At 40.4% G+C, this 63,828-nt stretch overlaps 1 protein-coding gene and 1 non-coding gene across 4 annotated transcripts; one reads left to right on the top strand and one right to left on the bottom strand.

Moving 5' to 3' along the window:
- Nucleotides 1-7,580: 7,580 nt before the first annotated feature.
- Nucleotides 7,581-35,192, top strand: LOC112136947. 2 transcript variants are annotated; one of them, XR_002917455.2, is made up of 7 exons: nucleotides 7,582-7,810; nucleotides 9,063-9,119; nucleotides 9,206-9,272; nucleotides 9,303-9,532; nucleotides 12,812-12,944; nucleotides 34,689-34,768; nucleotides 34,863-35,192. It is a non-coding gene; the product is annotated as an uncharacterized LOC112136947 (transcript). The 2 variants fall into 2 exon arrangements; XR_002917454.2 differs by having other exon boundaries at nucleotides 7,581-7,810; nucleotides 9,206-9,532.
- LOC112136946 lies at nucleotides 25,458-58,063 on the bottom strand. Of its 2 annotated transcripts, none has more exons than XM_024259000.2 (10): nucleotides 57,993-58,063; nucleotides 57,702-57,915; nucleotides 54,010-54,506; nucleotides 45,616-50,822; nucleotides 39,932-40,148; nucleotides 38,609-38,841; nucleotides 30,306-30,488; nucleotides 27,013-27,333; nucleotides 26,043-26,149; nucleotides 25,458-25,940 (listed from the first exon to the last, which is right to left on the bottom strand). In XM_024259000.2, the coding sequence occupies exons 1-10, from the start codon at nucleotides 58,050-58,052 to the stop codon at nucleotides 25,696-25,698; spliced, it is 7,284 nt and encodes a 2,427-aa protein (XP_024114768.1). In that variant the 5' UTR covers nucleotides 58,053-58,063; the 3' UTR covers nucleotides 25,458-25,695. The 2 variants fall into 2 exon arrangements, 1 of the variants encoding a protein (XP_024114768.1); XR_004947810.1 differs by having other exon boundaries at nucleotides 25,805-25,940; nucleotides 26,043-26,145.
- Nucleotides 58,064-63,828: the final 5,765 nt, after the last annotated feature.

The following is a 63,828-nucleotide window of genomic DNA, read 5'->3' as shown; positions in this document are numbered from 1 at the left end:
GCTGAAGACAGGCTTAGATGGAGGAAACTGATTCGCTGTGGCGACCCCTGAAGGGAAAAGCCCAAAGGAAAAGAAGAAGAAGAAGAGGATCTGTTGCTTACAATATTTTGTGCGAAACTTAAATCGTCCACTGGGTGGCAGTGTAGCGTGCAGTGGGGTGTAGTAGTGACTCAGCAGAAGAAGAAATCCTCCTGTTGTGATCATAGATATCACAGAATTCCAGTTACTTAAAGAAAGATGTTATATCTTGGAAAAACATGTCAGAATTATTCACATTTATGATCCAAGGATTTTGTGACTGTTGTCACTCAGAACACGAACAGAAAACTAATTGAGTATTTTTTGGCCATGGCGAGCCTGAATCTGCTCCTCCCAAAGCTAAATTAAAGTGTGCAACTCTAAAGTTGCACAATCTGCTTCACATCAGTCGATTCTCAGCTTCACCGTGTGTTCCAAAAGCTGATGATGGGAAATGGGGGGAGGGATTAGTCCAGGCCAACACTCCCTCCAATAATTCAGAAGTGAATTTCTAATAAACTAACACACATATGCAGAAACTATGTCCTCGAAAACAACACAATTTTTTTATTTAGAATAAAAACGGCATAATCATAACAAAAAGACCACTGGGAACGCTTTTACAAAAGATGGTCGGAGTGGGACGGTTTTCTATGACAAAACAGTGTCTGTGCTTTTGTGCTGGTCCATGAAACTGACTAACTGAAGGTAGCAGAAATAGACCAGGTCAACCACCGTGATTCTATGTGGACAGAATTAAGTTGTGAAACTTTAAAAACAAATAACAAAACCTAAATATGTTCAGGGATTGGTGAGTCTCTGGTCAGATCTTCCTTGAAAAGACTCTAACCTAGTAGGGCTGTGGATCATTGCTTAGGTTTCGATCCGATTCGATTCACGAATCAAGCTCCACGATTCTTACTTTTTAATATAATGTTTATGTCTATGTGTATGTCTATTTACTGGATGGATGAAAATTGAAATTATTTGTATTTAAGCATCATTTATACCTTCATTTAGAACAGGTGATCAGAATCAACTAAACTGAAAAAAGCAAAGATTCAGATAAAAATAATTTTGTTTTGTCATTTTAAACTTTCTTGTCAATCTTTTGGTTCAGCAGTAAAACAACATAAAAATGATAAAAATCACTTTATTTTTGGGCCATTTAACAGCAAAACCTGAAAATTTTCTCCACAGTTTTCTATCCTCAAAGTTCTTAAATATTTTACGTTCTAAGCATCACATATTGGTGGAGAACACGTATGAAAAAAAGTTATTTTTTTTCACAGCAGAATCAGCTGATTCACGTTAATTACATCCACCTACAGGAGCGCGAGGCTTCGATTCTTCAAAATAAAACAGAGTTTTGTTAATTGCGTCAAAGGTTGAAGAGTTACCATAACCAAAAGAATGTAAACACTGGACCTAAAGCTCCGATGTTAAAGCGAATTCATTTTTTCAGAAGTTATGCCTGTGAGCGGAACTTCAGTCTCAGTTTTTGAACGGAAAAAAGCTCTCGCTAGTTTTACTTTGAAAACCGGAAGCTTCGCCGTCACGAAGATGTGTTTACTTCCGGTGGCAGTATCGCCTCTCTTTCGGCTTTGTTTTAGTTTGTAAACTTAAAATCCTATATTTATCTGCATTTCAGAGCAAAAATACATCGTCCCCATATGATATTTTGATCGTATTTTACTACAATTATTTACATTTATAAAGATCGTGAATCAGCGATCTTGGACGTCGCGAATATCCGTACTCGAATTTTCGGGAGCAAAAATGCGAGTACCCGAGCACCCGGATACTCGTTACAGGCCTTATTCTGGTACCGAGGTGAAGTTAGTTTTACGTTGGATATTCGACAGACATTCGGTCAGGGTAAACCTCGCACGCTCACGGGGTCCGGGTCCAGTGCAACTCCGAGAGCAGTGCTCTAACATTTTGAGAGCACCAGCATTGGTGTGTCTACGGTGAACACGGTAACACAGAAAACGGATGAGGCTTTTACTGACTCCCTATTTTCAAAATAAAAGGTGATATACTTAAAACACGGAGAGAGTGTTTGGTGGCAGTAAGCTAATACTCACATATTAAAATTCCTAAAAAATATAAATAAAAGATTAAATTCGAAATCAAGTGGTGTATCTTACATAGCTACAGTGGTACTATGATCCAACACTAATTTTGAGTCAATTGATCACATGACCTAGAAGTTATTGAGCTAAAATGCTAATTTTTACACATAAAAATTAATAAAAAATCCAATGAGTTTTGAAAATTAAAATCAAGAGGTGTATCTCAGTTAGGGAGGTGAGTTCTATGATCCAACACTAATTTTAAGTCAATCGATCACATGTCCTAGAAGCTATTGAGCTAAAATGCCCATTTTTAAACATAAAAATTCATAGAAAATTTTGAATTTTTTAAAATTTAAAATCAACAGCCGTATCTCATGTAGAGAGGTGAGTACTATAATCCAACGCTGATTTGGAGTAAATTGATCACATGACCTAGAAGCATTTATTGAGCTAAAATGCTAATACTTACACATAAAAATTCATATAAAATTTGAAAATTTTTAAAACTTAAAATCAAGAGGCGTATCTCGGTTAGAGAGGTGAGTACTATGATCCAATTCGAATTTCGAGTCAATGGATCACAGGACCTAGAAGCTATTGAGCTAAAATGCTAATTTTTACACATAAAAATTCATTAAAAATCCAATGAGTTTTAAAATTTAAAATCAAGAGCCGTATCTCATGTAGAGAGGGGAGTACTATGATCCAATTCCAATTTTGAGTCAATGGATCACATGACCTAGAAGCTATTGAGCTAAAATGCTAATTTTTAAACATAAAAATTCATAAAAAAATTTAAAATGTTTAAAATTTAAAATCAAGAGGCGTATCTCGGTTAGGGAGGTGAGTACTATGATCCAACACTGATTTGGAGTAAATTGATCACATGACCTAGAAGCTATTGAGCTAAAATGCTAATACTTACACATAAAAATTCATAAAAAATTTGAATTTTTTTAAAATTTAAAATCAAGAGGCGTATCTCGGTTAGGGAGGTGAGTACTATGATGCAACACTGATTTTGAGTAAATTGATCACATGACCTAGAAGCTATTGAGCTAAAATGCTAATTTTTAAACATAAAAATTCATAAAAAATTTGAAAATTTTTAAAATTTAAAATCAAGAGGCGTATCTCGGTTAGGGAGGTGAGTACTATGATACAACACTGATTTTGAGTCAATGGATCACATGACCTAGAAGCTATTGAGCTAAAATGCTAATACTTACACAAAAAAATTCATAGAAAATTAGAATTTTTTTTTAATTTGAAATCAAGAGGCGTATCTCGGTTAGGGAGGTGAGTACTATGATACAACACTGATTTTGAGTAAATTGATCACATGACCTAGAAGCTATTGAGCTAAAAAGCTATTTTTTACACATAAAAATTCATATAAAATTAGAAAATGTTTAAAATTTAAAATCAAGAGGCGTATCTCGGTTAGGGAGGTGAGTACTATGATCCAATACCAATTTTGAGTAAATTGATCATATGACCTAGAAGCTATTGAGCTAAAATGCTAATATTTACACATAAAAATGTATAAATAATTTTGAAAATTTTTAAAACTTAAAATCAATAGGCGTATCTCGGTTAGGGAGGTGAGTACTATGATACAACACTGATTTTGAGTCAATCGATCACATGACCTAGAAGCTATTGAGCTAAAATGCTAATACTTACACATAAAAATTCATAGAAAATTTTAATTTTTTTAAAATTTAAAATTAAGAGGCGTATCTCGATTAGGGAGGTGAGTGCTATGATCCAATTCCAATTTTGAGTCAATGGATCACAGGACCTAGAAGCTATTGAGCTAAAATGCTAATACTTACACATAAAAATTCAATAGATACGGCTGTTGATTTTAAATTTCAAAAATTGTCAACTTTTTATTGAATTTGTATTTGTAAAAATTGGCATTTTAGCTCAATAGCTTCTAGGTCATGTGATCAATTGACTCAAAATCAGCATTGGATGATAGTACTCCCCTCCCTAACCGAGATACGCCTCTTGATTTTAAGTTTTAAAAATTTTCAAATTTTTTATGAATTTTTATGTGTAAAAATTAGCATTTTAGCTCAATAGCTTCTAGGTCATGTGATCAATTGACTCAAAATTGGTATTAGATCATAGTACTCCCCTCCCTAACCGAGATACGCCTCTTGATTTTAAGTTTTAAAAATTTACAATTTTTTAATGAATTTTTATGTGTAAATTTTAGCATTTTAGCTCAATAGCTTCTAGGTAATGTGATCAATTGACTCAAAATCAACATTGGATCATAGTACTCACCTCTCTACATGAGATACGGCTGTTGATTTTAAATTTCAAAAATTTTCAACTTTTTATTGAATTTTTATTTGTAAAAATTGGCATTTTAGCTCAATAGCTTCTAGGTCATGTGATCAAGTGACTCAAAATCAGCATTGGATCATAGTACTCACCTCTGTACATGAGATACGGCTATTGATTTTAAGTTTTAAAAATTTTCAAATTTGTTATGAATTTTTATGTATAAAATTAGCATTTTAGCTCAATAGCTTCTAGGTCATGTGATCAATTTACTCAAAATCAGTGTTGTATCATAGAACTCACCTCCCTAACCGAGATACGCCTCTTGATTTCAAATTTAAAAAAAATTCTAATTTTCTATGAATTTTTTTGTGTAAGTATTAGCATTTTAGCTCAATAGCTTCTAGGTCATGTGATCCATTGACTGAAAATCAGTGTTGTATCATAGTACTCCCCTCCCTAACTGAGATACGCCTCTTGATTTCAAATTTTGAACATTTTCACATTTTCTATGAATTTCTATGTGTCAAAATTAGCATTTTAGCTCAATAGCTTCTAGGTCATGTGATCAATTTACTCCAAATCAGTGTTGTATCATAGTACTCACCTCCCTAACTGAGATACGCCTCTTTATTTTAAATTTTAAAAATCTTCAAATTTTCTATGAATTTTTATGTGTAAGTATTAGCATTTTAGCTCAATAGCTTCTAGGTCATGTGATCAATTTACTCAAAATCAGTGTTGGATCATAGTACTCACCTCCCTAACCGAGATACGGCTATTGATTTTAAGTTTTAAAAAATTTCAAATTTGTTATGAATTTTTATGTATAAAATTAGCATTTTAGCTCAATAGCTTCTAGGTCATGTGATCCATTGACTCAAAATTGGTATTGGATCATAGTACTCACCTCTCTACATGAGATACGACTGTTGATTTTAAATAAAAAAAAAATCAAAATTTTCTATGAATTTTTATGTTTAAAAATGGGCATTTTAGCTCAATAGCTTCTAGGTCATGTGATCGATTGACTCAAAATCAGTGTTGGATCATAGTACTCACCTCCCTAACTGAGATACACCTCTTGATTTTAATTTTCAAAACTCATTGGATTTTTTATGAATTTTTATGTGTAAAAATTAGCATTTTAGCTCAATAGCTTCTAGGTCATCTGATCAATTGACTTAAAATTAGTGTTGGATCATAGAACTCACCTCCCTAACTGAGATACACCTCTTAATTTTAATTTTTAAAACTCATTGGATTTTTTATGAATTTTTATGTGTAAAAATTAGCATTTTAGCTCAATAACTTCTAGGTCATGTGATCAATCGACTCAAAATTAGTGTTGGATCATAGTACCACTGTAGCTATGTAAGATACACCACTTGATTTCAAATTTAATCTTTTATTTATATTTTTTAGGAATTTTAATATGTGAGTATTAGCTTACTGCCACCAAACACTCTCTCCGTGTTTTAAGTATATCACCTTTTATTTTGAAAATAGGGAGTCAGTAAAAGCCTCATCAGTTTTCTGTGTTACCGTGTTCACCGTAGACACACCAATGCTGGTGCTCTCAAAATGTTAGAGCACTGCTCTCGGAGTTGCACTGGACCCGGACCCCGTGAGCGTGCGAGGTTTACCCTGACCGAATGTCTGTCGAATATCCAACGTAAAACTAACTTCACCTCGGTTATTCTGGTGACCTTCCTGGCAAAACCCTCTGCATTCACCCGGACTTGGGACCGGCACATGGAGACACCGATTGTGCCTCATTGTGGTTGCATTATTTGGCCAAAAAGTGTCATTTGTTGAAACCAAATGACACTTTTTGTTGCTGTTTTGTTCTCAGCCTGCTGTCCAGTCTTTTTTATGTTTTATTTTTGTCATCACCAGCTTCCTGTAACCAGTCCTCATTTGTCCCATTGGGTTACCCCTGTGCAGCCTAAACTGCTGTCTCTTTTCACTCTAGTCAGTTTGTCAGCTTTGTCTTAGTGGTTGTTATGAGTCTCAGAGTCACTGTATTGGACTGCTGTGATTTTTATTTAGTTTTTTGTTCTTTTCTTGTTTTCTCTGTGATCTAGCATGCTGGAGTTCTTCTTTCTTGTTGGAATTGTTTTGGAAGAGTTTTGGATTTGTGGATTTATTGGGTTGCTCACACTAAGATGGAGTGATGAGGATTCGGCCGTGTGGAACTATTTCTTTGGAAGATAATTTTCCACTTTGGATTGTTTTTTTCTTTTCTTCTCGAGGACGAACCTCAAAACTTCGATCTGGTGCTGTAAGTATTGACCCTGTCATTTTATCTTATCTTTTTCCCCTCATAAACTCTATCTTGTGTTTCTGACTGTCTTAACATGGGCGACAGCTGTTTTTCTTTGATGGAAGGTGGATATCCTTGTTTTTTGTTTTTTTTTTAAAATTCAAGATTCTGTAACACTTCCTGCTGTGTTATCACTATTTTGGACTATTCATTGCTAATATCTTAGTATTATTGGCTTAGACTTTAACTTTAATAATACCATAATTTCATCTCTTCTTTTCATTCCCTCCTCTCAGAAACTGCTGTGACTCTCCTATCGGTTGTCTTTGGTGATGCTCCTGATGCTGCTGTCTTCCGCCCTGAGAGCATCTTTATCATCGTGGAGAATGAAATACTTGTCAGTGGTCCCACAAATCTGGCTGACTCTGCTACTCTCTGGGTATGTCAAACAAGCACTTTATTTGGACTGAGCTCTTAAAATGTGTGCACTTTTTAGAAAAACATACTGTGTTGAGTTAAAAATGTGTCAGTCACTATGGAGTGGCTTTCATGTTTTTTGTTTTGTTTTTTTAATCTATATTAGCTGATGATAATTGTGTAGTGAGGCAATATCGGTATCCCGGTTTAGAATGCATTTCAAAGTCCCAACACTTTGAGCTGAATGGTAAATATTGTGAGCGCTACCCACATGTATTGAGCGAGATCATTTTTAAAACATTTGAGTGCATTTGACATATTTTATGATAACTTAGATGTAGCAAAACAATCACTTTATACCAGTGATGTGAAGTCATCTTCAAAGTATAGCTCAAAAATCAAATAAAACAAATATCCTTTTTGAAATAAAAATCAAATGACATTTTTAGATGTGTCTAAATGAAATAAATAGGAGTAACTGCATTACAAACATTTCCCTGATTGGTTCTTTCTTTTTTTTGTTTTTCCATAAAGTTTCTGAAGGATCTGACAGGATGGAAACAGTAAAAGTGGTGACTTGTCTGTTTCTAACAATATTTTGTGCGTTACTTCAATCGTCCACTGGGTGGCAGTGTAGCGTGCAGTTGGGTTGTAGTAGTGACGCAGCAGAAGAAGAAATGCTCCTGTTGCGATGCTAACAGAACGTGTGCTCTGATACTATTCTGTACCTCAGGTTAGTAAACTCTTTATGTTAAAAACTAATGTGCAGACTTTGAGCCTGAAGATCTCACAGACGACACGGGTTAATGTGGTGAGAGTGTAAACGTGTGTTTGCAAGGAAACGTGTAAAGTATGTGGGAAGCTAACTCGCTAATGCTAGCGGTCTGGTCAGGTCAAGAGGATTAGATAAGAAGATGATATAAATAGTTTAAGCCAAACAGTGAAATTTGAAACATTTTATGTTGAGGTGGAATGATTTATGAGACGTTTTTCATTCACATTAAACTTTTATATTTGTCAGTGAATCCACACATTTTGATTCAAAAGGTAAACAGTAAATAAACACAAACAGAGCTAGATAGCATGTGGCTGGTAGTTATAATTCTTGTAATATATAGTATAATTCATATTAAATTCATTTTTGTTTTATGTCCTTCATAGAGAAATCATACAAATATTTACCAGTTTAACAAAGCATAACAGATATGACCACATTAACATGTTGGTTAAAATACAGAGCTAGAAAGACTATAAAAACATTCTATTTGTTTATTTCGGTCTGCACTGAGAATAAAGAACAAAAATATGACAGTATATTGTTGACAGAATCAGAGAAATAATGCTGAAAGAATTGATCATCCGTTATGAATAAAATATGTAATTTGTTTATGAATGTTTGGGGTCATTTTATGTGAATATTGGAGATTTGTTGACATTGCTAATTGTAGAAGAATAAATTCAATTGTTGTGATTTTACCAACAGCTCAGCACGTGTATCGTGTCTCTATTCTGTCCAACAGACCACATGTCCTCTGAGGAGAAACGCTTTTATGTCTGCATTAGCTTCCCAGCACAGAACATTCTGTGTTCTCCTGAGCACATGAATTTGTTGCATGAATAGTGTTCTTTGTGAATGTAATCCTTTACAGTCCAATGTGGAGAAACACTTTGAATTCAGCCAAGTCATGTCACCATACAGAGTGGTAGAATGTTCTAACAATGTTCACTTTGGATTATTCTGATGTGGAAAAACACTCAAATGTGAATAGAGTTGACATTTATTGTTGTCTACGTGTTTGTTTGTACACATATTTAATTGATTATCTTGAAGAAATACAATGAATCTGGAAAACTTCACCTGCACTGTTACAATATGAAGGGAATCGTTGTTACATGGAGCCGTTATATCCCTAATAACAAATTCATTTTTTATGTGGATGATATTTTTCTGTTAAAACCACTAATTTTTTGACTCTTTTCTACAGATATACGAAGTTGTGGAGAAGACTACATCTGGCAGCTAATGAAAAAGTCAAACTACGGTATGGAATGAGTCATTTTGTTGTGAAATAATGTATTTATTCACTTAACTCTTGTTACAGTTTCTGTCCTTTTTGTTTCAAATTAGTTACCAAGGATGGGAACGCTCCTCTGCACCTCTTTCCTTGAGAAGTCTGGCCATGTGTGATCCAAAAGTAACACCTGAGGAGATCAGCCCTCTCCAGCTGGAGTTACCGACCCTCACGGCCTCCTCCAAGGATTTGGGTTACTCAGAGAGAGGTCTACTTAAGCTGGGTTCTCAGGTCTGCAGTGCTACTGCCTCCACATGCTCAACCTCATCCTGAAGGCCAACTCTCAAGTACTGTCACAAAATGCCCAGCTGAAGGAGCAGAGAAGAACATCTGCAGCTGAGTTCCAGGAACAACACAGAGAACAAGGACTGAGCAGGTCTGAGGTAACCCAGAGCAAATCCAGCAGTTCTGGATGCATGTACATCCATGTCTTTAAAAACTGCAGTTCTTTTTTAATATTTTGGCTGAAAACATCATAATCATAATTCAAAGAGTATTGGGAATGTTTTTAAAATCCATCAAAAGATAATCAGAGTGGGACTTAAAGGACTAGTAATGGGGTTGTGGATCTTTTTCGGTGTTAACTGTATTTCGCCTTATATTTACAATTTCCAAATGTTTTGGCGTGTTTTGAGCAAGAAATATTGAAATAAAACTGCATTTTTGCGGCCAATCCATATGCAAATTTCCTCTTCCGGGGAAAAGCTCCGTTTTGGTCACGTGGTGCGTGTGACGTCACCAGAGTCAACATAGCAAGATGGCTTCTCCTTTGCGTGTCGGAGCTAGCGATAGCGGCGATATTTCAAGGTCCACAATTCTGTCTTCAGACTCAGATTGTGGAAACATTTGTTCTGAAAGTGACGCTGATCCAGAGGCGCCGGGTGTTTGTGGTTTGAGGACTGTAAAGCCCTATCAATTTGAGCCGGCAGCACGTAAAGTAAGAGCTCACAATCTGGCAATGACACTGACAGTGACGCTGAGAATGCCGATGAAAACGACGATGTTCCTCAGTTAGCAGGACGGGCTGGCTTATTTACAGATCGGTTTTAAAAACAAAGAAATTCTGAACCTTTTGGCGACTCTAAATCAAATCATCAATGACGCTGACTATCCGGGTCGGTAATGCAGAGTTTCATATGCAAAATAAAGAGCTTAGAGACATGTTTGCAGGACCGTCTGCCACTTTATTATTTATTTATTTATTTATTTATTTAATCACTTTATTCACATACCCAGAAGGAGGATGCAAACAGTGCTCCGTACGCCCCGTTCTCCACGTGAATCGTCCCGTTTCAACACACAACAACAACAGGGGATGACAACCGTCTGTCACGTTAGCTAAGTACACTGAAAATTCAGAAAACAATTCCTCTTCAGATGAAAGCATCACACAGAAATGAATGAGATCTGATCTTTCACGGAGGAAGAAATGACTGGTGGACCGCTGCGAGTGTCGATGGTTTCATCAACGGATCTGCAGAGATCCTGCAAGCCACCATCAATGATTAATAAACTGCAAATCAAACAATGAAACTTCCAAACATGTGCAATGTTTTAAACGTTCAGTTTACCTGTTGAAATCAGAAGCTTTTCACAGTTTAGTCGGTCTGGTTCTGCTCCAGTGTTAATTTCGTTGCCGAAAAATTTTCGTCATCGTCTTCGTCAACGACACTATTTACCCAACGAAAACGAAACGAAAACGAAACAAACATAGTTGTTTTAAGGGGTTGCTCTCTCCAAGCTAATTAGCGCCGGTACTGCGCGGTGGAGAAGCGCTTTTCTTCACGCGGGTGAAACTCTGAAACTCAGAGGTTTACATTTAAATGTAAGTCTGGCTTTATTGTTTTAGCATGACGTTTGTAAAGTTATAAATCGATGTTGTTGTGTATTTCCGAGTGCTAGCAGCCCCGCTGCTTCTTCAGATCCACAATCAGTCACGGGTTTAATCTCCAACTCCATCACGTTACGTGACAACAGCGCCCTCTATTGGCCGGCGGTGGTATTACAGTTCACCACAGACATGCTGTTCAAGCACATATAACATGCTCACACGTGTCCTGGACAGCTTATTCCCCAATGAATGTTTTTTATGCATTTTTACACTTGACTACCTCTTCAATACATTTTTTTTAATGTTCGGACATTTATAATAAGACATGTTATTTACACATGTTTACATGTGACCAGCACAAAATATGATGGAAATTCATGTTTTGTCCACATGTAATACGTGCAGCCAGGATCCCGTTGCTGCATTTCCGGCACGCATTTTAAGTTTGTGCAAGGCTGGATTTCTTTTGTTGGCCGCACATATTTAAAATTAAACTTAAAGTTAAAGTCCTATTAACTGTCACACTCCTAAATGTGTGAAATGTGTTCTCCACATTTAACCCATCCCCTGGTGGAGCCGTGAGCTGCAGAGACAGCAGCATTCAGGAAACATTTGCTTGTTTAACCTTAACCATAACCATAATCCTAACCTTAACCCTTTACTCTGGGTCAGTGCGACTGAGAAAAAAGTTTAGCACTGGCTGCATGTTTTTGAAAATTACATGTGAATAGACACTTTCTTATTGGAAATGGGATGGAATTATAATGATATAATTATATTTATTTTTTCTTTTAATGTGTTTTAAGTTGTTGAAGCTGAATTCGCAGAAATGACAAGTTTGGAAAGCAAAGTGAGGTAAATTTTTTTTTTTTTTTTTACAAATTACTCAAATCTTTGCGTGTTATTCATATGATCATACGGTGTAAATGTGATTAAAATGCTTTACCTTTATTTATATTTTTGTCGACTAAATATCTACTGTAATTTCGTCGACTAAAATTTGACTAAATTTAATAGTATCAATATGACTAATTTGCAACTAAAACTAAACTCTATTTTAGTCAAAAGACTATGACTAAAACTAAATTAAAATTCTCTGTCAAAATTAACACTGTTCTGCTCACAGTGTTCATTCACAATAGGCTCATTTCAATTGTAAATCTCGTAAATTTACAACTTTAAAAATCATAATTTTATTTTTTATTTTTTTTGGTGGCCCTAATACTCCGTCGGACCATAACAACGATGTTTATAGAATTCAACTTTGCCGCAGCGCACACACATACATGTATCTGCAGACACCCTGGGTCCGCCTGCATTCTGCTGCTGGCGCTGTCTCACTCACATGACGTCAACGCGTCACGTGACCCAAATCGAGCCGTTTCTGAAGCAGGGCAAAATGCGAGTGTGATTTGTCGTTGATTTAGTCAAATTTTACAAAAACCTGCGTTTGTCAATGGTAATTATTTGTTATTTTTGATACATTAGAACATATGGAATATATCTGGATACTTATTTTAGCTTTGTCCCTGCCCATTACTAACCCTTTAAAAGGAGGAAAAACTGGAAATTTGTTACACAGACTTACAAATCTTCTATGCTAAAGGATCTGAGATCTTTAAACTTAAAATTGATAAGCTACATTTCAACAAGACTCACTTGTATGTGTTTGTTCTGATACTTCAGATTGACTTTCCAAATTATTTTGTCACAAACAAAAGAAGCAGCATGTGCTCTGTTCTTCTGCTCATCCACTGTAATGGTAATGACTGAGATTACTGCTTCAGGTCCTGATTCTCCTTCCTCTTCAAATCTTTCTCATCCTCTTCAGTCTGCTGGAGGCCAAAGACAAGAGGTTGTTGGGAGCAACAAGAAGAAATTCAAAGAGGAGTTTGGCCGCGATGCAGACCAAAAGCTGTTGAACCTACGCAGACCTGATGATCACCACGTCACCATCTTTGCTGGTAATGTAAACGACCACTTCAAGATATGAGTGCACTTCTGATTCCCTCCTTAAATTGTACAGAGGATCCAGAAAGTATTCACTGCACTGTATTTTGCATTTTAAAGGAATGTGGTTTGTATCCAAAGAAAAATACTGTAATTGACTTTGGATCATCACAGTGGCTTTGGATACGATAACATTGTCAGGAATAAAAATGTAAGACTCTCTTCAAGATGAATAAAAACACGAACCAGTCCAGTTCAACTTCAAAACACTCTTTTGCAAAAGGGAGGCGGTGGAGAAGAGAGAACAGGTTAACAGCCTGTCTTCGTCCAACTGCCCACCGCCCCACAATGTACAATAGGCTTTTATTAACTTTGCATAGAAAACAGGAACAACACCATATTTGGAGATGGAAAGTTACTGAGCAGATGAAAAAGACCTTGATTTTGAGCACAAGTTCTGACCGTCAGTGTTTATCTCAGGAGTTGTCCTTCAGCGGAGACATGCAGGATGAGGGAATAAGCAGCTGAAGCTTAAAAGCGGTTAGAACTAGTTTGAGCAGACTTTTGCACATTATTGTGGCTAGACTCACTGCACCCCCACAAAAATATTTTCTAACAAACATCACTGATGTTCTGATTACTGTTCATATGTTGGTCCAGTTTAAAGAAACCAGTACTTCCAGTTTCAGGGAAGATAAAAATACATATTTTTGAAGTTGGTAAATATTAAATTTTTTCTTTTTTTATCACAAAAAACAGAACAAAACACTTAAGTTTTCATTTTAACTAAGACTGATATAACACAAGATATTAAAAAAAAGATATCTGTAAATATTGGTGTTTAAATATAATTTATAAAAGATCAAACTTTACTTTTACTTGTCTCTGTAGTCACAAGGAAACTTCAAAGTACCTGGGACGCAAAGCGAGCTTTGAATTCTTTTTGGGGCTAATTTTAAACATTAAAGTATATTAATGTATTAAATTATTTTTTTAGCAGGAATGAAAGACAAAGACGGACCTGAATTGTGTGTATTTTTAATACTTGTTGTATTTTTTTGTAAATATTTATTTATTGTATCATTTTTTTTATTTTTCTTTGCTGGTTCTCCTGTCCATTTGCCTTGATGTGCCAATTGAGATCAGTGGACTTCTGGAAGACCAGGATGTTCCTGTTTTCAGATGGAAGAAGGAGAATGCTTCTAAAATGGAGGTCAATTTTTTCCTTGAAAACATCAAAGAATTTCTAGTTTCTTGAAATAATTCTGATCTCACTGGCTTTTACTTCGAGTGATATCTAGTGGGCCATCTTGTTGGCTTTTGTTGTATTTATGTCACGTTTTTCTTTCACTTTTCAGCGCTGTTTTTTTTTCTTGTTTTTTAATCATTATTTAAAAGTACTGCAATGAAATCAGAGATTGGAACAGCTCTGATCCAGAAAGAAGCTCTGTTTGTGTGGATTCCTTATTTTGAAGCTGAATATTGGGCTGTGAGAATCTTTTAACCTAATTAGGTAGATAATAATGGCAATGTTGGCTACTTTTTAGAATGTAAACTTTGGGATTATTAGTTGTTTGTGAACAAAGTGGCTGCATGGAGATTAACTCTGATGGAAGTGGGAAAATAGTTGTGTTTGCATTTTCTCTCTGTGCATGTGTGGGTTTTCTCCTGCTTCCCACTGTTCAAAATCATGTTTCATGTGTTAACTGGTATCTGGAAATTGTCCCTGGGTGTGAGTTTTTGAGGCTTTTGACAGACTGGCAACCTGCTGAGGGCATACTGCTGCAATGTGAGGGTTTTTATGTGTTGTGTTGGTTTATGTTTATCTATTTTAAAAGCTTTTGCACATGTCAAAATGATGGTTTTTATAATTACAAATCAACCCTGGGTCACAACGATGTGTTTTTACATCAGAATCTTATTGCTTCTATTGTAACGGTGAAATTTAGCGCTAATTTTGTCAAATGAGTACTCTGGCAAATGCTTTTTTCTTTTTTTGTCTTTCTGTCATTGACTTTATTTAATGCTGACTCCTACATGCACTATTTTATTATATTAATTTAAAATTAGGAACTTTTAATATGCTTTTTCCTGGGAGCTGGGGCATTATTTCAATTGAAGGGGAATTTAGACAAACGGTCACTAAAAACATAATAAAGGCACAGTCAGAAGATTGTCTCGCTTAAAGCTGCAGCTTTGTTTGTTTTTTTTCTACATGCATGTCAAAATGATTCATTCCTATCAAGCATGTGGCGTATGTTAACGTTTGTAATGAGGCTACATACACATACATTCTATAAGCGATCAAGATCATTTTACACATGTAACTGCAGCTAATGGTTAAATTGGGGGGTGGGGGTTGCTGTGCTGTCTGTTGCAGTCTGCAAATGTAAAATTGTCACTCATAGTAACAATACAGCACTCTCACTGGGGTAGAAGGGGGTTCTGCCTGCATCAGCTCTGTAATGTGTATTTATGTTGTATTTCTGTAGAATGTTGAGACTATAGCACGAGGAATGGAATATCCTTTGCATATAGAGAAAATGAACTCTTATTTGTGGGTGCATAATTGTTGATTTGTCCATAAATAAGGATTTGTGAATGTGTATTCTTGATTTGTATGTGCGGAATTTAGGTTTTGTGCAGAACTTTGGATTTGTGTGTGTATATTCTTGATTTGTAACTCATGTTTTGTGCATTTGTAGAAAAAAAAAAACAAATTTACAAAAATATAAAATAAAATGTAAGTTATGTAAATGTAAGTTTCAAGCTGTAATTTTAATTTGTGCATGTTTGAATCATATTTTGTATTTCTTTCCTTCTGGCGCTGCTGAGAGGCAGCTGCCTGTTGCAGCTGTTCCTGAATACAGACTGTTTTTCTCCTTAGTATTTATTATAGTCCTTTTTTTCTTTTTTTTCCCTCTCTCCCCTTTTAGCTCTTGCTCGACAAGCAAAACATCACTTACATTAGCATGGATTTTGTTTGCTCCAAGCTAGCTTTTTCCCTTTTTTGCTACTCTCGTTACTCCTTGAAACTGAGAGTAACTCGTGCCATGGTAAGTCCTTTGTTTACTCCTGCGATCAGGTGTTAGCCCCGAGTAGGCCTGTTTTTCCGCCGGAGTTCAGACACGACATCCCGAGGAAAATTTTAAAAAGGCGGCGCGGATGTCGGGCCGGAGCCCGAGTCAAGGCAAAGAAGTGTAAGCATAAGCCTGCTGTCCCTGCCATCATCATGGGGAATGTTCGCTCACTGGCAGCAGCAATCAACACCCAGAGAGAATACCGTCAGAGCAGCTTACTGTGTTTTACGGAAACATGGCTTAATCAACCCGGACCAGAGCGTAGCCTTACCCGGCTTTGTGACTGTGCGGGCGGACAGAGACTTCACGACCACCGGTAAGAAGAAAGGAGGAGGCGTTATGCTGTACGTGAATGAGTGATGGTCTAATCCCGGACATGTTTGTGTCAAGGAGCGTCTCTGTAACAAGGACATCGAACTCTTGGCTGTCGGACTGCGGCCTTACTATCTACCCAGAGAGTTTACATCTGCCGTCGTGGTCACTGTTTACATTCCTCCATCAGCTGATGCGGACGCTGCTGCTGACGTCATCAGCAACACCATCTCCTGGCTGCAGAACCAACAACCAAATGCATTTATAGTAATCACTGGAGACTTTAACCATGTTAACTTGGACAGGACTCTTTCTGAATTTACTCAGTATGTTGACTGTCCCACCCGTGAAAACAAAACACTGGATCTGCTGTATGCTAATGCTCTTGGAGCATACAGCGCTACTATTGCATACTACTACTACTGTATCTGTCATTGGTGAAGTTGACAGAGGCTGGGTGTTGAGGTCCCAGGGGAAAGATTTATGGGAAGGGAAAGCATGTGAATGGTAAAGCTGGTATGTTTGTATACATGTACGTGTTTTTGTATAGATCTTGTGTGTATTCGATTATATGGACAGATATCTGATGGTACTTAATTTCTGTTTCTGAAATAGTTTATATTAAAGATTAAAATGAAGATATATTGTTAGGGGGTAGGATTAAAAAAAGTTTTTTAAACTTCTTCCTACTCCATTTCGAACTACACAATTGAGGTGTAATAGTCTTTGTCATCAGTGGATTTTTCCAATGCTCCTCTGTCACCAAGGTCTTGAAGATCAATCAGGGATTTCTTAACAGTCTGGATCAAGTTAATTATTTTCCTGTGCTCCTTGCCCTTGATAGGTGACAATTTTTGTATATCTTCCACAATTTCCATGGTAATGGTCGAATGGTTCCCAAAACGGTTCTTTAGAACACGGAAGATGTCATCTGGTGTATTGTAAGAAGTTAGACCCATGTCTTTTACAATCCTTTCATCTATACCATCAAGTAGCTGAAACTTGCGAGCCGGTTCTCCTTTTTTCTGTAGAGCCACCCAATCCTTCCACCAATGGTGGAAGTCACGCTTGTGTCCTGAAAACTTTGGCAGGGATGTAGGTTTCAACGTAATTGGTGTGGTTGCGAATGACAAAGCTTGAGTTGAAAGAACAAAGGCTCTTCTTTCATCTTCTGCAACTTTGGCTTGAATTAAGTCCACTGTTTTTGAGACAAGATCAGGAAAATTTCACTCCAAAATTCTGAGTCTTTCAATGATGTTGCCATTTCCCAAAAGTGACCTTTGCTCTCTTTATTAGTTTTTCAAGGTGGTTTAACATGAATTCATACGAGTCTTTGCTGATGGTAGGTTGAGGTTGAGGTTGAGCAGTTGACACTTTCTGCATTTCCCAGCGCTATGTTTATCTCTGGTTCTCCGAAATCCACCTACAGTCTTCCTTGAAGTAGACTTTCAGCTTCTTTTAGTTTTCCCTCACACTCTTCAGCCATCTTCACCAAATCAGCTCTTTGATCAGTACTTAACCTTGGGTCTTTAGTGCCTTCAGCTTCTACAAGCCTCTCTGCTTCAACATCATCATTGGTGTCAATCAGTTTATTAGAATCAGAAATCAGTTTGAAATAAAGATCTTGCAAGTATTCTGTCTGTTCAATGTGTGTTGTTTTCACACAATTTGCAGTCTGTGAATTGTCATTTTGCTGTGGTTCTGATAACTTTCAGTTGCTCGATAGAAAATGACTCAGCCATTTTGCTTTGAGTTGAAGACTAGAGTCGAGTTTGAATACTGGAGGTTGAAGTTGTGGTTCTTCACTGTCAAGTACTCCAGGTTTGGTTTGCTTTTCCCCGCACTTGAAACTTATTCTGGTTTGCTTTTGTAAGGATGAGGCAGTATTCCACTCAGATTGTTTTTATTTTTAGTATTCATGTGAACAACCTGGGGCCCGTTCCAAGAAGCAGGTTCAACAAATTTAGAGTTCAAACCTGAACTTAGAGTCACTGGACTCTAAATTCCCAAACTCAGGGTTTTCGGTTCCAGAACAGCTGAGAATGTTTGATTCAATCAACTTGAAGTTGTCAGAACCAGAACCAGGTGTGAGCGTCGCGACCATAAAAAGCCCTGATCAATGGAGCAAAGACAGCACGATTCACCATGGCAACGGGGACAAACATCTGAGTTTAGTACTTCCGGCGGCGGAAATTGATAAGTTCCTTCAAGCATATGCGACTATAGGAGAACATTTTCTGCAAGAAAAGCAACACAGCTGCAGCGGTAGAACAGAGAGAAAATATCTGCAGTTATTTGAATCATTTCTAATAATGAATAAATAATGTCAGGAAGGTTATTTTGTCTCTTGTTGAGTAAGGAATGGTTTTTGATCTGTTACTAATTTAACCAGTAATCTCCGTAATCGCATGAATGACCAGTTTTGGTAACCCCCCCCAACACACACGGATATCACTGCACGCTAAAAAAGAAACTGTAGCTGCATATGTTAAAAAAGCATTTATTTAATTTTAATTCTCAAGACTTAAAAAACATTTTCCGAATTCTTTTTTTTTTTTAAGCGTAAAACGAATTCCGTAGCCGGGACTCGAACTCGCAAATTCCGCAGTTGGAAGCAGCGTTGCTGACAACCGAGCTAATGCAAGTATCGGACGGTGGATGATTTCAGATGGTTTCTCGGTGTTTGACATCCCATAATTTCAATTGTTTTGGGTCTAAAATAAGGAAAAGAAAATGTATTTTTTAATAGCGAGTCCCTGGAAAAACTCACTATTTATAATATCGCTGAAATAAAAATGAATTGGGAAACTGCAGTCAGTCGACTCGTGTCCTCCAAATCCTCTACCGACGTAAATAACATTTCCTCTGGATTAATCAGCCTCCTCTCTACGTGATCCTCTATGAATGAACATGTAATTTTGGTTTCTGAGTGGTAAAAACGTGACGTCTCTAATGTGAATGTTCTCTAAATGTTAATGAGGAACTCATATTTGAACATCTTTCACTTTAAAAAGGGGCGGAGACCACAGAGAACTCTAAGTTTCCTGAAGAAAACTTGCTACCGACCAGGTTTCGTTCACAGACTCAGTTACCATAGTGATTGATTCTGAGTTCAGCTTAACCCGCTTCTTGGAACGGGCTTGGTTTCGCCCACTTTCCCGGGTTTGAGTTATCTCTCTTTCTGGAACCGAAAACTCAGAGTTTTACTGAATTTGGAGTTCACGAACTCAGAGTTCCTACAAAACCTGCTTCTTGGAACGGGCCCCAGGGGAAAAACCTTAAAAAAGAGAAACAAGTGAAAATCCTGGTTTATAAAATAAAAAATAAATAAATAAAAAAAATTCAATCACAATGACTGTTACCCTCATGTAAACCTTTGCCATCAATCAATTAAAAGGCAGTGTCATTTTAGTAACTCAAGCAACATTTTAAATCTGTTACAAGCAAAAGTCAACAACAATTTAACTCTGTTACAAATAAAGATAAATATCTGACTCTAACCAGCTGTCTCTTCATAGGCAAACCTTTTCAGAACAATTCACAATACGAAGCTTCAGCTTCTCTCCCAGTTTTATACATTCTTACTGACAATCCTCAGCTGCTTTGCCTAATTATTTCAATTGCTTCCACCTGCTGTGGTGAATGCCAGTGGAACAGACCAGCAAAACCAAACAAGTCCCTCAGTTTGCTGCAACAGTCATGTTTAAGAATGATCACTATGATGAGTAAAAAGAAACACTAAAGGTATGAGATGCAAAAAAAACTACAAAGTCTTGTGCAAAACATCACATTTCTCAGAACAGAGGAGAAAATGTCTTTTTGGGGTAGAAGTTTATTTAATTACGTATACTTGAGTATAAGTACGGCAAGTGTACTGTAGACCACGGGTGTCAAAGTCAATCACACAAGAGGCTAAAATCCAAAACACACCTCAGGTCACGAGCTGAACAGGATGAACATTTATAGAACACTCTAAAACTACATTTTTAGTACTTTAAAACTGTAACTTTTTCACATAGTTATGAACTAGATATATAGCATTACCTGTGTGAAGATGTCAGTGCTGATAGTTGAAAATGCTGAAATTTGTAGCTGAAAATCAGTGTTGGGGTAACAGATTACAAAGTAACCCATTACTGTAATTTAATTACTTTTGTCAGTAACGGAGGAACGTAACGAATTACAGTTCAAATGTCAGTAAATAATTACAATTACGGGACTGCAGAAACCCTCGTTACTCCGTTACTTTGGTTTTGAAGGTTCTGACATTTTCTCTCGGTTAAATGAAACAAAACGGAGAAAAAAAAAAAAAATTAACCGGTGCATGCACGGTGCATATGCGGTGCGCGCACATTCTACTCCAGAGTGGGGGTTGTCACCGCCTGACCGGTACCCGGAAGCAAGACTGGTACCCCGCATGCGCGAATCGGACGTCACTTCCTCTTTTAACTAACTTCACGACAAAGTTTTTTGACAGCCTTGTCTTGTTTTTGACATTGCGAGCTATTTAGACATCACGGACATTCAGTTAGACACCATGAGCATCTCAAGTTATTTAGATATCACATATATTTAGTTAGATATTTTGCATTTTGACATGGATCCTTCGGTTTTTAACCAACTCTATGCTTTTTAGCAAATGGCGAACTTCCCAAAAGCGATTCACAGCGTCGGAAAAATTAGAAGAATGGTGCCAAAATATACAACAAAAGGTAACTACATGATGTTAGTATGTTAGTAGTTTCATGAAAAAAACTACCAAATTTGTGCAGCTCTATTCTTTTGACTTAAGTCATCCCACAGTCTTAACCCTTTTTCATTATTTTGTCTTAAAAATATGTTGTTTTTTGTTTTTTTTTTGGAACAGTCGGCAGACTGTTTTATACTGGGCTGAGCTATCCGTACATGAGAGTGGTTATAATGTCAGCAGAGGATAAGAGAATCGCTCTCATGGAATGCCATGACAACCCAGGTGGGAACCACAACGGCGCAAGAGGCACCAGAGACAGGGTTGTTGCTGGCTACTACTGGCCAACAAAAACTCAGGACGTGGAGGAATGGCTATGGGCCTATTTGAGTTAAGAGGATACATTACAACAGCTACATAAATTTTGATCTAAGACATTTATATCCATTTATGCATAAAAATGTTTTTATGTACATGCACATTTTAATATGGCTGATATTATTCACACGTATTTAAGTGCGAGCAGTACAGAAAGTGATGGAAAACCATATTGCCCAAACTTAATGCATGCAGCCAAGATCCCATTCCTGCATTGGCCGCATGCATTTTAAGTGTGTCCAAGGCTGGATTTTTTTTTTTTGTTGGCTTAACTTAAAGTTAAAGTCCCATTAACTGTCACGCTCCTATATGTGTAAATGTGTTCTCCACATTTGACCCATCCCCTGGTGGAGCCGTGAGCTGCAGAGACAGCCGCACTCAGGAAACATTTGCTTGTTTAACCGTAACCATAATCCTTTCCTCTGGGTCTGTGTGACTAAGAAAAAAGTTTAGCACTAGGCGCACGTTTTTCGAAAACTACGTGCAAATAGACACTTTCTTTTAATATTGGTTTTTACTCCACTTAACATATTGTATGTATTTTTCTTTTTCTGGTCAAAAGTTGTCATCGCTGCCAACTGAATGATAAATAATAATAAATTCTGTACTAATAAGACATCCTGGTACAGAAATAAAAATATCTATCGTGAACCGCTTTAGCGGAAGTGACGTCTTCCGCCCATGCGGGGTACCGGTCTGGCGGTGACAGGGGTTATCGGTCAAACTGTATTTCGCCTTATATTTACCATTTCCAAATGTTTTGGCGTGTTTTGAGCAAGAAATATTGAAATAAAACTGCATTTTTGCGGCCAAATTTGGCAAACCTGTCTCTTCCGGGTAAAAAGCTCAGTTTTGGTCACATGGTGCGTGTGACGTCACGGCGTAGCGGCGGTATTTCAAGGTCCACAATTCTGTCTTCAGACTCAGATTGTGGAAACATTTGTTCTGAAAGTGACGCTGATTCAGAGGCGCCGGGTGTTTGTGGTTTGAGGACTGTAAAGCCCGATCAATTTGAGCCGGCAGCGCGTAAAGTAAGAGCTCACAATCTGGCAATGACACTGACAGTGACGCTGAGAATGCCGATGAAACCGAAAGCTGTCAGTTTATCAGAGCCATGCTCGAAGCTGGAAGACGTGGAGCATCTCGTGAAGCTTTGTTTACAGATCGGAACCTTTTGCCGACTCTAAATCAACTCATCGATGACGCTGACTATCCGTGTCGGTAATGCAGAGTTTCATATGCAAAATAAAGAGCTTAGAGACATGTCTGCAGGACCGTCCGCCACTTTATCATTATTTATTTATTTATTCACTTATTTAATCACTTTATTCTCATACCCAGAAGCTCTTTCACCACCTTACTGCATGTCTCTGATATGCGCAGAAAAAAATGAGAATGTAAACAGTCCTCCGCCCCGTTCTCCACATGAATCGTCCCGTTTCAACACACAACAACAACATGGGATGCCAACAGTCTGTCACGTTAGCTAAGTACACTGAAAATTCCGAAAACGATTCCTCTTCAGATGAAAGCATCACACAGAAATGAATGAGATCTGATCTTTCACGGAGGAAGAAATGACTGGTGGACCGCTGCGAGTGTCGATGGTTTCATCAACGGATCTGCAGAGATCCTGCAAGCCACCATCAATGATTAATAAACTGCAAATCAAACAAAGAAACTTCCAAACATGTGCAATGTTTTAAACATTCAGTTTACCTGTTGAAATCAGAAGCTTTTCACAGTTTAGTCGGTCTGGTTCTGCTCACAGTGTTCATTCACAATAGGCTCATTTCGATTGTAAATCTGGTAAATTTACGACTTTAAAAATCATAATTTTTTTTTTTTTTTTTTTGGTGGCCCTAATACTCCGTCGTACCATAACACCGATGTTTATAGAATTCAACTTTGCCGCAGCGCAAACACATACATGTATCTGCAGACACCCTGGGTCCGCCTGCATTCTGCTGCTGGCGCTGTCTCACTCACATGACGTCAACGCGTCACGTGACCCGAATCGAGCCGTTTCTGAAGCAGGGCGAAATGCGAGTGTGATTTGTCGTTGATTTGGTCAAATTTTACAAAAACCTGCGTTTGTCAACGGTAATTATTTGTTATTTTTGATACATTAGAACATATGGAATATATCTGGATACGCATTTTAGCTTTGTCCCAGGGCATTACTAACCCTTTAACACGATCTGGAAATAAATCTTCATAAGATACTCCACGTCTTTCATCTTCGAGCACGGCTCTGATAAACAGACAAATTTGGTTCTCTTCTCATTAATTTATTACTTAAATCTCGTAAATTTACGAGTTTTTTTCTCTTAAATTCACGACTTTTAATATCGTAGATTTGCGACCTTTTTTCTCGTAAATTTACGACTTTTAATCTTGTAGATTTACAAGATTAGAAGTCGTAAATTTAGCCTATGACTTTTAAAGTCATAAATATACGACTTTATTCTCGTAATTTAGCAGTTACGACTTCTTTGTCGCAAATTTAGTAGATTTAAAGTCGGAATTTAAAAAATATTTTTTTCTTTATGAAGTGGCCCTAATACTCGGTCGTAAACATTCATAAAAAACATTTATCATAAGTAGTAGTAGTAATTCATTTTGTGCATAATATTATATACTATAAAACAACTTGAAGAGGCACTTGGAAGCTAAAGGAGATGATTCTTTTTAGTGAAATGAAGCCAGTTCTCTAGCCCCGCCCTCTATGTCAGAATGACTTTTTGCATTTTATTTATGTTTTTTATTTGCAGAAGAGAAAGAAACTGCTGGAGCCATTAAACGGTTATTTATAGACTTAGTTTCAGATTTAACATAGGTATTTAGGTGTAACAGCTTTTCCCTCATCTCTCTTTGAGCAGTGGCATTGACCACATATGCTGTAACTTTAGTGTCATTTTTCACTCTGCTGTCTGATTTCTAATGAAATCAGGTTCTGTCTTAAACCATGTTCATAGTTTGTACGAGGCCATTGATTTAAAACCAATTTGAATGAAAGACAAGAGGATCTAGTTGATGCTGTTTTTCCCTTGAGAAATTGTCTATGACCGGAAAAAAAGTAAAGTAACGAGTAGTGAATTACATTCTAAAATAAGTAATAAGTAAAGTAATTTTATTACAATTTCATCCACGAACTAAAGTAAAGTAATCAATTACTTTTTTATAGTGAAAACCCAAAACTGTCTGCTTTTCACTTAAAGTGTGCAACAATCAGACAGTTCTGATCAAAATCAAAGAGGAGTGATGTTAGAACTACGGCTGAGCTAACAGCAGCTCACTGACCGCAGTAGAAAACATTACAACAGGAATAAGTTTGACATTAATGTCAGACACGCTGGAAATGTCTGACTTTTGGTCTGATTACAGGATTATGTGAGAACGGAAATTTAGGAAACTTTTAACTGGTGAGAAAAGATCTTCTGCAGCTCGACGTCTCATAGCCAAAGCTAATGCTAGTGTTAGCATTAGCACAGATTGAATGAATAAAATCTTAATTACCTTCATAATCAAACAAGCAGCATTCAATGAACTACCTGTAACCTTTGTCTAACTTTAACAGTGTTGTCAGAGAGAAATAAACCACGACTTGTTTAATATCCTTCATCTTCTTAACCGCTTTGTCCCTTTCGGGGTCGCGGGGGTGCCAGAGCCTAACCGGCTACTGATGGTCGAAGGCAGGGTACAGCCTGGACAGGTCACCTATATCCTAAATCCATAGAAATTTTGGGGAATCAGCTGATCTGCTGCATTCTGACTGCAGACAGGATTGCTGACATTTGTACTTTGATTTGTGAATAATCTAAGAGGAGAAAAACAAATACAAGGTAGGACATTTATAAAATAAATATTGTGTATAACGCATGCTCAGGAGAATCTGTCGAGCAAACATTTTGATCGTTGTTTACATACTCCTATCGAGACCCCGGATTGGTCCGTTTATAATTTGAATTGCTGGTGATAAAGAAAAAATGTAATGAAGAAAAAAAAAACAGGATTAACAAGAACTTGTTAAGAAAAAGAATGATTATTCTGACAATAAAGGTGACGGAGAAATAGTTGTTTATTTATTTATTGAAGTCTATGGGATTTTGGCTTCTTGGAACCAGTGGGTACCTCCTGTTTGGGGGGGTCACTCAGTCCAGTTCTCATGTACAGTCAATGTCAATGACATACGGCATTAAAGTGTGAAAGTGCACACACACACACACACACACAAAGCTTTGGGTTAGTCCAGTTTGTATAGTGATATGCTGCTTACTAAGTAGCTGTTAGTTAGTTGTTAAATCACTAAGTAGCTCGGTGGTTTTGATCAAACGTTATCGGTTTTAGTGCTTCCAGAAGTTCTTTATATTCCGGTGACGTCCTGGAGTAGAGGTGATCTTTCTGCCACTGCTGGAGTATTTCCCCCTCCTTCTCCCCAAACAGCCCCATCTTCTGGTATCCCTGCACTAACAGCTGTCCTCCAATGTCGTGGTATGTTCTGGTGGCTTCCCTGGACAAATCGTTCTTTCTGCATACAGCGGTCTGGATTTCTGAAAAGTTTAGATACAAAATGTAGAAGATGTTGAATCACTGATCTCAGAAACTTACTGACTCATTCAGGGGGGGGCCACAGACAGAATGGGCTAGTTTACCTGCATCCCTCCTCAGGTTCTCTGACATCTCAGGATTGGATACGATCAGTGACATCTTCAACAGTTTGACTTCATCCCCTTCAAGAAGAACGTCAGCAAGCTTCTTCCTGAGTGAAGAGAAGACATCAGGGTTTTTCCTGGACAGAGAATTTAGCGGCTCCAGCTCGAACACATGATCAAGTGTTCCCAGGCCTTGATCTTTCAGTCATTCATAACTGCAGTTACACACATCCACCAGTAAGAGCGAGTGGCGCTGTGTCCAAATTTGCGCATTAAACTGAGGCACTCCAAGCCAATGGTTGGGCCCGAATTTCCCCGTCAAACCCCTAACTACTAAAAAACTCGATCTGGAATTAGGGGCGACCGTGGTGCAGCGGTAGGGCGGTCGACTCCTGATTGGAAGCGAGCAGGTTCGACTCCTGCCTTGATCTTTTCTCACCAGTTAAAAGTTTCCTAAATTTCCGTTCTCACATAATCCTTGTAAACAGACCAAAAGTTGGACAATTCCAGCGTTTCTGACATTAAAGTCAAACTTCTTCCTGTTGTAATGTTTTCTACTGCGGTCATTGAGCTGCTGTTAGCTCAGCTGTGGTTCTAACATCACTCCTCTTTGATTTTGATCAGAACTGTCTGATTGTTGCACACTTGAAGTGAAAAGCAGACAGTTTTGGGTTTTTCACCATAAAAAAGTAATTGATTACTTTACTTTAGTTCATGGATGAAATTGTAATGAACTTACTTTACTTATTACCGCCCATGTGTCGAAGTGTCCTTGGGCAAGACACTGAACCCTGAATTGCCTCTGGTGAAAGGTTGGCGCCAGTGTTGTGATTGCGAAGCGCTTTGGGCCCTCGAAGGAGGGTAGAAAGCGCTATACAAGTATACGCCATTTACCATTTACCATTAGTAGATTCTAACAGCCCTGAAGGATGAGTAGATGGAGCTCGGCTCCCTCAGAGGAGGCTCTTACCTGACTCTCTGAGCCTCTTTGCTGTTTCCGGTGGTCAGGATCTGCAGGTGGTCCTGGGTGAGAACTTCTCTGCACAGCCCCCGGTTCCCCTTTACATCTATCATCTCATAAAGTCTTGGGTGGTACTTTTGCAGCTTCTCCTTCAGCTCTCGGTTTTCGGGTTTCATCAATTCTTTGTGAGCTGTTTTGAAGGTGTTGATGGGGGGGATGTGATCTGCGTTCACAAGAGAACTGCTGTTCTTCAGCTTTTGGTTTTTGGGTTTCGTCAATTCTTTGTCAGCGGAGGAGGTGGAGCCTTTGGTCTTCCCGACACCTTTGATCCTTCAGGAAACAACAGATTTGATTGACTCCAAACATCAGTGTAACCTTCAGCATCTGTTTCGCATCTGTACCAAAAACGACTGTAAAATCTGCATTTTTATGGGCATTAAGCTTTTAATGTGAGATTTCATCAAATCTTTGTCAGGGATAAAGAGGAACAGTTTGATATGAGAATTTAAAGAATGCAGGAATGGTCTATCTCAGGGGTGTCGAACTCAATCACAGAAGGGGACAAAATCCAAAACACACCTTAGTTCACGGGCCGAACAGGATAAACATTTATTGAACACACTAAAACTACATTTTTAAAACTTTAAAACCGTAACTTATTAACATAATTATGAACTAGATACCTGCAATAATGTTAGTGTGAATGCTGTGAGCTGAATTTGGCCACTGAAGATGCTAGTGCTGATTGTTGAAAATGCTGAAACTGATAATACTGAAAATGCTGAAGTTGATAATTGAAATTACTGATGCTGATAAACAGCTAAAATATTAGCAAAATTTCAAATTAGCTTTAAAAACTACCCTTTTTTCCCCCACTGGGACAACGGACATTGGCGGTGCGCCAGGACACAGCGGCCTCTCTGGGATCAAATGAGAGTGTAGCTAGCAAACCCAGTAGCTTTCCTAACAAAATGAACTTTTCTAACAAAATAATCCATGATTTTGGGGACTCTGCTAAGTATTAGAGCTGAATGTGCTGGTCGAATCACGATGCTTCAGCAAACTTTGGACATTAGGGCGACAGTAGCTCAGGTGGTAGAGTGGGTCGGCCAATGATCGAAGGATAGGCGGTTCGATTTCGGCTCCCGCCAGCCAAGTGTCGTTGTGTCCTTGGGCAAGGCACTTAACCCTACTTGCCTCCAGTGTGGCTCCACTGGTGAGTGAATTCATATGACTGTTCCGGTGATGATCAGAGGGCAGCGGGTCCAGACAATATCCCAGGACGTGTGCTGAAAGACTGCGACCAATGAGCTAGCTAAGGTACTAACTGCTGACACATGATTGTGTAGCCAGACACAAGGAGAACCTAGTTACAAGTTTTCTGACAATACCACGGTGGTGGGTTTGATCAGGGAAAACAACGAATCAATGTACAGGGAAGAAGTGGATCACATGAGGGACTGGTGCAGGCTGAATAACCTGGTGCTGAATGTAAACAAGACCAAGGAAATGATCATTGACTTCCGGCGGACCCCACCTGATCATGCTCTGCTCACCATCAGAGGTCAAGTTGTAGAGAGAGTGGAGAACATCAGGTTCCTGGTAGAACAAATCTCTAAGGATCTGCGATAGACATCCAATACTTCAGCAATTACCAAGCAGGCCCAGCAGAGACTGCACTTTCCGAGGAGGCTAAAAAAACTTCTGTCACAACCTGCATCCTCAAAACCTTCTACAGAGGTCTGGGGGAAAGCGTTTTGACATACTGCCTGCCAACTTGGTTCTCCAGTTGCAGTAAGGCAGACAGAAAACCCTTGAGAGAATCGTCAGGAGTGCGGAGAAGATTGTTGGAGTCTCTCTCCCCTACGTTCAAGATCTCTTTAAGAGCTGCTGCAGGAGCAAAGCACTAGCGATAGCCTGTGAGTCTTCACAACCTCTCCAGAAGTTTTTTGAGCTGTTGCCTTCAGCCAAAAGGTACAGAAGTTTAAAGGGCAGGACCTCCAGGTTTATCAGCAGCTTGTTATCACAAGCTGTCAGACTACTGAACACCTAAATCTGGTCTGTGTCTACCTTCGGTCCCTCCTGTAGCTGGGTATCATGTTGGACCTGTTGACTGGTTGGGCGGGAAATACTGTGATGTTTCAGGGGAGCATGAAACAATGAAGTAATGAAGGGAAGTAGGGGTGTAGAGTTAGGGTGAGGGGGGTCGCTCATTTTAACTCCCTTTTGCTCTTGTATTTGTATCTAACAGCCTTTTACTGCTATTGTAGGTTTTCATTTAACACTTTTAGATTATTTTTCTAACATTGTATGTTGTTGTCTTGATTTTACACTCTCATGGTCCCAGGAAACACTATTTCACTTTGTCTGTAATACGCTGTACGAAGGAAAGAGACAAAAAAGCTTCTATCTTCTATCTATCTAAAAAGAAAAAACTAAGGTTAGCCAAAACAGCTAGCATGTAGCTGAAATATTAGCTGAACTCCAAAACAGCCTACAAAATCTTAGTAAATGCCAAAATAGTAACGAAAAATCTATCAGAATGTCAATTTTTAAAACTTTAAACCTGTAAATTTTACCATAATTATGAATAATAAAAAGGCAGGAATATTATTTCAGAATAAATCAACTTAAAACTTAAATAGCTTTTAATAATTTACGCTCCATAAAAATATATTTTGTCAAAATGATAAAAGTTAGAAATAAGCGCAAAATAACATCAGATCATTGATAACAATAAAATAATCTGGAGGGCCGGATCCGGCCCCAGGCCTTGACTTTGACACATGTGGTCTAACTGATGCTGCTCTACATTTGTCATGCCTGAGCTCTACTCAGCCCTTCTTTTCCCTGCCTTGCTGAGCTGTCCTGATTGCTCATCTGCCTCACCTGTTCTGCCAACTACTTATACCTTGCCTCTCCAGTCTTCCCCTGTCAGATTCTTCATGGCCTCAGAGCCCAATGTGCGAGATCCCTGGTCTACTTTCAAGTCAGCCTGCTCTGCCTGTCAGCTCATTGAGCCCTCATCCAGTCTGCCTGCCTGCCAAGCTCTCATCCCTGGTCTCGTCTTTCCTCATCCCTGGACGAAAGACTCCTCTGCATTAAAACTTTTAAACTTGCCCTCTGTCTTTGACGCTTTACTCGGGGTCCTCTAACAAACTTCCCAACAGAAGAATCTGACCAAACATGGACCCCGATCGTCATACAGAGTGGAAGGGAGAGGGTGCTGTCAAAAAAACTGGATGCACAGGTGTCTGACCTCAGTTTCCGAGTTGAAGAGGTGACTCGACTTGTGCTCTTACCTGTCTCTCTGAGCCTTTTTGCTGTTTCCGGTGGTCAGGACCTGCAGATGGTCCTGGGTGAGAACTTCTCTGCACAGCCCCTGGTCCTTTTGCGGCTTCTCCTTCAGCTCTTGGTTTTTGGGTTTCGTCAATTCTTTGTCAGCGGAGGAGGTGGAGCCTTTGGTCTTCCGGACACCTTTGATGCTTCAGGAAACAACAGATTTGATTGACTCCAAACATCAGTGTAACCTTCAGCATCTGTTTCGCATCTGTACCAAAAACGACTGTAAAATCTGCATTTTTACGGGCATTAAGCTTTTCATGTGAGATTTCATCAAATCTTTGTCAGGGATAAAGAGGAACAGTTTGATATGAGAATTTAAAGAATGCAGGAATGGTCTATCTCAGGGGTGTCGAACTCAATCACAGAAGGGGACAAAATCCAAAACACACCTTAGTTCACGGGCCGAACAGGATAAACATTTATTGAACACACTAAAACTACATTTTTAAAACTTTAAAACCGTAACTTATTAACATAATTATGAACTAGATACCTGCAATAATGTTAGTGTGAATGCTGTGAGCTGAATTTGGCCACTGAAGATGCTAGTGCTGATTGTTGAAAATGCTGAAACTGATAATACTGAAAATGCTGAAGTTGATAATTGAAATTACTGATGCTGATAAACAGCTAAAATATTAGCAAAATTTCAAATTAGCTTTAAAAACTACCCTTTTTTTCCCCACTGGGACAACGGACATTGGCGGTGCGCCAGGACACAGCGGCCTCTCTGGGATCAAATGAGAGTGTAGCTAGCAAACCCAGTAGCTTTCCTAACAAAATGAACTTTTCTAACAAAATAATCCATGATTTTGGGGACTCTGCTAAGTATTAGAGCTGAATGTGCTGGTCGAATCACGATGCTTCAGCAAACTTTGGACATTAGGGGACAGTAGCTCAGGTGGTAGAGTGGGTCGGCCAATGATCGAAGGATAGGCGGTTCGATTTCGGCTCCCGCCAGCCAAGTGTCGTTGTGTCCTTGGGCAAGGCACTTAACCCTACTTGCCTCCAGTGTGGCTCCACTGGTGAGTGAATGCATATGACTGTTCCGGTGAGAGTTTTGCACTTTGGCTGCGGATTGTGCATAGAACGAAGACATGAAATCTTTTTTAACTGATTGCCCAAAAGGATCCATGACGAGTTGGCTGCTAGAGAACGACCAAAGACCTTGCATGACTTGATAGAACTAGCAGCGATAGACGCATTTCTACAGACCAGTAGAAATCCCAAAGGACAGACCATTTACATGCGGCCCATGAGAAGGCAGATTCCTGAACACACTCTCAGTAAAATGCGTACATATTCCACGACTTTGCACTCTGAAATACCGTGTATAATATACGCCAAACACGGTTTTTGCGTGCATATGTTACACAATGGTAGAGAATAGGTTGCGCCGGCGTACAATATACACGACTTTTTAGGTTTCGTTTTGATCACGTGGTCAGAAATCCTCCGGCTCTTTTCTAAATGACGTCGTTCCTGGTTAAGGTTAGGATTACGGTTATGGTTAGGGTTAGAAAAGCAAATTGTTCGTTTGTGGGGCTGTCTGTGATGCTCACGCCTCCACCAGGGGATGTGTCAATCGTGGAAAACACATTTTAACACGTTTAGGACCGCGCGTATTATATGCACGCAAAAACTGGTTTTGGCGTACATTATACACGGTATTTCCCAAATCGTGGAATATGTACGCATTTTACTGAGACTGGGCTGCTTCAGGACATTCAGATCAGGCCAATCAGGAACCAATGGAGCTTGGGAGGATGCAATTAGCTCCAGAGGAGAGATTGAGACAAATTCAGCAACATCTGTGTTTGTATTGTGCTGGAGCTGGCCTCATTGTGCGTAACTGTCCGTTAAAAGGAAAGGCTCAGCAGCATTGATGGGATCGCTGCTGAGCCCTACTGAACCTTCTAATGTTTATGGTGTCTGCCAAATCTCGCCCATCAACCTTTGCCTGCTATCACCTTAATAACAGGTCAGTGTCTTTGCAGATGTTTTTCGACTCTGGAGCTCATAATGAATTCATTGACGAGGAAGTTGTTCATAAATATAAAATCCCGTGTCAACTAGGGCTGTGGATCATTCTTAGGTGGCGATTCGATTCACGAATCAAGCTCAGCAATTCAGGAATCGAACCACAATTCTTTTTATTATAATGTTTATTGCTATGTGTATGTTTATTTACTGGATCAATAAAAAAGTAAATTATTTGTATTTAATCATCATTTATACCTTTATTTAAAACAGGAGATCAGAATGAACAAAACTGATTTAAAAAAAAAAACTCAAAGATTCAGATAAAAATAAATGTGGTCATTTTAAACTTTTTTTTGTCGATCTTCGAGTTCAGCAGTAAAACAACATAAATAGGATAAAAATCACTGCTGTTTTGGATCATTTAACAACAAAACTTGAAAAGTTTCTCCACAGTTTTCTATCCTCAATGTTCTTCAATATTTTACGTTCTAAGCATTACATATTGCTGCAGAGCCCGTATGAAAAAAAGATATTTTAGGTTTTTTCGCAACAGAATCATCGGATTCACGTTGAATACATTGTTAATTGCGTCAAATTTTGAAGAGTTACCATAACCAAAAGAGTGTAAACACTGGAGCTAAAGCTCTTATGTTAAAGCTAATTCATTTTTTCAGAACTTATGTCTGTGAGCAGAACTTCAGTCTCAGTTTTTGAACGGAAAAAAGCTCTCGCTAGTTTTACTTTGAAAACCGGAAGCTTCACCGTCACGAAGATGTGTTTACTTCTGTTTGCAGTACCGCGGCTCTTTCAGCTTTGTTTTAGTTTGTAAACTTAAAATCTTATATTTATCTGTATTTCAGAGCAAAAATACATCGTCCCCAGATGATATTTTGATAATATTTTACTACAATTTACAACATTTATAAAGATCGCGAATCAGCAATCTTGGACGTAGCGAATATCCGTACTCGAGATTTTGGGAGCTAATCTCAAATACCCGAGCACCCGGATATTCGTTACAGCCCTAGTGTCAACCCACATCTAGGTCTGTCAAAATCAAAGCCATTGATGGTCATCTCTTTTCAGAATGTGTTCGGTGTACCCTCCCCATCAGGATGCAAATCCGCAACCACTCTGAAGAAATAACCTTGAGGGTCATCCGTGCATCCTCTTATCTGTCATTTTGGGCCTCCCCTGGATGCAGAGACACGACCCACAGATCGATTGGGGAACAGGCAGTATTCTTACATGGGGGTCTGATTGTTCTGCTTGCTGTCTTACCACTGCAGGTCTCAAGGTCAGACAAACTAGTAAAACCACTGATGTATATCCAGAATTCCTGAAGTGTATATCTGAAACAGGTCTTTAACAAGCACAAAGCTTCCTCCCTTCCACCTCACAGATTTGGTACCAGGTACGTCCCCTCCTCTGGGTCGTCTGTATTCTTTATCTGCACCAGAGACAAGCTATGCACAAATACATCGAGGAGTCCCTGTCTGCCAGGCTCATTCGGCCCTCCTCCTCTCCTGACAGGGCAGGGTTTTTCTTTGTAAAGAAGAAAGACGGTGGGCAGCACCCGTGCATATACTATAGAGGGCTAAACCAGATCACATTGAAAAACCGTTACCCTCGTCCCCTGACCGCCTCTGTATTTGAATCGCCTGTATCTTCACCAAATTTGACCTTCGTAATGCTTACCATCTCGTTCAGATCAGAGAAGACGACGAATGGAAGATTGCATTCAACACCCCTGCAGGGCATTATGAGTATCTTGTAATGCCGTTTGGCCTCACTAATGCTCCTGCAGTGTTCCAGGATATGGTCAATGATGTTTTGAGATATGATTAACAACATATGTACTTAAGAGATTTGAACATTCAACAAACCTGCTGTGTATTTTTAGTTTGTTTTAGATATTTTTTTACACATTTGTCATGGTGAGAATATAGACTCTTGCGTTCTAAGTCTTTAGCATCTGCTCTGCAGCTGAAATTAGTTCAGTTTTACTCCAAAGCTTCCAGATGATTCTGCAGGCAGTCATGTTTCCTACATGAAGACAATGTTTTCCCTTCCCCTTAATTTGAAGTGGCAGAGGAAGTCAAAGTTGTGTCAGGATTCTTAGTCTTTAAATTTCACCCTCCAAAGAGAGGGGTCCAAAGTCCACCATCGCGAGGGTATCCACGTCGCTCTGAGAAGAGCTTTTCTTTACCTGGTGCGCGAAATATTAGACACTATTTTTTTCATCTCACCCCATGACGGAGTATTGGGGCCACCAAAAAAAAGCAATATTACTATTTTTATTCTCTAATCTTGTAAATTTACAAGTTTTTTTTCTCATAATTTTTTTAAAATGAAAGGGAGACTATAGTCCAGTGAATGAACGGCGTGAGCGGAAGCAGACCGGCCAAACTGTGAAAAGTGTCTTGGATTTCAACAGGTAACTGAATGTTTAAAACATTTCAGAAGTTTGGAAGTTTCTTTGTTTGATTTACAGTTTATTCATATTTTATTCATTGATGGTTTGCTTGCAGGATCTCTGCAGATCCCGTTGATGAAGCAGCTGTTTACTTCCAGTCATTTTTTTCCTCCGCAACAAACAAGATCTCCTCTAACTCTGTGATCCTTCCGTCTGAAAAGGCCTGTTTTAATAAATTTTAATGGTCTTGTGCTAACGTAATAGATTATTGTCATTTCTCATTGTTGTTTTGTGTTGAGACGGGACGTTTCATTTGGAGAAGGAGGCATCCGGAGCTCTGTTTACATTCTCCTTTGGTTTCTGTGCACGACAGAGACATTACTTAAGGCGACGAAAGGGCTTCTGGGTATGTGGAAAGGGCAAAATAAAGTCACAGTCCTGTGAACGTGTGTCTCTGAGCTCTTTTTTTTTACATATGAAACTCTGCATTAGCGACACTGAAGTCAGCTTTACTGATAATTTGATTTTGAATCACCAAAAGGTTCAGAATTTCTTTGTTTTTAACACCGATCTGGTAAGAAATCTTCACAAGATAATTCACATCTATCATTGAGCCCAGATCTGATAGACAGACAACTTGATTAATTAGTCGTAATTAAAAAAAAAATTCTTCATAAAGTGGTCATAATACTCGGTCATATCACCCTCCGTTAGGAGGGGTAAATGAAGGGGAAGGGCTAAGGGGAGGGTCAATGATGTTTTGGGAGATATGATTAGTATTTGTCTATTTAGATGACATCTTGATTTTTCTCCCGTTCTGAGACCGAACACGTTCTTCATGTCCGAAGGGTTTTGAAGAGACTGTTGCAAAACAACCTGTATGTCAAAGCCGAAAAATGTGAGTTTCACACTCGTTCCACCTCGCTTTTAGGGCACATAATCACCCAGAATCAAATCAAAATGGATCCCTCTAAAACCCAATCTATTTTGGAATGGTCAGTCCCTGAGTCAACTTTTACAGACGATTCGTTAAGGGCTATAGCCAGGTCCCTGCTCCTCTAAATGCTCTAACATCTACCAAAACCATGTTTCACTGGTCCCCTCCTGCCAACGAGGCCTTTCAAGAACTGAAAAGACAGTTCACCATGGCTTCCATTCTAATAGTCCCGGACCCAGAGAAACAATTCATCGTTGAGGTTGACCCTCAAAAACTGGGATTGGCGCAGTCTTATCTCAGAGGTGGGAGAAAGATAACAGTGTTCACCCTTGAGCCTACTATTCCTGCAGACTCACTCCAGCCGAGAAGAACCATGACATCGGGGACCGTGAATTACTGGCTATGAAGAAAGCCTGTGAGGAGTGGCGGCATTGGCTGGAGGGCACCAAGATACCATTTCTGGTATTTACTGACCATAAGAACCTTGAATACCTTTGAACCACTAGGAGACTTAATACCTGGCAAGCTCGCTGGATCATGTTTTTCCCCAGATTCCATTTCAACCTCAGCTACAGACTGGGTTCTGAGAACACAAAAGCAGACGCTCTGTCTCTGATTTCTGAAGCCCCAGAAGAGGAACCTAGTCACGAGTTCATCCTGCCTGACTCCATTACTATGCCCGTCTCTCTGTCCTCCGAACTGACGTAGAGAACAAAGTTGCCTCCATCCTATAGCACCATCCTGCTCCATCTGCCTGTTTGGATCTGACTGTATATTGAGACTGTATATTGTTGACCATCTACGTTTTGAAGTCCTGCAATGGTGTCATAATTCTAACCTTTTTTTCTGCCATGCAGGCATCAAGAGAACTGCAGGTATAGTCCAAAAACAGTTCTGGCAGCCTACATTCCTTGCTGACTTTAATGAGTATGTCTCTGCTTTTCCTGTGTGTGCTCAGGCCAAAAAGGGAAGACAACGTCCGGCAGGATTACTACACCCCCTGTTAGTGCCACACAGACCCTGGTCCCACATATCCATGGACTTTGTCACAGAACTGCCTGCCTCTCGCAGTAATACCACCATTCTTACTGTTGTCGATAGGTTTTTGAAGATGGCACACTTCATTCGTTTACCCAAGCTCCCCTCTGCCAAAGAAATGTCTGATATTCTGTCCCAGCACATCTTCAGAATCCGTAACCTGCCTAAAGATATTGTGTCAGACAGGGGTCCACAGTTTGTTGCCAGGTTCTGGGCTGCATTCCGCAGACAGTTGGGCATCACAATCCGCTTGTCGTCTGGCTTTCACCTCTAAACTAACGGATAATCCGAAAGACTCGACAAGAAAGGGCTGCTCATTCTTTGCTCCCAGGAACCCGCCTTATGGTCACAGGAGGTGGTCTGGGTTGAATATGCCCACAACAGCCTCCCTTCATCTGCCACAGGGCTGTCACCTTTTCAAGTGGTCTATGGTTTTCAACCCCCCATTTTTGAAAATCAAGAAAAAGAGGCCTGGGTTCCCTCAGCTGTGGCTTCGGTCAGACGTTGTTGCCGGACCTGGATGAAGGCTCAGAGAATCCTGCTCCGATCCGTCGCTGGTTACAAGAAAGCAGCAGACGGGTCCAGGGTTGCTCCTCCCACTTATCAAGTTGGCCAACGCGTGTGGCTGTCCACAAAGGACCTTCCCCTTTGTGTCAAATGTAAGAAGCTGGCATCACGGTTCATTGGCCCTTTTCCAATATCCAAAGTTATCAACCCTGTGGCGATTCGGTTGCAGCTGTCCAGAACCCTTAAGATACACCCCACAGTCCATGTTTCCAAGTTGGAACCTGTTAACGTCCACTCTTGTTCCCCCTCCCAGGACCCCTCCTCCTGCTCGTTTTATTGATGGTGGCCCTGCCTACACTGGTCGTCGCCTCCTATAGTCTAGCCGTCAAGGTTGTGGGCCCCGGTATCTTGTCGATGAGGACGGGTATGGTCCTGAAGAGCGGTCCTGGGTTCCTGCTAGTTTTATTTTGGATGATGCCCTTATCGCTGACTTCCACAGGGCTAACCCTGGGCATCCCATCCGGGCGTCTGGAGCCACCCGTTGAAGGGGGGGGGGGGGTGTACTGTCATGCCTGAGCTCCACTCAGCCCTTCTTTTCCCTGCCTTGCTGAGCTGTCCTGATTGCTCATCTGCCTCACCTGTTCTGCCAACTACTTATACCTTGCCTCTCCTGCCTTCCCCTGTCAGATTCTTCATGGCCTCAGAGCCCAATGTGCAAGATCCCTGCTCTACTTTCAAGTCAGCCTGCTCTGCCTGTCAGCTCACTGAGCCCTCATCTAGTCTGTCTGCCTGCCAGCCAAGTTCTCAGCCCCGGTCTCGCCTTTCCCTGGACAAAAGACTCCTCTGCATTAAAACTTTTAAACTTGCCCTCTGTCTTTGACGCTTTACTCGGGGTCCTCTTACAAACTTCCCAACAGCATTGGTATAAAAGAGACAAATAAATGTTAATGACTAGAAAAAGCAAGGGTAATTGATCCAAATGTTTCCATTGGCTGGATTAAGACTCTCCAGTAACTCGTCCATCATGTTGATGATTTCAAATGGGGTGGCACAGACAGGTTATTAAATACAGTACTACCCAAGGTCATAACTACGCCTCTAATGTGATGTGAGGGGTGAAAAATTTTTTTGATATGACACTCCACGTTGCTGCTCCTGCTGCCACTTAGGGTTCCTACACTCTTCTTTCAGTTAAATTTAAGACTTTTTAAGACCTTGCATATAAAAAATTCAGACATATTTCTCAACCTAATTCCCAGTCCTATAGACGAAGAAAAGACAAGTACACACACGCTCTTACACTCACAAGCACAGACAAACAAACATCCAGATTTACGTCCACTAAAATGTCATGCAAGTATTTAGTCAGAAAAACGTACTCGTGGAACCTCCCGACCAGACCGAGGTTGTTCGTTTTGATGAGGTTGATGTCCTCCTCAGTTAAATTCTTCACGTCTCTTGTGTTGAGCATGTCCTTTAGCTGTCGTTTGGCCTCCTCCTGCTCCTTACGTCCTCCTCCCACAATGGCATATTTTGAGGACAGTGCAGATGTCTCTTCATAGCCTTTCTGCAGCTTCACAGCAGCCGTGTATCTGGATGGGTTCTGCTGAAGCTGAGGAAGAATAAAGACAGCAGGTTAGTTTCATGACAATCCTCTTCCTTATCATCTTCATCTGCTGAAGCTCCAGCTTCAGCTATTAGATATAGAACACTACCAGCTTTAGAACCAGAACATTTGTTTCGTAACACTGATCCTAACAACATATGTACTTAAGAGATTTGAACATTCAATAAACCTGCTGTGTATTTTTAGTTTGTTTTAGATATTTTTTTTACACATTTGTCATGGTGAGAATATAGACTCTTGCGTTCTAAGTCTTTAGCATCTGCTCTGCAGCTGAAAGTAGTTCAGTTTTTTACTCCAAAGCTTCCAGATGATTCTGCAGGCAGTCATGTTTCCTACATGAAGACAATGTTTTCCCTTCCCCTTAATTGGAAGTGGCAGATGAAGTCAAAGTTGTGTCAGGATTCTTAGTCTTTAAATTTCACCCTCCAAAGAGAGGGGTCCAAAGTCCACCATCGCGAGGGTATCCACGTCGCTCTGAGAAGAGCTTTTCTTTACCTGGTGTGCTCTTAACCACTGAAGTTTACATTTAAATGTGAGTAATGACTTTTTGTTGTAGTGTGACCTTTTTAAGGTTATAAAACCACTGTTGTTATTTGTATTCAAGCGCTGGAAGCTCCGTGCTAAAGCTAGTGGACCAGTGATTATGGTAAGGTCATCGAATGAAAGTCACGTCCGAAATATTAGACACTATTTTTTTCATCTCACCCTACGATGGAGTATTAGGGCCACCAAAAAAAAAAAAAAAGTAATATAATTAGTTTTTTTCTAGTAAAATTATGACTTTAAATCTCACAAATTTACAAGTTTTTTCTCATAAATTTATTAAAGTTACAGGCGTCTAGCAACTGGGCCACTGACTGATGCAAAAAAAAAAAAAAAAAAAAAAAAGTCGTCCGACTGCAGTAAAAATTTAACTTTTCCTTAAAACTTTTGTGGCCACAGAGCGATAGGAAAAGTGTTACTGCCCCCTGCCCATTACAAATACCGCCGTACAACCACCTAGCATTTAGGTCGTCATGTGAAGTCATTTTGGGATATGTGACCCTAGTCTGAGGAATCTCTGCAGCGTACTTACAGTGGCCTGGACTTTGCCTCGAAGGTTCAGCCCCTCCTGTCGGAGGTCTTTGCAGTCTGGTCGGATGGCCTGGGCAACAGCATGATACAGGCACTCCTGGTTCTCTGAATGGTTCGGTATCACAGAATCATGTGGACCCAGAACTTCAAAATGTCCACTGTAGAGGCTCTGCTCGCCACAGATCCTTTTCTTCACCTTTGAGGCAAATCCCTCATTCCTAGACACAAACAGGAACACGTAATGGCAAAAAATTACTGATTCAAAGGGAAACAAATTAGTAAAAATAGTTAATTTCAACATAGCCAATTAATATAATGTTAGTTAGAATAGAATAGAATAGAATAGAAAATACTTTATTAATCCCTTTGGAGGTCCTCAGGGAAATTCAAGTACCAGCGTCCGTACAGCAGTAAAATACAAAATAAGTAAAATAGAATAACAAAATGAAGTAATAAAATAGAATAGCAAAATAAGTAAAATAGACTGAATATAGCTAAATATGCAATAGAAAAAATTATAAATAATGCAGAAAATCAACATTGCACAATACCCTGAGTGTATGTACATATGTTAGTTGTAGCTTTTAAGAACCACTTTCACAACAACTTTTATTATTGTAAAACAAAAACGTGTTCTCACACCAGAAAGCTCTTAGACATGTGCATGAATGGATAGAGGTTCAACTGAAATTCTGTTGAGCTGATTCTGGCAATCTACCTACAGATCCTTTATTTTTCAGGTTTGCAAAGTTAAGCTGTGTTTCAGTCTAACTCCTGGATTTTCTTATGTCTTTGTGTGTTTGGGTCTAATGGGGTCTTTGATTTTAGTTTTCGTGTTGGTTCTACTTGCTGGGGTCTTTCCTGAATTTCTGTATTTACATTTAATTTGGAATATCTGCCCTTGGTGTGTTTTTTGGTCTAACATCTGGAGCTTTTGATTGGACACTAGAATCATTTATTAGGTGTTAGATGTAAGCTTCCATGGTTGTCTGTTCTGGCCCTGAGAAGACTGATAAATTGATTTAAGAGTTTCTTAAGTTGATTATATGAGTGGATCTATTTGCTGGAGTCTGATGTTTGAGCCCGCTTAGTTCTTTCTGCTAAAGTCTTTGATGTGAGTTCATGTTTGTAACTATTTGCTGGAGTCTGATAATATAACTTTATTGTTTTATACAACTTTATTGAGAAGGGACAATGCATAATAATGAACATTAAAACAAATCTAAATATGCCAGATTATAGCCTCAGGCTAATTTCCATCTGGAGTCCCTTGGCAGCTTTGTTAAATGAAATAAAACAGTTTAAGAGATAAACACTACACATACCATTATAAAACACAGGTAAAATACAGCATACAAAATAAAACAAATAAAATGCAGAAAAGATTTAAACAGATATATAATTTTTTTTAAATTATAGCTTGCTTTAAAATAGTTTTCCTATTTCTGGTCATTTGTGATTGCAGATTTGAGACTCCAAAAGCCACAGTTTCAGCTGTTTTTTAAAAATGACAACATTTTCACTTTCTCTTATTGTTATTGGTATTCTGTTCCAGAAGGTTGACCCTGGAATGATAATGGTAATGGATCACGTATGGATATTAGGGATGTCCCGATCTGATCTCGTGATCAGAAATCGAGCCCCATCACGTAGTGACTCGATCGAAATCGGACATAGTCTCCCAATCAGAATCGGATATTTCATTTACTCTTATTATGATCAACGCTTTATATTTCAGGCATATTATTTCAGATAAATACTCCACTAGAAGTCTGCATGTCATTAACAGATCACCAAATGTAAATGCCATAAAATGCAGCAGAAAACAGCAGCAGCTAAAGCAGAAGGCTAATGTAAACAGAAGGTCAAGCTAGCTAGTAGATCACAGATTCAGACTTCCGGGACCAATAACTCTTTTAAAAACACTTTAAACTGACAGCAAGTGTCTCTATTGGTTTGTCTTAACTCAAACAACAACCTATAAAGGCATTTCAACAGAAAAAGACAGTATTTTTTTTAATGTGAAGCTCTTCATGCTGCAGACAGATGGCTAAACAGCAGCTGCTAACTGCTACATGCTAGCGCCGTGATTTAACTCCTTGGGACCCGAGCTGTCCTTTGATATGCCTGTTTTATTTATCTGACAGAGAAATAAAAGTTAAGAAAATTAACTACTGTGGTATTAAAACCGAATATGTCTTCAGAACTTAAAAAAGTCGAATAGCCTTTAAAAAAAAGGAAGAAACTTTTTCTAATAAATGGTTCTAATGATATCAGCTAGTCACGAACACATTAAATTCATGCTAAAACGAATTAATCATTCATTTTTGAAAAATTTAAATGAGGACAGGAATCACATTTGGTCAAAAATGTTCAATAGCTCTAAATTTGTTGAAGCTAAACTCACTAAACTTTCTCACATGACTAATTATCACTTATATAACAAGAAAATAGTTATTTTTTTCCTAGTTTATATTTGTTGTATTTTTACTTGTTTATTAAAGCTACTTCACAGAAGTGTTTTATTTACGTTTTTAAAGGGATGTTAATGAAATATAAATAATGGACCAATCTGTTTATTCAATTTGTTCATGTGTTAAATGTGTTTTAAAAGTATTGGATCAGGACTCGGTATCGACTAGGGTAGGGCACCGAAGTTCGGTTCCAAGTAGGAACCGTTATGATTTGCGCGGTTCTACCGAAACCGAAAGATGCGGCTGCAAACGGTGCCGGATTTCGGTTCCAAATTGAAGTTTCATTTGTCTGTGGACATGTCAATCACTTGTACTCCCTTCTGATTTTTTACGATTCAGCCTATCTATTTACTTTCTTGTGTTCGTGGGCGGGCTCATATAAAACCGCCGAGATGGTCGGCTTCCGCAACGTCGGTGGGCGGGACTTTCGCTGTGAATAGTGGAGTTTCCGCAATTTTTAAACAACGCTGGAGCCCCATCCCAAAATGAAACAATGAATCGTTTCCTCCTTGTTGGGCTGCTAATAGCAGAAAGCTCGGCTCGGCTCCGCCCACCACCACAGCGGGTCGTCATCATCTGCTGCGCTTTGCAGCCGTGTGATTGACATTTATCTTCCGCCTTATTTTATTGAAATAAAATATTGCTTTTGCCCAAAAACAACTGCAAATAAATGCCACATTCCTGATTTAATTTAATAAAACGTCAGGCTAAAATTTCAAGGACGTTTAAGTTTATTTAAGACGGAGTTTTATATTATGCTTTATATTACGTGCGCACAGCTGCACGGCAGGAGGGAGTCTGCGCTTGTTTGAAGCCGTTCTGCTTTGGATTTAGGAAGATAAAGGCATTATTTTTTATTACTGAAGTACCGCAATAAGCACCGAAAGGGAACCGAAACCGAAACAAAAGAACCGCGGTAGCACCGGAACCGCATCAGAACCCATCGGTGCCCAACCCTTGTATCGACAGATACACAAAATCAAATGACTCGGAATCGGACCTGGCCCAAAAAAACCTGATCGGGACATCCATAATGGATATACTTTCTACAGTCTTTGATGTTTAAACATTTTTGCACATAGATAAAGCTGTCTTCCATGTTGGCTCATATTTAAATCTGTTGTATGAACTGGAATCTCTGATGTTTATGTTTAGATCTAAAGTTTCTACTTGAGTCTTTGACGTTTTAGACTGTTCTTCGTGTTTTCAACTGGTGTATCTACGGAACATAAAACATAAAGATGTTGGTTCATGTTTGGATCTATTGTATCTACAAAACATAAAACACAAAGATGCTGGTCAATGTTTGGATCTATTTTATCTGCTAAAGTTTTTTAAGCTGGTTCATGCTTGAATTTATTATCTGCTGAAAATTTGATGTTGGTTCATGTTTTGATCTACTGTTTCTGTTGGAGTTTTTGATGTTGGATAATCCATCCATCCATCTTCTTGACCGCGTCTTCCCTTTCGGGGTCGCGGGGGTGCCGGAGCCTATCCCGGCTGCTGATGGGTGAAGGCGGGGTACACCCTGGACAGGTCTCCAGTCTGTCGCAGGGCCTCAATCACACACATTCACTCTCACATTCACACCTAGGGGCAATTTAGAGTCACCAATGAACCTATGAAGCATGTTTTTGGACGGTGGGAGGAAGCCGGAGTCCCCGGTGAAAACCCACGCATACGCGGGGAGAACATGCAAACTCCACACAGAAAGGTCCCAGCCGGGATTCGAACCGGGGCCTTCTCGCTGTGAGGCAAGAGCGCTAACCACTGCGTCACCGTGCAGCCCATGTTGGATAATGTTTAAATCAATTTTCTGGAGCTCTTGATGTGGCTTCATATTTTGATTTACTATATCTAGTGGATTCTGTAAAGCTAGTTAATTTTTTGATCTACTGTAGTTGCTGGAGTCTTTGATGTTGGTTACTGATTGGATCTCCTGTATCTGCTGGATTTTTTTAAGGCTAGATCATATTTGAATCTACTGTATCCGTTAGGTTATTTAAAGCAAGTATATGTTTAGATATGCAGTTCATTGCTGTTGGTTCATGTGTGGATGTACTTGCTGCAGTCACTGTTGGGGTAACGAATTACAAAGTAACCAATTACTGTAATTTAATTACTTTTGTCAGTAACGGAAGAACATAACGAATTACAGTTCAAATGTCAGTAAATATGCACCAAAACAACCTGAAGAGGCACCTTGAAGCTGAAAGAGATGATTCTTTTTAGTGAAATGAAGCCAGTTCTCTAAGAAGAACTGGAATCACCATCTCTAGCCCCACCGTCTACATCAGAATGACTTTTTGCATGTTATTTATTTATTTGCAGAGGAGAAAGAAACTGCTGTAGGCATTAAACAGTTATTTATGTTTTCAATAGACTTAGTTTCAGATTTAACATATGTATTTAGGTGTAACAGCTTTTCCCTCATCTCTCTTTGAACAGTGGCATTGACCACATATGCTGTAACTTTAGTGTCATTTTTCACTCTGCTGTCTGATTTCTAATGAAACCAGGTTCTGTCTTAAACCATGTTCATAGTTTGTACGAGGCCATTGATTTAAAACCAATTTGGATGAAAGACAAGGTTTTTCCCTTGAGAATTTGAAAAAAGTAAAGTAACGAGTAGTGAATTACATTCTAAAATAAGTAATAAGTAAAGTAATATCACTACAATTTCATCCAGTCACTAAAGTAAAGTAATCAATTACTTTTTAAAAACAACTTACCCAACACTGGCTACAGTCTTTGATATTTGTAAATTCTTGCAAATAGCTATTAAAGTGATGAGTTTTGATGCTGTTTTATATTTGGAATTACTGTATCCGTGGGAGTCTTTAATGTTGGTTTTTGCTTGGATCTACTTGATATTTACTATCTGTGGTAGCCTTTGGAGTTAGTTCATGTTTGCATCTGCCTGTTGGAGTATTTTATGTATGTGTATGTTTAGGTCAACCTGATGGAGAACTTGATGTTTGTTTGTGTCTTTTTGGTTCTGCCTGCTGGAACCTTTGATGTTGGTGCGTCTTTGCATTTAGATGGCGAAGTTTTTGGTATTTGAGCATGCCTGGGGGTAACTGCTGTTTTTTGTGGAATTTTTTTTTTTTTTTTGTTATCATCCCAGCTCAAACAACATTCTTACAAATGACAAAAGAAGAATGACTGCAATCATTTTAGCAAATCTCAGTCTTGCAGAAGTTGTACTTACTGATGTTGATTTTCAGGCATCTTTTTCAGTCGAAGCTTGATGTCTCCAGCAGAGCTGTTCTTTCCTGGATAATAATCTTCTGAAAGCTTTTTGCCATGCTTGTCCACCACAATCACTCTGATGCCTTTGCCTTGCAGATCGTCACTCTCAGTGAGCACATGGATGTCCAGAGCTGTAGCGGGGCGGTTAACATTACCGACTTCCTCTGCATAATGATCACAGGTCTTTTTGTCAGTCTGAAGTGTTGAAGGGTGCTGGATGGTTTTGTTCAGCTGATATTTGTGCTGTTGTGAGTCAAAGAAACTCTGGGTGTCGGTCCTGCCAAATAAATTGCTAACAGCAGAACCAGCTCCACGGTTTACTGCAGTCATACAGCTTTTGGTCACCAGGGAGGTCATGTGTCTGCTACAGGCCTCAACCAAGGCATCAGAAACACTTAGTGCGATGAGGCTGATGAGTTCATCTTTGAGGCGCCTCACATCTGATAAATGGTCCCATTCATCCTGATCATAGTCATTATGTGGTAGATCCTTCATACTGTGTAGGAACTGAGGCACAAATTTGGTGTTGATGACATCCTCAGTGGGAAAGGAGCTGAGCATTTCTACAAACATTGTTATATATTGAGCTGTGTTCAAAATCACCATCACGTTTTTAACTTTCTTTTGGTTCTCCATGTGATGTCTTACAGAACCACAGACCTCTGAAAGGGTATTGAGAACCTTAGTAATCCTGGTACAGTCCATCATGAGGTCAGGAATTATGCTTCTCGTCAATACATCCACTGACTGGCGTATTTGTTCCTCACATTCTCTTTCTATTGTGAAGTCACTGAGCTCGTGGTCCATGGCAGTCTTTGGGACTGCAGAGCAGACGAAGCTAGTGAGAGCATTATTCAGGTGAACATTGGCTCTCACTAGAGAAATGGTCTTATTCATAAAAGCCTTTTTAAGGATCTTTTTGAATAAAGCTGTAAGTGCTGCGTCAGCAACATAGCTCAGAACATTGATGCTGCCTTGCTTGACCAGCTCCTGGGCAGTGTATTTTGTTGCTTGTTTAAAACACTGTTTCACTGTGAATCTAGAGGCATGTTTGGCTCCAGAAACAAGACCTTTAGCCCCGCTGCGCATGGCACAAGCAGCATTCTTAAGTCGCCCAATACCCCCAAACACCAGGGACACTCCAATACTGATGGCCTTGGAAACTGCCCACTCTGCCCAGTCAAAGCTTCCTTGGATCATGCCTTTGATCCCTTGAATCATGTCTGACACCCCCTCACTGATCAGCCCAAATCCAAACTGACTAGCCGCCCCTTGTGACAGAGTTAAAACCAGAACACCTGCTGCCACCTGGAGCACACCGAGACAGAAGCAAATAAAAGCATCAAAGGAGAACTCTGGTTTCTTCTTCACATCAAACACAATGCAGAGGCCGAACTCATCAAGGACCATCAACTCTTGAGTGCTGATGAAATCTTTGTTTTTGGTCAGACTGTAGACACTCGACTCCTCCACTATTGCCTGACCTTTGCTTCTTTCCAGCTCCTCCAGAATTTTCAGAGCATTTTCCATGTGGGATTTCCAAGTTCTAAAAGCGTTCATGCGGGCATTCATTTGACTCTGGAGGTTGCAGTCTTTGTGGTGAGACACAAAATCTTTTGTCACTGACAGATTGCAAAAAGCCATAGTGTTTGCTGTTTCTGATAAGTACACGTCCACTCCTGTGCTTGCCTTCTTCAGAAACTGTTTTGCTTCTGAGAGGTAGTTGCTCTTTTGCAGGTTGATTGTGATGTAAGCTTGGTTATAAAATGCCACAGCACTGTAGAAAGGGTCCCTCTCTGCAGCACTCTGCCAGTATGACAAAGCTCCACAGTCACTTTTCTTCTTGTCGAGGCGATGCAGGATGGTTCTGCCTTTGGCAATTTTCATGTAGTCATAAAAGTTGTTACTTGTTCCCTGCAGGAGGTGCTTAGCAGTGTTCTGTAAGTCTCTGGTGAGGTCTTCTCTCAGTGTGTTGTTGTAGTCAAGCCTGCTGATGTCATCTTCATGGAGAATGAGCCATAATGCCCAGGATTCCTTCAAAGCACTGAGTGCAACCTTATAGTCACATTTCTTTTTATAGATCTTAAAACATGCAGGGACGTCTTTTAGACTCTTTTGTGTGAAGTCACTCCTCTCTTCTGCAGAATAATTTTTGTCAAAGTCACAGAGAAACTCACAAAACCTAGAGAACAGGTCTTCTTTTATTTCAATTTCTAACAGTTCATGCCGCTCCATGCTTTCCAAGCGCTTGATCTCATGCTCTTCCCTGATCAGTCTCATAGTCTCCACCGATTGGCCTCGGTAAGCTGGTTCAAGAAAGTCTTGGTTGAGAATCATCTGGACCATTCCCGGGTTTCCCTTTCGGGCAGTGCGGCCAAAGATCTGTTTCTCCACTCGCTGACTTGCAGGGAAGTATGTGAGAAGAACAAAGAGTCCCCCACACTCATTGACCTCCTGCCGAACGTGTATGTCAGTTCCCCGTCCACCGAGATTTGTGGCAATAATGATGTTTCCCGGGCTGAAGTTCTTCTTCTCTATGTTATGTTTTTCGCTGATTGTGTACATGGTGATCTGCTCAGGCTTTATTCCTTTATCATGCATTTCAGTTTGCAGCTCATTTGCAGTCTTCACATCCTCACAAATAATTAATACCACTTGTCCTCTGCTTGCGGCTCTCCAGGCAGATTCATAGATTGCAAGGACCCACATGGTGTTTCCTCCACTCACTTGAACTGCCGGCAGCTCCAGCAACTTTTTGTGACGATGTGCTGGAATGATGTGGCTTTCTGTTTTATATTGTCGGTTAAGAAATTCTTTCTCAGCCGTGCCCCCAAGAGTCCCAGAGACACCATAGATGCCCTTTTCTTTGAGGTACCTTTTGAAGAAGTGAACATTTGACATGAAATTGGTGACATTGGACAGTTGGGAAATTGCCAGCTGGTGTTTCATCTCTAAGAACTGCTGCAGGCCATCACCCCAGCGCTTGTTTTTTTCCAGAACTCCACTGGCTTGAAAGTCCAAAGGAATTATGGCATCATGGTGGGGACTCTGAACATTGTCAGCTTCAATTGCTTTGTCAATCATGTACTCTCTTCCTAGAGTCATTTTGATGGCTCTTAGAGCATTTTCTGCAAAAACTGGCAACTGATTCTCAACATACTCTTTCAAAACAGATGGAATTACAATGAAGCCTTCGGATTTCTCCAGTGAGTTTAGGGAGCACTCATCTGAGTATTTTATCTTAGGCTTTATGTTTCCGAGAGTTGTTTCAATCAGTGAATTCTCAGACATGATCTCACAGGATCGTCCATGTGGCAGCAGAAGCATGCTGACATCAGAGTTTGTGTCAGAACTTTCTTTCAACAGTTTGGCTTTGTTGTCGATGAGTGAGTAACAGTCAACAACCACATTGTAGCCTGTCTCTGCCACAAGCTCTTCAAGCAGACGAAACTGCTCTTCAGGACCAGTCTTGGCCATAATACTTTCAATGATATTACAGCTTTCATCCTCAGAGCTTTCATCTTCTGTTTGTGGTCTTCTGATTGCTTTTTCTAACTGAACAAGTTCGTCTTGTGAACAAGACCTTTGCTTGGCAACCTGCAACAGAATGTCATCTTCTGACATTGATCCAGTCACTGATTGTTTAACAGCTTTGTGAAAGTGCTGAATCCTGGTTGTCCACCAGATCTCTCCAGTTTCAAAGATCTCGATTTGCCGGCAGTTTGACACCATGGCCCAGAGAGCTGCCAGGACCTGTTCTAAATGCCTGAGTCCACTAGCTTGGTGAGAAAGGAATGTCACTTGAACTCCACTGTCCAGTGTCATGTAGTCTACTTCATCCACTATCACACATTCACACTTCCTCTGCCCTCGAGTGGTTGTCTTCTCAAACTCTTGCCTTAGAATATCTGCTGCGAAGGTGCCAACAGTACCATAAACCACTCTCATTGAGTATGCACATTTCAGCAACTCTTCATGATTATCTGAAGATCTCTTGCCTTCAAATTGTGGAGGCACAGTGGAGGAAGTCACTCCAAACATATCATATAACTTCCCCCACTCTTCCTGATCACGAATTGCAAGCAAAGGAGAACTTGTTACAATGTCCACCGCTGTCCCCTGCAGTGCTTGGACAGTGGCAAACATGGCTAAAATACAGGATTTTCCTTCTCCAGTCCCAATTTCTAAAAGACACCCTCCCTTTGATTGAAACTGTGGCAGCATCAGTAACATCAGCGAGGTCAGCTGAGTCAGTCTGGGGAAGTAGCCTTGAACCTTTTCACCCTTTTCAGTGAGGAATGCTGTGCATTTTTTGACAGCCAAACACAACACAAACAGGACTCTTTTTAGAGTATCAGAATCAGGATTGGACAGATCCAGTGACTGTATCATTTTTCTTCCATCTTCAATCATCCTTTTATTGATGACCAGATCTTTATCTTTGGCCAAACTTTCTTCCACATATTTCAGAATGTCTTCCAGTATGGACAGAGTCTGCTCTGGATAGTTTTTTTCTCGCATTTCACTCAGGATGGCGTCTATGTCTTTGTCCATCTCATTCAGTATTATGTGTTTCATGTACTTTGCTGGATCTGTGTAATTTAATGACGAGAGAGTCAGAATGCAGTTGACTCTGTAGGTGCACGCTTTTTGGAGGATCTGTTCGACTACCTCTTGACTCGTGGTCAAGGCTTTCTTTGTGAAAATTTGTATTTCTTTTGGTGTCCAGATGTTATTGAAAAGTATCAGACTCAGAAAGTCTTTTGCTGCTTGAGTCTGCTGTGAAGTTAGATCAAGGACATTGACTAAAACCTTTCTGGCTAGTGTTGGATTAGTGTCATAAAGCTGATCTTGCAAGTTGAAGAGGAATTCAATCTTTTGGTCCTGTTTAAGTGCATCCTCAAATTCAGTGTCCTCATTAAGAGTGACCATCATTACTGCTTCCAAGATGTTAAACTTCTCTGTGAGAGACAGGTCCACATATCCGGTTGCCTGGTCCAAAGTCCACAGTGAGCTGATGGGTATTTGATGTGTGTTGAGATGATTTAATATCAGCACATTTTGAAGAGTCTTCATCCTGTCTTCCAGATTTTCAAAGACTTTTCCACTCTCTGTGATTTGGTACTCGGATACAAGTTCTTCAAATCTTTCACTGATGTCATGGAGCTTCAAAAAAAAGAGAGAATACGAAGTTGACATCAGTTCTTAAGTTTCAGGTCAATTTTCAGCAACATGTATGCATTAAATGACATATCATGAAACTTTGACTTGTCTTGTTTTTATAACAAAAGACAAGCAAATGCTGGAAATCACATTATTTAACAATGCTGTTAGTAAAGATGAGTTCTGTGCATGAAGCCACTTTGATGACGTTTCTCAATGAGATTTTTTAATTTTAGATATCAAGTTAGCATAGCATACGTTTTATGTTAACGTAAATACAGAACCCAAATATCAACTCACTCTTTGGAACATTCACTCCTTTCAATCAGCAGGGTAAATGCTAGGTTTGCAGTTGACTGATTTGTCTCCACAAACCTGTGAGTCAGAACATTAAGTAAGGGATAATACCTGACAAGGCTTTCGTCATCAAAGTTAATGAAAAATGGGAAAGCCTGAACTGTCTGTCGCAAAGCGGAGTTTTACTTTCGTGAAGTCGACTTTCGTTGAGGCGGTTGCTTTTGTAAAGTTCATTCATTTTTGTCACACCTAGGTCCAGGTGAATACTCAATTTTGATTGGCTGTTGGGTGTGGATTAAAAAGTAAAAATCCACAGTGAAAATGCACATCTAAGAAAACCCAAATGATCTATATCACTGCACTGGCCTCTATAAAACAAACTGTTGCTTCACCATCCAGACAAAATCAAAAAGGAAGAAGCAAACTTTCTCTCTGAATTATCGCTTTATTTAACCTAATGTGGTAATCAGCAATTATATGGCTTTTCTTTGTTCCTGCACTTGAGGTCTTCAGGATGTTTTCATGTTACCTTGACAGCATGCCACACCACATATCAAGTGGTGTGAAAAAGCAATCTCAACTGAAAAAAACCCAAAAGTACTAAAGAGTAGTACTAAATAGTAAAAAGTACAAAAAAATGATTGAATATTTTGGTTTGAAAGTTATCTCACAGCTTGCACTGATCTTGAGTACGGCGGCAAAGGAAAGCAGTATATCCCTTGTGCTAACCTAGGTATGTTGATTTTGGGAGTGGGGTCATTTGGACCCCACTAAAGCATTGTGAACCTCTTTTTTCAATGATTTTTGATTTTCACTGGTGTCCATGGCAGACATGAAATCCACGTTTGTCATGGAAGGGTTAACACACATCAATGTAGGGGTGGGGTCATCTGGACCCTACAAGATAGCACAATTGAAGATCAGTTAATGTTCTGAGTTTCTTTTCCTCCGGTTACCAACTCGCCTTTAGAACAGTGCTATGATATAGAGCCTTCCGGTTCTTTGACTGATCTTCATTTTCATGTGTCCATTATTAATTTGTAATCCACACCCAGCAGCCAATCAGAATCGAGTATTCACCCGGACAATGGCATAACTATTAGTATTTTATCTAGCTGTGGATTGCACTGCCTATTTTTGATCAAAGATTGATTCAAAGTCTGCAGAACAGCTCTTGTGTGTCTATCCATGTGTGGCTTTTATGGTATTTCAAACTTTTATGAGATAAGGTTTACTTTTTATTTTATAAGAATCATAAGGCAGACCACTAACTGAAAAGGTAAAAAATATGGAAGCCTGTAGTCTGTCTTAACTCTACACAGTCCTTCTTATTAAACAAGTATTTTACTTTCATATTTCTAACTGTTCAGAGTAAAACTTGGGCTTGTTTGGATGAACACAAAGCGGATATTGTTGCAGTGGAAAATGTTTTTCACCAATTAGGGGAAGTTAAATCATTTCCTACACGTGATATATCAAACAAGAGCTGAAACAATAAAATCTGATTTTGATTTTGACAGAATTTTTTTTCTGTTAAAAATAATATTATTTATGTTATTGTTGTATAAAATTATTATTATTATTATTATCTCAATGTGCTGTATGTTTTTGAGCCATTTTAAAAGAATAAACCATGAGTTCGGTCATTTGTGAAGTGTCAAAATGCTTGTCCACAATAAGATCACAAAAAAACTAGGGGTGTCCTGATCCGATCACTCAAAAAAAAATGGGGCCTAATCATGTGTTGATGAGTCGATCAGTATTGAATGCTGTTTCACGATCTGTAGCATATATCAAATTAATTTTTACTATGTTGAGCGCTTTATATTTCAAGCTTATTATTCTGGATAAATGCTCCACTAGAACTCTATGTCAAGAGTCAAAGCTCTGTCCCCCCTCTGGTCACCAGCAAGAGCAGTCCCCAGACCTGCTAATTCTCTGATTGCGAGCCGCCTGCCCTGACCCTCACCTCGACTCTGACACCTCTAAACATGCCTATTTTTAAAATGTTTTTCAAAAATATTTGATTGGGACTGGATATCGGCAGATATTCAAAATCAAATCACTCTGAATTGGATTGGGCGCAAAAAAACCTGATCGGGACATCCCTAAAAAAGCTTTGTGGGAATCAACACCTGGTGTCTTTGCTCCATTGATCAGGGCTTTTCATGGTCGGGACGCTTGCACCTGATTCTGGTTCTAACAACTTCAAGTTAATTGAATCAAACATTTTCAGGTGTTCTGAAAACGAAAGCTCCAAGTTTCAGAATTTTGAGTCTGTGGGCTCTGAGTTCAGGTTTGAACTCTAAATTTGTTTAACCCGCTTCTTGAAACAGGCTCCTGATCTCCTGCATTTCCGGTCTTTCATCAGCAGTTCCTAACAACTGAAACAATAAAAGCTATTCATAACTCTCACCAATTCCATATAGTTGTCTTGCAATCGACAGAGCCAAAGATCTACTCAGGGGGTCCAATGGAAACATCCATTTATCCATCCAGTTTCTTAACCAATTTTATCCCTCATGGAGTCACAGGGCTACTGGACCCAAACCTGGCTACTGTTGGACGAAGGCGGGGGACACCCTGGACAGGATGCCAGTCTGTCGCAGGGCCACAATCATACACCCATAGACACTCACATTAACACTTAGGGACAATTTAGAGCCATCAATCTATGAAGCATGTTTTTGGACAATGGAGAAAGCCAGAGCCCCTGGAAAAACTCACTCATACATGGGGAGAACATACAAACCACACAGAAAGCTCTCCCTCCGGACTTGAACCGGGGCCTTCGTGCTGAGGCAGGACTACTATCCACTGAACCATTGTAAAGCCTCCTAATGTGTCTCAAGACATGAAACAAGCTGGTGGTGGCTCTATCAGCCATTCTCACCTCATTGTGGTCGACAGGAGTTGCATGTTCTTCCAAGAGCTGGTGGATAACCTGAGTGTGCTCCTGTTCCTGATCCTGAGATTTGAGGATCTGTTCCTCTTGAAGTCTCTCCTGGGCCCTGCGGAGGTTTCTTTTGGAGGTCTTGTTCTCCTCCTCAATCTGCTCTTGGATCTTATGTAGTCGCTCCAATTCCATCAACCGTCTTTTCTCTTCTTCTTGCTGCTCTAGTCTTTCCAATTCTTGTTGTTCTCGTCTTTCTCGTTCCCATCTTTCCTGCTCTAGTCTTTCCTGCTCTATTCGTTCCTGCTGTAATCGCACTCGTCTTTCCTGCTCTATTCGTTCCTGCTGTAATCGCACTCGTCTTTCCTGCTCTATTCGTTCCTGCTGTAATCGCACTCGTCTTTCTTTCTCCTTTCTTTCCTGTTCGCGTGCTTCCTTCTCTTGCTTCTCTCTTTGTTGTCGTCTCTCCTTTTCTTTTTTTTCCTCTTCAATTCGGCCTGCAAGACAACCAACACATGGAGAGCCCATGTCAGCTTTGTTAGACCAAGTAAACCTGAAGCTGCAAATGTAAGAAGAGGTTTTGACAGAAAAAAGTAACTATAAAAAAAAGTCAGTACAAGATTTGACTGTTACAGTAAGACAAATAATTATTTGAACACCCTGTGATTTTGCAAGTTGTCCCACTTAATGATCGAGTCCCCACCATGATGCCACGATTCCACTTCATCTTAAATTCATGGCCGCTGTGAGAGGCATAATCTAACAACATCTGGAAATCACATTGTATGCATTTTCAAATTATTTATTTGTATGTATGTTACTGCTGCAAATAAGTATTTGAACACCTATCAGCTAGACTTCAGACCCTCAAAGACTGTTAGTCTGTTGCAGAATAGACTAAAATAGTGATTTTTTTGTGTATTTGTATTAACTTTTAGAGAACAAAAACTGACATTGTGACAAAGATTGGGGCGGGCGTGGTGCAGTAGTGTGGCGGTTGACTCCTGATCAGAAGATTGCAGGTTCGATTCCCACCTTGCCCGGTCATGTGTCGAAGTGTCCTTGGGCAAGACACTGATCCCAATATTGCCTCTGATGGGAGGTTGTGTTCGGCAGCGGAGCCACCATGAGTTTGCGAATGTGTGTGAATGAGTCTGTGACTGTAAAGCGTTTGGGCCTTTGAGCAAGGTAGAAAAGCGCTAAATTAGTATACACAATTTACCATCCTGGCGCCGGGTTTAACACTGGAGGAGGCCGCTTCCATTTGGCGCCCTTGTTAACCTATGGCATCGTTCACACCAGGCGCGGTCCTCTACAGAGGGCCCGCCCTGTGCAGCGGATCGCTTTGGGGTCTGCTCTATTTTGTGTGTGAGCCACGAGCATTCCGCATAAAGTTACATCAAAATACATGAGAAAATCCGGTTTATTTTCAAAATATAACCAATTTTTCCACAATAAAACGCCGTGATTGACAAATGTGATCATGTTTTTTGTATCTAAACTGACTGTAGAGAGGGAAAAAAAAGAGGTAGAGAGCACCTCTTCTTAACATAAAGGTTGGGTAATATTCTCAGTTTATTAATTTATCCACACAGACACAACTGCAAGCGTGTGCGCATACACACACACAAAACAGAGACGCGCACACACAGATCCAATGTAGTCAGCCGACTCTTGAGCGGGTGAGCGGGGGCTGGGTTTTGGGTGTAAAACAACAGAAAGGCAGAGAGCAGCTCCTCTTAGCAGAAACACGGGGTAATATCCTTTGGTGATTAACTTATTATGATGGCAAAAACAATAAAAAGCTCCTGCAGAAGCGCCTGTCGACCGTCACGGAGAAATGCGCGTCTGTGTGAACCACAGAGCAGAGCGAACACCACGCACACTCTGCTCAGCTTCGCGGCGCTTCCGCCTCCAGTGTGAACCCGGCGTGACCCCTCCCTGATGCTTTTTGCATCCAGCTGCAGACACACCACTGCAGCTCACATTACACTACTGATAAAGCTTTTAGAATCAGAGCCTGCATCTGCAGCAGGGTTCAAACACATTGATTACTGATCCACACAGGGGGACATCCTATGGGGCGTAGCGGCCCACTTGAGAGGACAAAAAGAAGAAACTTGTATCAGTCGGTGCCACTCCACATCTGCTCCCTAAGAGAGACATTGGTTTGGTCCAGCGTGCTATAGCTAAACTAATTCTCTGTATAACCTAAATTGTGGAATGTAAAACCTTGTTAAATGTAGCATTTCACCCTTGGAAACAACTGTGATAACATGTGTTGACCATTTGGTCACCCAACTTTTATTTGGAGTGCCTTTCAAGATAACAGAGTTCCTCTCCCAGCAAGGGGGCCGTAAAGTTGTCTAAAACCTCTATTTCCCACTCGGATGTTAAGTCATCAAACCGGGCCAGAACCCTGACTATTTCACATTCCAAGCTCTGGTTAGTTTCAACCTGCCACCCTCAAAAGATATTTTGGTTCCAGCAGGTTGACCCCCTGGAGAGTCTGCAAGCATTCTGGACAGACACTCAAAGTCCTTTGTGTGAGACACGTGACCCTTCATAACTTTAAAGACATAACTTTTGTTAATTGGATCTAACATGTAAAACATCTCTTCATAGCTTCAGAAAATGTAATCTCAGTCTATTCTTTTAATATATTTTAAATTAAAGTTGCATTTTGCAAAAATAAATCTACAGGTTCGAGATTTCAACAAAGTGATCTTTAAAGTAATTGCATTACAAAGTATTAGAATAAACGCCAGGGATACTGAAGGCAGATATTTATGGTATGACTATGTGGTTTTTAGTAGTGCTGCCTCAAACGATTATTTTAATAGTCGAATAATCACTGATTATTTTTTCAGATTAGTCGACTAAACGGGTCATGCACAAAGTGGATGTAAAACACACATCATTAGCTTTTAACTAACTAAAAACTGGATATATAGCATTACCTGTGATAATGCTAGCGTGAATGCTGTAAGCTGAATTTGGCCGCTGAAGATGCTAGTGATAACAGCTGAAATTGATAGCTGAAAACACTGGAGCTGATAGCCTGCTAAAAAATTAGCTAAAGGCTAAATTAACCTAGAAAAACTGAAAAAAGCCTAAATAAGCCAAAATAGCTGTAGCATGTAGCCGAAATATCAGCTAAACCCTAACTTAGCCTAAAAAAAAAAACCTTAATAAAGGCCAAAAAGCTAGCAGAATGCCATTATAACTTTCAGCTTTACTACACTCTGACTCCACATAATATAAAGTAATGACTAATCAACTTTTAAATTAGTCGTCGACTACTTTAATAGTCAATTAGTCGACTGATCGTGGCAACGCTAGTTTTCTGGTACAGTTTTTGAAGAGTAATCCCGCCGCCCTCTCCTTCGCTGTTGCGGAGCGAAGCAGAGCGCTTATGGCTTGTCACTTTTCAAATCACAAATAAGCTGTTTTTTAACTTGACTGTTTTCTGATCCTCATCCACAGCAGATGGAATGAAGAAATATTTGGATATTCAGTTTTAATCTTAATTTTCTTCATATATGTCCTCCAGCATTAGAAGAATGCCACAAGAACATGTCAAAAACACCATTTTCATAGGAATGTCTCTTTAATGACATCAGAGATCCTGTTTTTGCATTAGAGGCAATGAAAATGGTCAAAGAACATCCATGTATCTCTTTCATACTCACCAAAGTTGGGGCAGCTATCATTAATGACAATATAGTCAGTTACCAGCTGGAAGTGCTGGCGGTCGTCACTCTCTCTGATAGTGAATTCTTTATCAACATTGAAACTGGGTAAACTTCTGAGGTTCCAACTGGAATGACCCTTATATCGCAAATAGATCCTGGGTTGCTCCACCGTAAACTCTAAAGTCGAATGTCCTTTTAATATCTGACCAAGCTGGAAAAGTGCAGAACAGGAGCAGCATTAAATCAAGGATCACTCTGAAGAAACTTTCAGTAAGACTTTTCTCTTACCTCATTTTCCGTTGAGGAACAGTACCAGGTGTAAGGTGTAGTATTTATTACCTCTATCATCTTAGCACTTGTACCTCTGCAAGAAAACAAAGTCAAGGCTTGTTAGGACTTAAAAGTATTTTAATTCTGTAGCTTGAATGCACTGAACTAGGGGTGTGCCAAAATATCGATATTGCGATATATCGCGATATTTAGTCCTGCGATCGATTCTCGATGGGTTCTCACCAAGTATCGATATTATATTTTCATTTAAAGAGGCTGTAGCGCTGAGCGTCTGAGTCACGCGCCGGAACTATGGGCACACGCTGCGTCGGACTTTTAATAGCGATGCACGCGCTCATTCGGGAGAAGCACCGGTGAGATACAGGCTCTGTAGCGCGTGTGTGAAGCATGCCTACCTGTCAGCATTTATCATAAATATGTAGGAGATCCAGCCGGTAAGAAGCGACTTTGTCTGAGCGCTAGAATGTCAGCGATCACTTACTTCCTGTTTGCTGTGGGAACTGAGCGCGTGCTTCGCAGTTGTCTGTGTACGCTTCAAGGAGCGTCGGAATTTTCGCTTTCATGCACTTCAATGTTTAACCTGCTGCTGTACGGTGTAACTTTGGTAAATTTATAATGTGACGTTTTCAAACAATGTAATTACTTGTTGCTAATGTTAATTTTAAAGTAATTCTCAAATAAAAAAGCAGGATTTGATGTATGAAGTTAAATTTAAATGTAATTAAACTAAAGTACATGAATTCACTGTAAAATTAGGGAGAATGCTAATTAATTGAAGCACTTAAAATTATATTTATTGCCATTATTATGTGTGTTTTAAGGATTTTACCTATTGACTGCTGACTGACCAAATGGAAAAATGATAAAAATTGGAAAAATAATCTCAAGTAACAGTCTGAGTAAATCAGCCTTTATTTTTGGATGCTCAGCCCTTTTCAAGTGAGAGAAAAGTGCACAAAAAATTAGGTCAATTTTGAGAGAGGCTGTAAAACATTATATTCATCATCCTTTGGTGTGACGTTCTTTTGGAGGTAGATAGCTGTCACTACTTGACTTATTTAATATTTGTTCTGTTTACAACAATTCTGCACTAAGTAGTGTCACTGCTGATCATGTTTACTATTGTTAACATTGAATCTGACAGATAATTCCAATTCAGTTGTTGTCAATGTTTGTCAAAGACATAGTTTTACTGATTTCAACAATGTTGCACAAAAGTGTCTATAATTTGTTGCACAAAATAAGAAAAGTTGTTTAGTATGATTGTGTTTAAGGTAAAAAAGACAAATGGGGATATATTTCCCCCCAAAAACATGTTCTATATAATGGTAGTTATTAGAGAGGATTTTTACCAATTATCGCAGTATCGCGATATTATCGATATCGTGAGCCATGTATCGCGTATCGTATCGTATCGTATCGTGAGGTACCCAGTGATTCCCAGTCCTACACTGAACAGACAACTTTGAGTGTTTGGTTGTTGGTTTTTCAGAGCGAGAGTTGAAAGCATTCAGTTGATGTCACAATAAATATTCTAATAAGAATGGAAGGTAGAGATGACGTGATCATGTGATTCTGTGGATAGTCATTATCAAAGCAGGAATTTATTGTTTTCATAGCATTAACCTCAATGGTTGTCCTGTTCAAATTCAGGGCCTAAACTCCCTAAGATCTGATGTTTAGTTCTTGTGTTTGTTCTTGCTCTCTGGTTCTTGCTTTTGTCACAAATTCACAGAAAAAGTTCTCCAAAATAAAAAATAAAAAACCCAAGGTATAAGTTTGGGACAATTCACTAGAAAAAAATCCATAAGAGTGGACAACCTTCTTAGAATTTAACAAGTTTATTTATTTATTTAACTTCTGCAAAACAATGGGAGGATCAGCCCCTTGAGATGACACATCTTGTTTCTGAAAATGAAGACAAAGTATAGTAACTGGCGGCGCGTCCACAGGCAGCGGCTCCTCTTTCTCCCGTTTTTGTGTTTTTTACGTCCTGTTTTGCGTGTTTTTTTTGGCTTTGTCATATCTGGTGTTGACCAAATGCAATGATACACCCGCGAGGTTCTGCTCGCTATTGGCAACCATACTCCGGAGATCGATCTAGTCAAGCTACATTACCACGGTTTGCTCCGGAGGCCCGTTCAAGCACCGACACCCACTCCAGCAGCCAGGCCAGAGTGGAGGCGCCAACAGGCTGTTGAGGAAACAAAAGAGGGGAAAGCGCTGAGGCATCCGAGCCAGGCTAGTGGCCAGCCCTCACCGGCTTGCTATCCTGACCATAACGCTGGCCAACGTGCGCTCTCTGGACAATAAAATTGACTACATCTGCCTTCTCCGCACGTTGTCCAAGACCGTGAGTGCTGCGTTTATGTTTTTGTGGAAACATGGCTAACAGACAGCGTCCCGGACTGTGCTATTTAGCTAGCGGGACTAACATGCTACCGGGCCGACAGCACGCTCGTCGAGGGGGGGAAATGCCGTGGCGGTGGACTGTGTGTTTACATCAGTGATGCCTGGTGCCGGAATGCTGCTGTGGTTTACAAACACTGCTCTCCACTGGCAGAGTTTGTGATCGTTAAATGTCGGCCATTCTACCTGCCGAGGGAGTTTAACTCTGTACTGCTGGTACCAACATACATCCCTCCCAGCTCCACCACCAACAGGAGTGAGGCTCTGTATGAACTATATTAGCACGTCAGTGAGCAGCAGACAGCCCACCCTGATGCCTTTCTCATCCTGGCCGGGGACTTCAACCACGCAAATCCAAAGACTGTTTTTCTACACCTCCATGGACACATCAACTTTCCCACGAGAGGTAACAACATCCTGGACAATGTCTACACCACACACAATGGAGCCTACAAAGCCACCCCCCTCCCCCACCTTTGTGCCTCAGACCATACCACTGTAATGCTAATACCAGCATACAGGCCAAAGGTTAAAGTCACCAGACCAGCTACAAAATTGGTCCGGGTGTGGCCTGAGGGATCTACAGAGTCTCTGCAGGACTGCTTCGCCACCACTGATTGGAGTGTATTCAGAGGAACGTGGGGGGTGTACGGGCAACTGGCGGGCACCTGGCGGGCGCGCGTCGGACGGCCAGGTGAGGCCGCCGTGCCGCGCTGAGGGGGGTTTGCGGTTCCGAGGCCCCAGGCCGGGTATGGGGGGCGCCGTGGGTTCGCCGGACGGTCGTCCGGCAGCCGAGGACCCCGCCGGCCGTCTGGAAAGAGGACCTGCGCGGGGGTTGGTTGCGCGTGGGCGAGGGAGGCCGAGAGGGCGGCGGGGGAGCAAGTCCACCCGTCGCCGCAGCAGCAGCAGACCCGGGCGGGGGGGCTGAGTCCGCCTCGGCCCTGGAGGAGGACGACAAAGGACGCTCCGCGGCAGCGGCGGCGCCTTTCCTTTTCCAGTAATGATCCTTCCGCAGGTTCACCTACGGAAACCTTGTTACGACTTTTACTTCCTCTAAATAGTCAAGTTTGATGGTCTTCTCCCCGCCATCGCTGTGTGAGCTTTCACCATCGTCATCCGAAGCCCCTGTATCCTCAGATGAGGAAACCTCCGGTTCAAACTGGTAGGGCTGTACACCCTCCGAACCCTGTGTCGTTAAAATTCCCGTGTTTGATGAAGGGACATCACCTTCATCCAAAGAAATATCCGCTAAATCGTGGTTTACGTCACTTCCCAAACCGTCCGCCATTGTTGTTTACACTCTGGGATCCCTGAAGTGGCGTCGCGCGCAGCCCCCCCCATCACCACCTATCGCCCAGATTTAAAGCTGTGCACAACCATAAAATGATCAATAAAATCGCGCTGGATCATTTTAAGTGAATATTTTTATCAGATTCGTTTTCCAAGTTCCATTGACTTTCTAAATTAAAAAAAAAAAAAATTGCCACTGCACGAGGCCTTTAAATATCTTGGGGTCTTGTTCACGAGTGAGGGAAGATCGGAGCGTGAGATTGACAGGCGGATTGGAGCAGCGTCCGCTATTTTGCGGATGCTGTACCGATCTGTTGTGGTGAACAGAGAGCTGAGCCAGAAAGCAAAGCTCTCGATTTACTGGTTGATCTTCGTTCCAGTACTCCCGACTACAAGCAGCTGAAATTATTTTTTTCCGGAGGGTGGCTGAGTGCTCCTTTAGAGACAGAATGAGGTCACCCGGAGAGAGCTCGGAGTAGAGCCGCTTCTCCTCCGCATCGAGAGGAGCGAGTTGAGGAGCCAGCTTGAGCATCTGGTCCGGATGCCTCCTGGACACCTCCCTGGAGAGGTTTTCCGGGCATGTCCCACTGGGCGGAGACCCCGGGGAAGACCCAGGACACACTGGAGAGACTATGTTTCTCGGCCAGTCTGGGAACGCCTTGGGGTCCCCCAGAGGAACTGGAGGAAGTGGTCGGGGAGAGGGAAGTCTGGGCATCTTTGCTTAGACTGCTACCCCCGCGACCCGGATGAAGCGGAGCTCGCACGCTTGTGGAGACCGACGTGATCTGGCCCCGCGTAGCTAGCAAACAGACCTCTGCAAGCATCGATCAACAGCACGGGGAGCAGCATCCAGTCCAGCACAGCTAACCACCAAACTTCGGCGGACGATGGCCCTCTACCCGGCAAGCAGCGACTACCGAGCCCGGAACGCCCTCCTAACCCGGACCGCTATTCCCGGTGAGCGTAAACCAGCGCTTGTTGTTGTAGCATGATGCCTTCTACCTCTTCGGCTCCCAGCCCTCTTTCCTGCCCAACTTGTCATATGTTTAGTCAGGATCCTGCCTCATTTAGTGAAGACAATGGTCGTTGTGTTAACTGTAGTCTGATCTCAGACTTGTTATCCAGGCTCGAACAGCTGGAAGCGCGTCTTAGCTCAATGGAAGCTAAACCAGCTAGCCATGTTGTTGTAACTCGGAGCGCTAGCCGCGCCAGTAAAGGTGAATTAGCTAGCATCCCACCGCCCTCTCAGCAGTCGGGGAATCCCCAGGATGAGTTTGTACCGGTGGGGAAGAAGCACAGAGCTAAACCGAAGCACGCAGAGCGCCCGAAGCTCCCTGTATGGAACAGGTTCTCTCCCCTCAGTAACACACCAACTGAACCAAAAACCCTGGTCATTGGCTCCTCCGAGGTCAGACACATAAAGCTCAAGGGAGCTACAGTTAGATGTTACCCGGGAGCCAGAGTTGGTGACATCGAAGGAAACCTCCGAATGTTAGCCCAGAGTAAGGAGAGGTTCCGTCGGGTCGTAATTCACGCGGGCGGCAACGACGGCCGACGAAGACAATCAGAGATTTTTAAATTAAACGTAGAATCGGTGTGTAAACTGGCTAAATCTGTGTCAGACACAGTGGTTTTCTCTGGTCCTCTCCCAAACAAAGTCAGTGATGAAATGTACAGCCGCTTTTCATCTTTTAACCGCTGGTTAGCTAAATGGTGCCCAGAAAACTGCGTTGGCTATGTGGATAACTGGAGCATTTTTTGGGGAAAGCCCGGCCTTATGCGCAGAGATGGCATTCATCCCAGTTTGGACGGAGCGGCTCTTCTGTCCAGAAACATTTCTGCTAGCTTTAGCCATGCAGCCTGACAACTCAGAGAGGAGACCCGGGGAGAGAGCAGTAGTTTAAAACTCTCCCCTGAGCGGCCTTTAGCATTGATGCTAACCCCAAACAGGGCTAGCCCAGCAGTTCCTAGCATTAGCTTATGTGCTGGAAGGCAAATGAATGGAATGAATCACAGTAACAAAAATTATGATGTCATTAAATGAGAGCTACTAAACATTAGATCAATTTCCTCAAAGTCCCTATTAGTCAATGAATTGATTAATGATAATAAACTTAACCTGCTAGCTCTAACA

This window comes from Oryzias melastigma, linkage group LG4 (genome assembly GCF_002922805.2).
Source record: "Oryzias melastigma strain HK-1 linkage group LG4, ASM292280v2, whole genome shotgun sequence".
NCBI lineage: Eukaryota > Metazoa > Chordata > Actinopteri > Beloniformes > Adrianichthyidae > Oryzias > Oryzias melastigma.
The sequence above is the reverse complement of the archived record's forward strand: the minus strand, read 5'-3'. Positions and strand labels throughout refer to the sequence as shown.

Excerpts from the sequence above, each read along its gene's own strand:
- LOC112136946 (XM_024259000.2), bottom strand. The coding sequence starts at position 58,052 with ATGATAGAGGTAATAAATACTACACCTTACACCTGGTACTGTTCCTCA. Across the intron at positions 40,149-45,615 it reads ATGCCTGAAAATCAACATCA|GAATGAGGGATTTGCCTCAA; the intron begins GTAAGTACAACT and ends GTTTGTGTCTAG. Across the intron at positions 26,150-27,012 it reads AAAGAGGCTCAGAGAGTCAG|GAAGAAGCTTGCTGACGTTC; the intron begins GTAAGAGCCTCC and ends CTCTTCACTCAG.